The 72089-nt window shown below is 34.3% G+C and overlaps 5 protein-coding genes and 2 pseudogenes across 5 annotated transcripts in view; 3 read left to right on the top strand and 4 right to left on the bottom strand.

The window, feature by feature from the left end:
• LOC120132392 (kinesin-like protein KIN-14R) overlaps positions 1-10948 on the bottom strand; it is a 17376-nt gene extending 6428 nt beyond the window's left edge. Inside the window, exons 1-4 of the mRNA XM_039149161.1 lie at positions 10919-10948; positions 10640-10803; positions 10292-10543; positions 10196-10210 (exon numbers count right to left, since the gene is read on the bottom strand). Of these exons, the coding sequence (XP_039005092.1) occupies positions 10196-10210; positions 10292-10543; positions 10640-10783 (411 nt within the window). The 5' untranslated portion in view covers positions 10784-10803; positions 10919-10948. The remainder of the gene's footprint in view (positions 1-10195; positions 10211-10291; positions 10544-10639; positions 10804-10918) is intronic.
• Positions 3871-6667, bottom strand: LOC120132440 (uncharacterized protein At4g37920-like). Its single transcript, XM_039149199.1, has 6 exons — positions 6443-6667; positions 6001-6278; positions 5270-5435; positions 4877-5121; positions 4193-4380; positions 3871-4102 (listed from the first exon to the last, which is right to left on the bottom strand). The coding sequence occupies exons 1-6, from the start codon at positions 6639-6641 to the stop codon at positions 3886-3888; spliced, it is 1293 nt and encodes a 430-aa protein (XP_039005130.1). The 5' UTR covers positions 6642-6667; the 3' UTR covers positions 3871-3885.
• A 1289-nt stretch (positions 10949-12237) lies between the features above and the next one.
• LOC120132442 lies at positions 12238-21733 on the top strand (annotated as a pseudogene).
• An 8346-nt stretch (positions 21734-30079) lies between these two features.
• LOC120132391 (AP2-like ethylene-responsive transcription factor AIL6) lies at positions 30080-53499 on the bottom strand. Its single transcript, XM_039149160.1, has 11 exons — positions 53442-53499; positions 33310-33441; positions 32746-33131; positions 32468-32658; positions 32211-32293; positions 31390-31398; positions 31200-31288; positions 30957-31030; positions 30815-30865; positions 30650-30726; positions 30080-30540 (listed from the first exon to the last, which is right to left on the bottom strand). The coding sequence occupies exons 1-11, from the start codon at positions 53497-53499 to the stop codon at positions 30080-30082; spliced, it is 1611 nt and encodes a 536-aa protein (XP_039005091.1).
• Positions 53500-56062: 2563 nt separating this feature from the next.
• LOC120132390 (protein NETWORKED 2D-like) lies at positions 56063-58976 on the bottom strand. The gene is made up of 2 exons (XM_039149159.1): positions 58799-58976; positions 56063-58675 (listed from the first exon to the last, which is right to left on the bottom strand). Exons 1-2 carry the CDS (start codon positions 58890-58892, stop codon positions 56079-56081), a joined length of 2691 nt encoding a protein of 896 aa, XP_039005090.1. The 5' UTR covers positions 58893-58976; the 3' UTR covers positions 56063-56078.
• A 5918-nt stretch (positions 58977-64894) lies between these two features.
• On the top strand, positions 64895-65471 carry LOC120132379 (annotated as a pseudogene).
• Positions 65472-66737: 1266 nt separating this feature from the next.
• On the top strand, positions 66738-70568 carry LOC120132378 (calcium-transporting ATPase 2, plasma membrane-type-like). Its single transcript, XM_039149152.1, has 7 exons — positions 66738-66911; positions 67034-67088; positions 67171-69116; positions 69203-69361; positions 69451-69622; positions 69818-70116; positions 70317-70568. Exons 1-7 carry the CDS (start codon positions 66738-66740, stop codon positions 70554-70556), a joined length of 3045 nt encoding a protein of 1014 aa, XP_039005083.1. The 3' UTR covers positions 70557-70568.
• Positions 70569-72089: the final 1521 nt, after the last annotated feature.

Below are 72089 nucleotides of genomic sequence, written 5' to 3'. Positions count from 1 at the left end.
TTATTGTCTACCCAAATCTATCAAAATCCAACAACTCATCCATTCATTGCTCCTTTACATTGTAAGACAATGTCTACACACAACATATATAATCATTAACTTTGCTTCTTGTGACATCCCAATCTCAATTGGAGATGTTTAAGGAAAGATAACATAATATAAGATTAAGAAAAAATATTATTTTTTTATCAAAAATATTAATATCGGACATTAGTTAAAATATTATTTTTTTACCGAAAATATTAATGTCAAAGATATTCAGTTTAAGTAGCGAAATTAGTATTTCTGATAGAAAAAATAACATTTTAAGTAGTGCACTGTTGAAAATATTTAAAAAATATTAACATTTCCGGTAGCATATTTTATTAGTCTTATATTAGGTGATGTACAACAGAACTATCTTTGAATATTCGTTAAGATATGCAAGTTGAAGTATTTTTTTTTAGTATATATTATGGGTAAGTTATAAGTTTAATTTTTATATTCTAATTATTTAAATTATTAAGTTAGATTATACTATACGTAAATTATGATTTTTGTTTATGTTTCTTTTGGTAGGTATTTTCATTAGTTTGAGTTTTTTTTTTATGCAAGAATGAAACACATAATCCTTGTTATCAAATAATATTGTTAAAAACAATATTATCATATCAATAATGACATTAGGATAAATTTGATTAATCAAAAATCGATTCAAATTATATTGTTTGAATGATTTATAAATTCAAAATTTGTGATTACCTAAGTTTGAATTAAATTTTATTTTTATTTAATTTATAATAAAGTTTAATTATTTTATAATATAAAAATAAGTATTTTATATTTAATAACAGTAAAGATAGTTAAAACACACCATGTACCAAATATCAATAATTTTTATTTACTTAAAAGTTAATATTTAAAAAATGTGAAAATAATTAAAATTTTATGAAATAATATTTAAAACTCATAAAATACTTTATTTCATAAAAATAAATAAATAATTTAAACTCAATATAAAAATCAATAATTAATATTAACTGAACTAAAAATGGAGGAATGAATAAAAAAAATTAATAAGTTAGACCGTGTAGATAATGGCACCTATGCCATATCAAAAGACATATTAATAGTCAGTTGACTATTATTGATCATAAATAAATAATTTAAAAATTATATAAAGTAGAATTATTAAGAAAATTTAAGGATATAAAAAAATATAAAAAAAGAAAATTTTGGATAAAATAATAATGGAAGAGGGGAAAAAGTGAGAGCCAGAAAGGGGATGTTGGTTGGTGGGGATGATGTAAAAGAGCTTAAAGGCTTAAATTATATTTTATTTATTTTATTTATTTTAGGTATAATGAGGGGTATAGTTAAAGATTACAGGGGTGGTGAGTTTTTCAGATTTTAGATAAATTTGATTTTTTAAAAATAATTTAATTTTTTAAAAGTAAAATTTAATATATAAACACCACATGTATCATATTGAGTGTTTGATAATTTTTTTAATGAACGTGATAAATTATATGCTTAAAATATTAAAAAAACGTTAGACAATTATCTTTGAAAAAATTAAACACTTAAAATAAATAAAATATATAATTTAAAATTTTACTTTTTTACTTAAACATAATTAAAAAATATGGGATTGGAGATGAAGAGGGACAGAGGAAAACATGGGAAATAGGTGTGATTGGAGGGGACAACGAAAGCGGCATTTTTAAGTCAGTCTGCCGGGCGATGATCACTAGACAACCTATATCATCCCCCCCTTTTTTCATTTTCCATCATTACCCCCCTCCTCTCTCTCTCTCTCTCTCTCTCTCTTCCTTATTCTATACTTATCAAGTTATGCTTATATATTATATTGTATAAATATAATATTTTAAATACTGTTTTTGTTTACAACATGTAACTATAAACATATCATTAATAAGTTCAGTCTGTTATATAATGATACATTTTTATTGAAAAATCTTAACTAATATTAATTTTAAATATATATAATATTAATAAATTACTACAAAATATCTACTCATTCATATATTCTCTTAATTATTTTTATTAAATGTGTTTAATTAATTCATATTATCAACTGTTTTTTTTCAAATCAACTAATGGAGATAACATTAATAAATGAATCTATAAGAAAATTATTCAATTAATAAAAAAGGAACAGTGTTGTTTATTTTAGGTGGTGTGTGGGAGAAATGGGGTACACTGGTAGCATTATTAGTGGTTGAGCATGCCCTTGAGGGTCACAGAACTCACAGCCGTTCATGACTCGTGCATGCCACACACTCATCATCACCCTTACATCATTCTTTCGTCACCTTTCAATTTTAACTCTAATATTAATTTAGTCCCTTTATCCTCGTTTGACATTTAATGTCTATTAGTTGGAAAACTTATCGAGTGAGTCGATCCTTAGTTTAGTAATGTTTGATTCATGTTCACTAAAAAAATTATTGTTTGACTAGATTCGTTACTCGTTAAGTTTAATAAAATTTTATTCAATTTGCGTTCATTAAAAGATTTACGATTCTACTAATCTCCTTATTCGTTAAACTCATTAAATTTTTTACTTTATTTTTAATTGTATATAAATTCTAGTAATTAATTATTTAGTATCTCTTTTATTAAAAAATTAATAATAATTTAACATCTTTCTTATTATCTAGGATAAAGTACACAAATAGTCCCTCAATAATAGGACAATGTTTTGTTGAGTACTTCGAGTATTAAAAGTTATAAAATGACATGTGACTATTCATATGTTCCAAACTCATTATTTTATGTTAAAAAATTACCGACCGTCTGAGCTAGACGTAAACATGTTTACTGTGATATTATTCCAAAATCGTTTAAGTTGTATTTTATGGATCAATTTTCTGTTTAGATTATACCATTAAGCCAGTGCTTGAAATATTATGTTGTTGGACCAATGCTTAAAAGCAACGACGATATTAGTAGATATCATTAAAATATAATTTTATTACATCCCAATCAACAAGTTAATTTATAGTTCAGGCATACATTAATTTTTTAATGAAAAAGGGTGAGTTTAGAAAATGGTTAGGTAATAATTTTATAACTTTTAATAGTCACGTAACAACAAAATATCACTCTATAGTCAGAGACCATTTGTATACTTTACTCTATTATCTATTAATAATTATCAATTAAGCTTTGCTCTTTTAATGAAAGAAATTTTAAGGTAAATACGGGAAAAATATAAAAACAATTAACAAATTGCTTATGAACTTATTGAGTCAAGTTAGATCTTACCTAACTCAATTCGTTAAGATCTAAAATCGAGTTTAAATTCGAATCAAGACAACCAAAATATAATATTAATCTAGTTGAGTTCAAACATAGTTGCTCAATTCATTAAGCAACCGTAAATAGGACAAAAATTTGAACAGATTATGATTAAATTTTAATTATTTGAAGTATAATTAAATTAATAATCAAAATATAATTATAGAAAAATTGTAAATGATAACACTCAAATCATAACAAAATATACATATAATCTTTTTTGAGTATTAAAAAATATACATATAATTTTTAATTAAAGACATGATTAAAAAGATATAGATTAAATATTCCATTTCAATCGTAAGTAGGGTAATTAAAACTATAATTAGTAGACCCCATCAATTGGGTCAGGCTGGGCTGCTATCCATTAAGAAAAAAGGAAAAATGCTTGGCCTGTCGAATCAGTATGATTTTTAAATTTCGTTTTTCTAAAGCTTGAATCGTTCGAGTCTGTTAGCTCAGGCGAGTAACTCAGTTCAAAGATAACTTTAGTCTATGATAAGATGATCGCAGTTCAACTTTTACTCTAAAAATTAAAACTCAGACCTCAATTAACCTAATTTTCAATTATTTAATATACTTTTATAACTCCTCCGATTCCATTTTACTACTCTCCGTTTGCGTCCTCGTTGTTCTTTGATCCAAGTATTCTTGTTCTATTGTTTCCTTGAGGATGAACAGCCTTTGTATGACCACAGGTTGACTCATCTTCTTCGCTTCTTTGATGTCGGATTCTTCTTTATTGAGCGTGTATGCATCCAGCATGATCTTAATCCATTTGTGCAGCTCTTTGGGCGTACTGTAAATCGGAAAACACACGGAATATGTCATGCCACCATAATCTGATGGGTGACCACTTTAATCCGAAGAAGGGAACAATGTTTCTTACGTGTATAAAGCGTGAGGATCCTTCGCTTCGTGTTCATTGCCTGGAGAGAAAGCTGTTGCCAACGCAGAGAATCGCTCTTCCGGATCTGTGATGTTTAGTAGATGCTTGAGCAACTTTATCTCTTTCGGTGCAATGCTCTTAAGGCTGCTCTTTGTCGCTTTGTATAACTGATACATGATGTCTTTAACCTGCAAATTAGATGCCGAATACGCAATCTAAAAGAACAGAAAAAACCAAACAGTAGCTGGAAATGGCATATACATCAGCGAGATTCGATGCTCATATCACCGGAAAGGATAACTAGACTTGTGATTTGTGAACCACCGTGTTTGATTCAAAACATCCTAGATACATGTTTATCATGTTTAACAGTCGTCGATTATGTACAGTTTAAAGTTTTAGTCCATCTAATTAAGCTTCTAGACATAAATTTGTTTAATCATCAGATTTAATAGTTGGATGTGATGCGTAACATGTGAATATGGTTTCTTTTCTCTACGACATCTTAAGACGTGCCACTATCACTCCAATCTTATATCCTAATGGTCGATGGGTTGAACAATTATCTCGGTTTAAATTTAAAAGACTTAAATGCCATTGCAACATCTTATACAATTTTAATCCTCAGGAACATGATAATAGATCAAAGAACGAGAGTCCAAGATGCACTAGAAACTGCAATACCTCGTTTTTCATAGTTGTGGAGTCCTTCGCCGATGCCCAAGCACTATTTACGAGTAGAATCAATGATGAGTCGAGTTCCTTTCCCTTGGCAAGGCTTTTGATCTTTTCACAAGCCACATCCACCGAAGGCGAATTTAGTATATCATCAAATTTTGCCTGTGCGGAATCTAAATTCTCCACAGCTTCCAGTGTCTTATCATAAGCACCGACAGCGGACAGACATCTTGCTGCGAGTCGGGCAATCTCTGTTCCAAAAGAAGTAATGGAAAGTTCTTGAATTAAACCAACTCAAGCATTTGAAAGGAAAATGAAACAAGTTTATTTTTTAAGGCATTGTCATTTCTTATCAGCACCAAAATAATAAAGTCCACAAAGAATTAGCATAATGTTTACCATCTCGGTCCTCCAGACCATAACATGTTTCGGTAACTAGATTTAGGTACCGGAAAAACTCATCAGTGAAGTCTTTACGCCGCCTTGTAATGATTGCATTTATATCAGTTGGGCTATCTTGAATCTCCTTAAGAAGTTCACAATGTCTATCCATTTCATCATCGATCTGCAACACTCATTCCTTATTAGACTACTAATAGTCACATTAAAAAAACGAAATCAAGCAATGAATCTCAAGAGTTTCAATACAGAACAATCTACCAATTTGAGCCTATTTACTAAGTCCCCAACAAAAAGTAGTTAAACATGGTGTGTGTTTACGGATTTGTTCAAGTTCCAAAATCACATAAAACATTCACATTCATGACACACATATTTATCACTAAAACCAAATTTATCGAAATTGAACCATGAACCTCAAGTGTTTCGATAATGAACAGTATATTATAGAGCATACCAAGTTCGTTTTTGGGTTTGTTCAAGTTCCAAAATCACATAAACATTTTCACATTTATGATACACATCTTTATAACTAAAACCAAATTTATGGAAATCGAGTCATGAACCTCGAGTGTTTTGATACCGAGCAATAAATTAGAGCATACGAAGTTCGATTTTGGGTCTGTTCAAGTTCCAAAATCACTTAAAACATTCACATCCATAATACAAATTTACCAAACAAGTTACCATAAAAATAAAACATTTTGGGAGATTAAAAGCATAGTTTATACCTTCTTCACCTTGCTCTCCAAAGAAATTAATTTCTGCTTCATAGTTGGATCAATCTCCTCATCTGCACGTACTCGACATCGATTATAGAAGCTTTCTCTATACTTACTCCACTCTTCCCTTAAAGTCAAGTACTTTTTCCAATCTTTTACTCTCGGTTTTTCATTCAAAAACAAGTCAATGATTCTATCACAAAATTGGGTCATTGTACAACCTTCTGCAACTTCGACGTCCACTCTTTCTTCAACTTCAGCATCAGTTATACTACTAGCTCGAAGACCTGAAAATAAAATATTTTTTCTTTAAGTAACCAACAAATACCCAGAAAAGACATGCCAAAAACAACTCGTTTAGAGCAATTAAAGCAGCAAAACAAGAAAAAATAAGAAATACCCAGAACCAGAAAACAGCCTAGGAACAAAAAGGAAGAAATCTAATGCTTACAGGGATTCAAAAGGAGGTTCTTTTCAGGGGAGAGACAGTGCCCTTGTTTTCTTCTTGGGTTAATTTTGAAGGGGAAATGAGAGAATGAAGAGAAAAGAGGGAGTTCGAGGGTTGTGGGAAACAATTTGTCACTGAAAATGATCGACAAAGAGTTGGTGTTGGTGGGGATTGATAGTTTGACCCTCGAAAGACTGCTCATTGCTGCTTTCTTCTTTGCAATGGGAGAACAAGCTGTTTTTATTTCTTTCTTCCTTTCAATGTTCCATTAGCTACATAACCATGGTAGTGGTTAGACATTTTCAGTGGAGGAATCGGATAATATAAATATCTCCGAATCGCTGTCGGTCTGATTTTGTTCTACAAAACTTGTGTTTGGTTGGGCTTACATTTTGTATTGTTATTTCTGGACTAGATTGGTTACTAGAAGGTAGCTCTCTTCTTTGGACTCTTTTGACCCAAACCAAAGAAAAGGTTAATATAACTTTTGGTACCTAAGTGTTGCATAGACGTGCATTTTGGTACCAGACTCTTTTTTGCAATTTGGTGCCTGATTTTTCTTTGGGTGCGATCAGATAATAATTTTCTTTGGTTACATTAATGGTGATGCGGACGTGTTATTATAAGGTAGTTCACATCATTATTGACTTTTTTTAATATCACATCAATAATTTTATTAAGTTTTTAACGACGAGTGATCAAAATAAAATTAAAACGTAATTTTAAGTACGATTTAAAAAACCAATAATTAAATACTTAAAACAGAACAAATTTAGTAGTTGGAATACTAGACGTGTAGTTACCTTACGTTAAAAAAACAAAGCATGCTATTAGCAGATGAGAAATCGAGTCGATACCTCCACAAATAACCCAATGTTTAAATATATTCAGGGTATAAAATTTAAACATAGTAGTTAAAATTTAAACCAATATAGTTTATTTTAACCCAATGTTTAAAGAACTCTTTTGAAAAGAATATATATATATATATATATATATTAATAATCTCACATTAAGTAATTGAGAATGATAAATATTTTATAATTATATGATCTAATAAAAAATATCATATAATTAAGTGATAATATATATAATTTATTTTAAAATTTCAATAACAATTTATCCTATCATTTTTTATATTTTATTTTAATATAAAAGAATGAGTTATACATCATATATTAATCAATTGAAAAGGAATAAAGAATTGAGATTAAACTCGAATTCAATCATCTACCATGATAAGCCAAGTACCATCCTCAGGAATATGACCAACAATATCATAAATCTCATCCCTTACTCCTCTTCTTCTTGCATCTTCAACATTGACATCGAAATCTATACTATAAGGGTCCATCATTATTGACATTCCTCTTAAACCAAGGCAATCGGTTTTATATTTAGACATTGCATTAAATCTCATTCCAAACTTAATTTTCCCTCGTCCCCAATCCTTTTCAATCTCCTTCAATAATGGATATTCAATGATAGGTTGATCACCTTCGTTCCCCGTTGTCACGAACTTAACGAACACGTCTCTTTTCTCCAACGAATCGAGCTCAAAATCGTCAAGAGAAGTCAACGACAACACATTGTGTTTGTAAAGAATTGAAGCTTGGATTTGCTTCATGTGGATCGATAATGCGATGTTCGGGTTATAGATTGTGACGTTGGCCAGCCAATTGGCCGCCAAATTCGAATCGGTGACCATGAAATTCGAAATGAGAACATTGTTTACTTTGATTATCGGTGTTTGTGGGTAGAAAGACAAGGACAGGGGTGATTTCAAGGAGCAAAGGAGGATGGTAATGGTGATTGTAATGGCGGGAATGAGAAGAATTCTAGGGATGTTGAAGGATCCAATGGAGGTCTCGCTGCCCATTGTTTGATTGGTAAAAGATAAAAAGGCATGAAACTTCTCAATGTATATAAAGAATGTGCTCTTGTTGCCTTAACTATTGACTTTTTTTTACAAGGATAAAAACAATTTGACCATTTTTCTTACAGTAATATTTGGATATTTTTTATCCACGTTGATACTTAAATTTGTCTACCCTTTTACATTATTATCTATTGTTTTCTATCCACACTCGTACTTAAACCCTTTTGTTTCACATTGATACTTTTGTTTTGTATCTTTTTTAATTTCTATAACTTTGATACTTTTATATTTCTAATTCTTAGTTGTTACATATTTTTGATAATTTCAAATAAATAAAATATTACAAAGGTTTTTTTCACTTATAATGTGTAATTTTGGTTATTATGACATTATCATATTTGAAGGAAATATTTTAATGGTCTTTAGGGCAGCAATTTTTATATAAGTAATCTCTACAAAGTAATTATCATAGCAATCTCTACAAATTAATTATCATAAACTTAAGCAAGTAAACTTTATGTATTTGTACTGTTGCATGTTAAAACTAGTTATTTAGTTCGATCTGCACATGCATTTGTAAATGTAATCGATTTGAACACTCAAATACCCGTATTCAACATTTACATTCTTCTAAGTACATAAATAAATAATCACAGAAGATTTACACTCGAGTTTACAATAGCATAAAGTGAAACTAAATTTAAAGAGAAATTCTGTTGGAGTATAGGACGGTTATAATCAGGGACAAAGACAAGATTTTATGTAGGGGACGAACTTATAAAATTTTAGAAAGAGACAACCTTACACAATTCAAAAGCGAAAATAGATTTTCAATAAAAAATATTTAAAATATATGATAATTTTAAATTTTCAGCTCACCCGTCCCATCAGCCCATAGGGATGGATGGCTTGATTACCTTGACCAGATCTTTCTCCCTGAGTGTCTCCCCTTTGCTGCTTGGAGCTGATCTCTGTTGATCCTTTTATGAGTAACAGCAGCTGGATTTTGTTGTTCTTACAATCCTTGCAGCAATCTTAGGTGGATCAGATTTCCTTGCCCTTTTGTTATCCAAGGGAGCAGATACAATAACCATATTGTTTTCAATTTCACCAATTCTAGAGAACCTTTTCTTCCCTGTCTCATGCGGAGCACTTACTCTTGGCTGTTTAGACCCATGGCTCAAAGGACGGCTTCTAATCGAGTTCGAACTCCTTAGTATATGAGGTTCAGCCTCACTGATGAGTTCTTTGTCTGTTCTACGTTTCCTTTCATTTGGACTGGCCCCGATTGCTTCATCAAAGTTACGAGCTTGCGCATGTTGCAACTGTTGTTCTTGCTCCCTCAATCTATATTGCAGTTCCTCAATCTGCCAGAAAGTGTCCAATTTATATGTATCTTAGTGCTCTAAGATTTCATTTTCATCACCAAAGTTGAAATTCAACAAAATATTACAATGTAGAGCATTTCCCAATTCGAAGTGGCCAAAAGAATTCATGCGAGGCAAGATCACAAGTGCACAATTACATGCCAGAAACCATATAATAAAGATATGACCTTCCGATGAAGCAAAATGAACCATTAGTGTTCTTGTTCTTTCAGCTTTTTCTCAAGCTCATTAATCTGGAAAAGTGACATAGCAAGTTAAACTATATGTTTTTTCATTGATATATAAACTAATTCAGCTAAATATTTGCAACCTTGAGTTGAAGAGAAAGTGAATGGGACTCAGATTCTTGAATCTGCTCTTTCAGCTTATTCTCAAGATCTTTAACCTGTTTGAATCAAACCACAAGCTATCAACCAGTTTTCTTTTTAAAGCTTATTAAATATTACAATACACAGACATGTACATCACCTTTTGTTGGTAACTAGTAGGCTCCAATTCTTTGACCTTTAGCAGATGATCATACAGTTAGATTGGATAACACAACAGGGTTACATGTCTATAATTATACTTTAAATGGATGGCAACCTTTAGTTGAAGGCTGGCACAACTCTCTTCTCTCCCCTTCAATCTATCCGAAAGTTGTGGGACCTGCTTCTCTGACTGATTTTGCATGCCAGTTCTCAGCTCCAATTGACCTTCAAGTTCTTTGATATTTTCTTGTTGACCTTTGTAAAACTGGTCTCTGCCTTTGGCCTTACTCTCTAGATTTTGTAAGCTCTCGTCTAGTTTCCTTAGAGACTCATCTTTGGATCTACATTCCTGCCTTGCTTTCTCAAGCTTTTATATGAATTTAAAAGTATTTGACGTCAAATAGTTGATCAATCTTCTAATAAAATGATATTCATGGAAAGCAAACACTCCTATTAGACCTACCATTGTTTTCATCTTCTGGAGTACACTTGTATCAACTTGCTTCTTAGCAGGACCCAACTCAACCCCTCGAACTCGAGTTGCAAAATTTAAGGAGCTCAAGGTTTCACTTAAGTCCCTCTCCGAGGGGCTAATTTGCACGTACATCCTTGTCTTGGACCCACCCCCTGATAAATACTAGCTAAGTTAGTTGCAGTGTCGGAAGGCTGATTGTTAAAATAATCTACCTTTAACAGAACTTGAATACCCTCTTCAAAAACTAGTCTGAATTTCCAGATTTACCTAATGAATCTTGAAGTAAATGTGTCAACTTCGAGTGGAATTTTCGGGTGGCTATATGGTTGAGAAAGGTATACAATCACAGGTAGAAATTTTGGGTTTGGGTCGGGTCGGGTTCGGGTGAAAAATACTCGACCTGACCCGACTCGAGAAAAAACATATAATTTTACCTTCATATTTAGAGACAATTACAATAATACTCCTCTATATATTATTTTTTTCAATCAAATTCAATTTTTTTTATTGAATAAAAACAATATTTTTTTAAAAATATATTATTTTAGGTCGGGTCGAGTTTGTATTTTATCTCAAAAAGTCGGATCGAGTTCCGATCAGGTGAAGGGTGTATATTTTTCATGTCGGGTCATGTTTTATGAAAGATGTATAATTTTCGAGTCGAATCTGGTTGATCAAAAACCCAACCTGACCCTATCCATCCCATCCCTAATCACCGGACCTATATCGAATGTCACTACTTGTTGTTGCCAAAGCATAAACAACGTCCCTGAGCGCAGTGGCATGGCAAGCTTAGCTTCCCTCAGGCGCATGGCCATATGTTAAATTTGATAAAATATATAAATATTGATGACCAAATATATAATTATATTATTTTTATTAATTGTCAAATGATTTTATTGAATGTATTTAAATAGTTGGATGATCCAATTGATAAAATTTCAAAATTAATGATTAAAATGAAAAGGATAAATAATTAAATGATCAATGATATAATTTACCTTTAAAAAATTAATAATTTACTGGCCACATGACTACTAACCCTTATAAACACTGGATTGATCTAAAACTAACTAAATCTAATCTTTGGATGTAATACCCTAAACCCAAACCAAATATTCGGAGGATCCAAGATTCGAGACCCTAACTATTATGTCAAAATCTTTAATACCTTGAGTAAGCTTCGGCCCAAAGGACCTAAACATTCATGTACCCGGTCCGACCCAAGACGGTCCAATCATTCACAATCACAAAAATCGTTTTCAAACACCAGACGCCAAGAGTGCGCGTGGAAATCAAATTCGTGAAAGTCCACGAACACTGGTTCGGGAGCTAGTAATAGTACAGGTGTAAACTGGAAACCAAATTCCTGAAGTCCCCACCTTTACCTCTATCTCGCCGCCCCAATCCAAAAACACCCAAACCTTCAAAATTTCTCAGTTTCTTGTCTTCCTCAAAATTTCCTTTTTCACAATATAGAAAATAAATAAAGTAAGCTCATTTAGTGTCTTATTAAGTTATCCCATCACTGGGTTCCTGCATTTTTTTTATTGGTTTTTCTCTTAATATATGTATAATAATCATATTTTATTAATTAGATCATTGTCTCCGTATTTTTCTTATAATTATTGATTTTGTTACTGGTTCTAGATTTTGAGAGGGTTTACGAGCTGCAATCTTTTACTCCGTGGAGACATTATATTTTCGGCTAGTAAGTTACTTTGCATTATATAGTTTTGTTTATATGTTCCGTTTGTTAATTGAATTCCCATTTTTGGTTAAAACATTTGCTTCCCTTGTTTGTAACTTATAACATTTGGTTTTTATTTTCCCTCATGTTAATGTGTGAAATTTAGTTTAATGGTGAGTATGGACTATTGTTTTTTTCTTTCGTTTTGGTAGGTTTAGGAATTTTGATTTTACCACACACAGCTGTCAAGTGTGAGGATTGTTATGCTATAAGATTGGTTTACCCCCAATTTTGCTTAGGTTACCTCCCCTACTGGTTGAGAAGCATTGTCAAAGAAAAAGAATAGCCTTTGAATCGGAAAATAAAATAAAGAAAAATAATACTCTTGATGCATGTGTACAACTCTGGAAATATGGTCTATACACTGAGTTATGAGGCATGGTGTTTCCGGAAAGTAGAATGCTATAATCCCATTTTTTTCTTGTGATATTTGGGGTGTTATTTGCCTAACATTTGAGCTAAATTTACTAATTTGGGTGCATTTTGAAAAAGTTTTACTGCTGGCTCCTGAAAATTTTTAAAGGTTGGACTTGAACAATATTGTTGCCTCCACATCAAATGAGCAACTTATTGCATTCTGCATGTTTTGAAGTTCTAGTGTATGCTATTGGATTCGATATGAATGAATTGGCCAAAATTGTCTTCACCAGGTGTTAAAAGTGTGCAGTAGAGAGTATTCCTAAGTTTCTCCTGTTACCACATAGTTTGAGGCAAGAAGTGAAAAGAACTATGTATTCATATTTTTCTTAAATCTGTTTAAATGTCTTGATTGCTGCTGTGTTTCCGTGCACTACTTGTCACCTAAACTTTTGATCTTTTGCTTTACTGTTTTTCAGGGATTTACTTCTTGCTACTGGCCATGGATGCTAAAAGTCAGTCGGCATATAGTGGACAGAGAAGGATGCTTCCTCCACCTCCCAGAATGTTCCAAGATCGTGAGGAGCTCATTAAACATGTGCGGGACTTTGGGGCTAACCAAGGATATGTAGTGACTATTAAGAAGTCGAGGAAGGACAGAAGAGTTATCCTTGGATGTGACAGAGGAGGCATTTACCGGAATAGGCGGAAGATTGATGAAAGTAAACGCAAAAGGAAAGCATGCTCAAGACTTATAAACTGTCCTTTTGAGGCTATAGGAAAAAAGGAAGATGATACCTGGGTTCTTACCATTAAAAATGGAGAGCATAATCATGAGCCTCTAAGAGATATGTCAGAACATCCTTATAGTCGTCGTTTTAATGAGGAAGAAATTAGGCAAATCAAATTAATGACTGAAGCTGGTATAAAACCACGTCAAGTGCTCAAGGCCCTGAAACAAAGTAATCCAGAGTTGCAGTCAACCCCAAGGCATTTGTACAACCTCAAAGCCAAGATTCGTCAAGGAAATTTATCAGGTTAGTCTCCTATTGTTATTTTCACTATTGTATACTTCTGTTTTAAATTGAAATAAACTGTAATATGTACTTTAAACCAATGTTGTCAAGGTTGCAAGGCGTACTCTAGGTGCTTCAACCCGTACATTGCCTCAGGCGCTCGGCACAAAAAAGCTCTAGCCTGAGTAAAGCATAGAAAATGAAAGAAAAAAGGTGAACAATGAAAGAAACTAAAAATAAATTTAATCCGGGGTGGGGGAGGTTTATGCCTACCGCCTTAGAGAACTCTAGGTGCTTCAACCCGTACATTGCCTCAGGCGCTCGACACAAAAAAGCTCTAGCCTGAGTAAAGCATAGAAAATGAAAGAAAAAAGGTGAACAATGAAAGAAACTAAAAATAAATTTAATCCGGGGGGGGGGAGGTTTATGCCTACCGCCTTAGAGAAAAGTGTGCCTAGTGCTCCTGACCAAATGCGCCTGGCCTGAAAGGGTACGAGGCACTTTTTTTTCCGAAAAATGCTAAGGCGCTAGACTTAGGTGTACCTAGGAACACGCCTTGTCAACACTGCTTTAAACCTGGCCTCTCAAATTCTGTTTGTTCCTAGTGAGGTTGTTATTTGTTGCTTTGTCGTTTATCATCCAAATGGTCAGGCAGCTTTGTAATCAATATCAACCCAGCTATTATAGATCTATCAGTTTGTCATAGCTGGGAGCATGTCCTATCATAACTTATATTCTACAGTGACAATTAAGGTTTTAAATGATATATCTATTTCCACTCCCACTCTGGTAAAATACTTTTGAAAATGAGTGTATTTTTCATTTCTTGAGATTCTTCTTTATAGTAGGAATGTTTTCTTGCAGAGAAAAAATTTCAATCATGGGGGCCTAACAGAAATGTTCCTGTGAACTCTAATAGCAGTTCCGCTGGAGAGTTAAACCAAAACAACCAATCGGTGAGTTTTGATGTGAAAGAACAATTAGTGTGTGACATTTCCTGTTTTTATTTCTTGTTCTCTGTATGTTTTAGCATGCATCTGTTTGTATTTCTATGTGTGATGTGTTCATGTCTGTCCTCTACTATCATTCTGGTATCTACAGGTAAAAGTACCTAATTTTATTGGAGGGAAATTTGTGGGTTCACTAGGTTCCATGACAATTGACGTAATAAATCCTGTAAGTGAATGAGCTAACTTTGTTATTTGCTCTTTCTCATCCTTTTTGATACATTTTTTACATCAGACATTTTAATTAGGCAACACAAGAGGTTGTTTCTCAAGTCCCTTCAACTACATATGAAGAGTTTAAAGATGCAGTTAATGCAGCCAAGCAAGCTTTTCCCTCTTGGAAGAACACACCAGTTACAGCTCGCCAGCGCATCATGTTCAAATTTCAGGAGCTCATCCACAGAAATATTGTAGGGATAACAGAATCCGTTTTTGTTCATCAATTTATTGTTTAAACGTAGTTTATTTCATATTCACAATCTTCAGTTATTCCCCATTCTCCTCAGGATAAGCTTGCAATGAATATTACAGTGGAGCAAGGCATGACATTAAAGAGTGCCCATGGTGATGTGCTGCGTGGTTTAGGTAGTCATTGCTGATCCTCCATTGATTTTGTTCCATGATCTTAAGAGATTGGGTCAACCATTTTGAGGTCATTAGGTTTTATTTCTTGCTTTATTCTTTTGCTTGTAGAGATTGTTGAACATGCTTGTGGACTGGCAACTCTGCAAATGGGAGAGTTTGTGCCAAATGCCTCTAGTGGAATTGATAAATTCTGCATTAGAGAACCACTTGGTGTTTGTGCTGGGATTTGTCCCTCTAACTTTCCTGCAATGATCCCTTTGTGGGTATGGTTTGTTGCTCCTTGTTGCCTTTCTTGATTTTTGGTTCTTCATCATTGTCTAGATTGTAAGCTTCTGAATATTGTCATGCTTCCTTTTTCTTATTGTTCATATGTGCTTGGTTATCTTATGCATTTCAACATTCTCCTATCACGATAGAGGGATTCAGAGTCTAAGATGGGGCTGATTTGCTAGTTCTCCAGTGGCCCCTTCTTTATGTGTATTGTAGCTTGTCTAGTTCCTTTAAGCTCTTCGTATTCCAATATTGAAACCTTCTTTGTGCCTCTCATTGTTTCCTTATTATGACATTTTTCTATCTTTTCAGATGTTTCCTATTTCAGTTACTTGTGGGAATACATTTATTCTTAAGTCGTGCAAAAAAAATCCAGGTGAACCTTTTCGTTCTAGCCTTTTTTATTTTCATTGATATTGGGGCTGTGGCAATTGAAACTTAATTTTCTGACACAGTACAATTTTATATATTTTCCTATTGAACAAATGAAGTCACCATCCCTTAATGTTTTCCAAAACTAGGCTTAAGTTAATAAGGTGGTAAGGTTCTTTGATTGAAGTAATATCTTAAGGTTCCATCTTATGTTAATGTTGAAGGTTTCTTCAAATATTTATATATCAAGTGACCGAGTAAAACCTGTGTTCCTTATCCCTGTTATTTTTCTTTTCCATCAGATATTAATATTCAAGTGTAATAAAATTACTGAGTTGACGTACTCCTTAAAGAGAAAGGGGAAAAAAGAAGAGTTCATATAGTAATGATTGAACAATGTGTAATCACCTGTAATCTTGTTGAATACATTCACAATGGACATTTATGTTTCTTGTTTTTGTTAAGTGTGTTAATGATGTCGAAACCTTTTTCTTTTCCTCCTCCAGGGGCTTCAATGATCCTTGCAGAACTAGTAAAGGAGGCTGGTTTACCTGATGGTGTCTTAAATATTATTCATGGAACCCATGTATGCTTTACTTCTTAGGAGCCTTCTATTTTTGTTGTTGTTAAACTTAACATCGTAAACATGATAGAGAAGTGAATTGGACATCTCATGATTATTACATATATGTTGCAAGAGAGTTTGTTTTCCTTGTGCAGACATTCTGGTTGAATACTTGAGTTAGGATTTGCAATAAGGTCAAGTATTGGTATGGCATTATCAGAAGTATTGCTATGGCATTTATATGTATAGTCTTTTGGATGGCTATTGCACGTACTGAAATTTATATGTATAGTCTTTAATCTTTATTGGATCCTTTGCCTTTGCAACTGAACCGGATCTAAGAAACACTAACACTACCATACAATAATATCAGTTTCATCTCGTTTTTGCTCAATTGGTTGGATTATTATATTAAATTTAATTCGTAATTTGATCTTTTAAGTATATATATATATATTCACCTTGAATGGGATTTTTTCTTGAGAGAGATGGCAGTAGAGTGCAAGACCCAGTGCCATCTATACCTGAGAAACATCATTAACATAATCTTTTTATTCTATGTTTCCCCGACTTCTACCATCTTTTTTTCTTACACAACTGGTGAGTTCCAGTTTTGTTTTTAGTTTATCTCTGACTAGATTTCTGTCGATATGCAGGATATTGTCAATTATATTTGTGATGATGAGGATATAAAAACTATATCTGTTGCTGGTTCAAACATGGTAAGTTATATAAACAATTTTTTTGAGGTGAAACACTTCAGGTTTTAACTTATGATTCGACTTCTGGTCTCTATGCACACCCCCAAAATAAAGATGAAAGAAAAATTCAATTTCCGTGGCGACAATCTGTTGATTGATTTATTATACTTCATTTTCCTTCTATGCCTAGGCTGGCATGCATATATGCTAGGGCTGCAGCCAGAGGGAAACGAATTCAGGTATTCTCTCTCTCTCGTCCTCTAGGTTTCTATTGTCGCTACACTCGATTGAAAAGAAATTTGTATATATTTTAGCAGTTAACTGATTCTTCTGTTGACTTTTTAGTCCAATATAGGTGGCAAGAACCATGCAGTTATCATGTCTGATGCAAGCATAGATGCTACTTTGAATGCTCTAGTTGCGGGATTTGGAGCTGCCGGGCAGAGATGCATGGGTCTAAGTACAGCTGTTTTTGTCGGAGGTTCAATGCCATGGTATTATGATTTCTTTACCTGGAATGTTTGCTTTCCCCAGCTACTAGGTGAAGAACTAACGGGCAGGGATGAAGATGTGAGACCTATTCTCTCACACCATATTAAATAGATAACTAATTATCCCAACATTTTGAGGAAATACATAAGGATTGAACTTTTATATTGATGTTCTAAGAGGTTTTATCCTGTGTTTCTATGGTAACAAATCTGGACTACATGTGTGTGTTCATTGTAACTTAAAAGTCTTCCAAAAGTTTACCATTTGTCAATTGAACTTGGATGCAAGCAGAGTTATCTTCCTGTGAGGTGAACAATTCTATCCAATACTTTTCCTCCATAAATCTGCATTGCATGTCTTTTCCTCCAGCCTGTAGTTTAACTCTATTGGAATTAATATGTTTGTTGATAAGTAGAAAGGTATTACAGTTTCTTTAATGAATCAAAACCTAATTTATGCAAAGAAGATATATCAACTTAAGTGTTTTCCTAACATTTTCAGGGAGGAAGAACTTATTCGGCGTGCCAAAGCACTCAAAGTGAATGTAGGATCAGATCCTGGCACAGATGTTGGTCCAGTGATTAGTAAAGAGGTAAAAGACCTAGCTTCAAGACTTCTCAAATTTAATCTACATTTTCAATGAGGACTGAAGTTGTTGGCAGACTCCTCTTTTAACTCAGAATGTTTATGGAAGTCGAAACATGCTTCTGCAGCTGACTACTTCTGCATGTTCATTGTATCATGCATGCTTTAGATGCCACAATCGTAGTCTATTATTCCTTTTGTTTCATGCCGTTATTGCTTGTTGATCTTGCAGGTAAAGGATCAACTAAACAGATTAGTTCAATGCAGTGTGATGCTGGTGCTAGACTTCTTCTTGATGGGAGAAATATTGTGGTATTCATTCACTTCAGCCCTTTTCTAAGGCAATTATAACATCTTTGGTATACTAGCATTTGTCACATGCACTTCATTCTTTATATTCTTGCTTTTAGGGCTTAATCTGCTTTGTTAGATTTTTAGTAAAACTACAGTGTGTTGTTTGTTATCAAGTGATTGAATATTGACTTAATACAACATATGTAATCAGGAACATCTTAGAACAACGGCTCATATGCTGTGCCATCCTGGTCCTAATAATGATTCTGTTACTTAAATCTCTAGAAGTTTGCAAATGATACTGAGCTTGTTAGCTTTCTTTTTGTTGATTAATAGTGTAATTCAAGGTTCATCTTTATTTAGATATTGCTGCTGGTTCCAGACCGCTTGTCGTTTTTAATAATTATGAGCTTGTTTTTCTATCTGACAGTTTCTAGCTTGTATTTTTCCTGATTATTTCTTATAGTTCTAATGTATTGATTCAGAAGATCCTGGAATTTGATTTTACTAATTTCTATAGTTACTGGTTTCTTTCTCCGTTTCTAGGAAGCTGGCTTCTTTAGAACCTAACTTGAAATTTTCCTGACTCTAATTTTGCAGGTTCCTGGATATGAGGAAGGGAATTTTATTGGTCCTACTATAATATGCGATGTTGCATCGAATATGGGGTGCTACAAGGTACTCTTTGTGTGTACGTGTGCGTGTGCGTGTGCGCACGCTTCCTGTTCTTACATTCTTATAATGAATGAACTCGAACTATTTATGATTATCTGTGGGTGAAGATTTAAGTTGAAAGACCTTGGTATATTCTTTGACCACACTGTATCTTGTGTTGAGCAGGAAGAAATTTTTGGACCGGTTCTCCTTTGCATGAAGGTACCATATGATTTTTACTTCAGCATTCCTACTAAATATGCGGAATTGCTTGAACTTTAGCTAACAACTTTCACTTCTTCAACAACCAACAGGCCGAGAGCCTAGAAGAGGCCATAACCATTGTAAACAGAAACAAGTACTTAACTCAAAGTCTCTTTATCTTCTTTGCGGCTTTGAATTTTTTATATCAACATATCATTCCATCTTTCTACTACAGCATGATCAACAAAGGGCATTTTCTAAGATGCCCTTGTATACCTTTGTCCCTTACTTGCCTAGCTGATGTTAACTATGCGACTCGCCGATTATTTTCTTTACGGACAACCCTACTAGATATTTTTTGCTTGTCCTAAAAATGGTGGGGTTTTTTATCCTCTTAAACCCCGAGAAGAATTTTAAATCTTGGAAGTGTTTGTCTAAAATGCAGGAGCAATATATGCATTCTTCTCATTGAAGTTGAAATTCACGTCTAAAGTTTGCATGGACTTGTTCATATCCCACATTTTATTCATGTTTAGCTATTTTCATAGGTCTGTGAATGGAGCCTCTATATTCACAACATCTGGCTATTCTGCAAGGAAGTTTCAGAATGAAATCGAGTCTGGGCTGGTAAGTAGATCCTGTTGTTTTACATCAGAAAATAAAGATCTTTTCACTTGAACGATGAATCTTATTTAATCCCATTTCTGATCCATTACCATGAAACAATTGTCGTTGTCTACCTCGAAATATGTACGACTCAGGTTGGGATCAATGTTCCTGTTCCAATGCCTTGTTCCTCTTTTAATGGACCGAAAGCATTTTTTTCCGGAGATAATAACTTTAGTGGTCGGACATTCTCTTCCCTTCCACATTACTGTTAGTTGACCCGCATTCAGAAGTGTGGTTCCATCTTTCTTTTTATGAACTGCAGGAAAGTCGGGTGTGGATTTTTACACTCGGATCAAAATGGTGGCACAGCAGTGGAGGGATTTACCAACCCTAGGAGTGTCATCAGGTTTGCATGTATCGTCTGAGACAGATATGACAAGTCGGGGAGTCTCTTCGGCAATGCCTCTGTCATCAGAGAGAGATTCACTGTACCAAAGAGTTTCACCGGCCATGTCTCAAGAGTCGGATGGTAACTCACCAAATCAGGCAATATTGCTTTCTGTCACTGCAACTACCGAGAGGGGTCTACCAAACCCAGTGATTACATCTCTGCCACCGGCTGAGGATGATTTACCGAATCATGGAGCATCTCTTGTGCCTCGGACATCTGATTTGGAAACGGAAAACCAAGCCACATCCCAAACCATGTCACTAGAAAGAAAGAGTGACCTATCAATCCCAGGATTGTCATCAGTAACACCCCATCAATCCGAAAGAGTTTATAAACCGCAAACATTACAATGGAATGAAGCTTCAACTCTAGCGTCGCTAAGAACCGAGTCTCCTCCAGCATCCAAAGGGATTTATATACCCATGACATCTCGTAGGAATGGCAATGCAGCTCCAACTGTTCAGATGTCAGACACTGCGATAGGTCTAACTCAGGAGCTAGCATACGTGCCAACATCTCATAAAAACAACAGGATGGTTTCCGTTTCAAACAGGAATGAAAACTTATCTCCAGCTTCCGACCGGATATACGTGACAGCAACTTCTCACTTGAATGCCACCATGGGTCAAAGGATTCAGAGAACCAATGCTTCTCTGTTCCCGACTTCTGAGCGGATATATGTACCTGCAACTCCTCACAGGTCTGATCACATGGTTTCAACCTCTCAAAGGGTCGACGCTGCATTACATCCAGGTTCCGAGAGGTCGTACATGCCATCAATCTCTCAAAGGAACAATAACATTGGTTCGGCTCCTTCGGTTTCTCACCAGCCGGACCCGATGCCACAAAATTCAGAGAGCATGTACATGGCTCCGATTGTTCAGAGGATGTATGGTCAGAATACAATAATATCTATGGATGATTATCCTAATCAAGGACCAACTATGACTTTGCCAACATCACAGATGATATAGGATTTTGCTCTTTGTTTCATTTTAGGTTAACTTTGCAGACAAATTAATGTAATAACTAAAGCTTGTGAAATGTTGATTTATAGTTATTTAAATGTGTTTTTTCACATGCAAATTAGTATTTTTCCCAGATGTCTTAGAATTTATATGAAGGTTTACATTGGTTTTCAAAATGTAATTGACGTGACATTTTAGTTTATTTTACTCGTAGTTTCTTTAATAGACTTCGGCAGTATCTTTAATAGACTTCGGCAATTTTGGGATTGAGGAGAATAATTAATGAAAAAATAAATAAATTTAAGGGTAAAGTATTCCCTCATATAAGTATTGTTTTATTGAGTTCTTGACTATTAAAAGCTACAAAATAGACCCCGACTATAGAGAGTTACCTTATTGAGTCTCTCGACTATTAAAAGTTACAAAATGGTTATCCGACTATTCATTATGTTCCAAACTTTTTCTTTTCTGTTAAAAAATAAAAAGTCGTATGAGCTGGACGTTAACATGCAAACTGAGATATGATAGTCGTTTGAGATTATGAGATCATATTTTACCGTATCTTAGTAGGTTAACGTTTAACTCAGGTTGTCCTTAATTTTTTAATAAAAATTATGAGTTTGGACTATAATTAATAGTTGGGTGACTATTTTGTAACTTCCAATAGTCGATGAACTCAATAAAATAACTTTCTCAACAAAATAATATCTTATAATTAAGGACATACGTTACCCTAAATTTAACACTTGTATACGATTGTGATGAATATGTCCAAATTTATTACAATATCGATTATTGAAATATAAAATTAGACATAATACAGTTTAGGTCACTCAATTATCTTTGGTAACAAACGAGACATTATTTTCTAAAAAAATTATTAACATATCATTTAATTAAAATTTATTATAAATAAGTCATTGATCGTTAAAATTAAAGCAAACATTTTTTTTGTCTTGATATAATAACAATTTGTCTTCAACATTTATATATTTATATTAATTTTATCCTAATTTAAAATGATTTAATAAATTTAATTTTTCATATTTGAATTTTTTTTTATCAATTTTGCTTTTTTTGTGATATTGTCAAACAAAGTGTGTTGAATTAAAGCATCAATTGAACAACTCACAAAATTTTTAAATATGGAGGTTTAAATTTATTAAATTGTTTCAAATTAAGATCAAATTGATATAATGTAAAAGTTTTAGGGACTAAAACTATTATTATACCAAGTTATTTCATCATTTCGTCCAATATTTAACGAAAATAGCCTATTTATAACCATTTTTAATTCAACAACTTGCATGATCCAAAATACCAAACTACCTTAGAAGTTAAAGAGATAATTAAAGTCCCTGAGATCTCGAGTTCGAGCATCAGTTCTTGCAAAGGTGTTTGAGCATATTATGAACTAAATTTTAAAAGCATTTATAAATTTTATTAAAATATTTTTAAAAGATAAATACATATTTTCTAAAAAGTATTTATATAAAATTATAATATATTACACTAGAGAAAATAATACTTTATTTTCAAATAATATTTGTATAAATATATTTTAAAAGCATTTAAATTATTTTTGAAACTGCAGTGGGGATAACATCAACTTACTTAAATATTAATGAACATTTATGAAATTTACCCAAAAGTTAAATTTAAAGTATTTTAGCACACAAAATTCCAATATTGGTTCCTTTTATATGCATAACCTGCGCTTCCGGGGATTCGAACACCGGTCTGTACCGTGGGAGGGTAATGTGATAGCACTGCACTAGATGCGCTTGAATGCTTTAATGTTTATTAAGTATTTTTCATAGTAATTTAATTTTAATGGAACAAACTTCGCTTTGGGTTAAAGATGAGTATTGGACTCATATTCAATGAGTTTTTACTCAACCTGATTAGGGTTGGATTTTAAAAAAATATGAATTTAAATATAAGTTGGATCAGAATTTTTAAAGATTAACATGAATCTAATCCAACTCAAAAGTACTAGTAGAATTGATTTTTATATATTTAAAGATAATTGTTATAATACTTGTTTTTTCTATTATTTTTAACCAGATCCTTATTTTACTTAATAGAAAATAAAGATTATATATGTATGTGTCGGGTCAGATGTGGGGTTTAAGTTTTTACCCAAAAACCAAGTCAAGTTCTGAGTCAGGTAGAATCTCCTTAAACCTGGGCTAGGTCGGATGACAAATGGAAGGGGTAAAATACTCGGGTTGGCTGAAAATTCAGCCCAACCGACTCACGCCCATCCATACTTAAGGTTCAATATTCGATCAAGTCGAGTCGAGTAGAAAAAATTGAATTAGTCCAGTTTATGAGTATCATTTTATTATTTAAATTTTATTAAAAAAAATTAAGTCCAATCGAGTATATTTGTTTAAAATTTCATTTAAATTTAAATATAATTATTTACAATGTCACGATATTAATTAATTCTATTTAAAAAACTCTCTAATCATATATTATATACATATATATTTTTTTCGTAAGTAATTGTAAGATTAATAATATTATTTACTAAAGCAAATATAATCTAAAATTGTATAATATATTTAAATTTACTCTTTTTTAGAATGAATTTTAAAGATGATATACTGACTAGAGTATATAAGTGTTAAGAAATTAATGGGAGAAAGAATCTATAAAGAGTTGCAATGAGATGGTCAAATTGAATAAAATATAAAAGTAAAAAGTAAAATTGAAAAAGAGTAAATTCATTATTAAATAAAAATTAAAGTTACATCAGTATTTAGAGGAAATGCAATTCAAATTTAATAAAAGATTACCTTAAAATGAAAAAGAATTAAAGAAATGAAAAATTATATGAAGTTTGAGAAAGTAAAATTAAAAACGAAATTATCATAATTTGGGGAAAATATGCGCATCCGGGGAATCGAACCGTGGTCAATACCGTAGGAGAATACTATGATACCACTAAACTATGATACCTTATTTTTATTAAGTTTGTTTACTAATACATTGTTAATTGAACAAACAAACTCATTATCGATTACAAATAATTGAATTAAAATGTGCAGAATCGTAAACTAAATTTAATAAGGTGTAGAGGAATTAATTAGTAAATGAATTATATTAAATTTTCTATTTAATTTCATCAATTTCGATCCGTATTGAGAAAAATACTATTTTATTAATTTTAAATTAAAAAATACTTTTGTTAATTTCAAAACTAGATTAACCGAAACTTCTGATCAATCATTCAAGAAAATTTAGCAAAATATTAGAAATTGAGGATTTGCCCATTCTAGCATTTGAAGATAATTAGATACTTTACAAAATCCAGCTTTCTAATATTTCAACTGTTGAAAGCATGCACCGAAAGTGCATTTAGCAAGGTTGAAAAAAAAATGAAATTTTCAACAATGGTAGGCACTAAATATAAAATGTCAAAATTATGTGCAATAATGGTTGAAAACTAAATGGGCATTTTACAAACTTTAGTTATTAAACTTTTAGGGTATTTTCAAGATTAGTCCTTAAAGCTTCTACTATAAATACCCTAGATCATTTAGCTTTAAAACCATCCCAAAGCATTCTAGCTTTCTTCCAATACTAGAGAGAATTTAGAGAGTTTCTTGAGAGTTGTTTTCTCCTTTTTTTTTATCTAGAGAGAATTATCATTGTTTTCTCCTTGGTAGATCGAGAGAGGTTGTAATTCATATTTTCTCATAGTGAAATTCTTCTACCGTTGCCTGTGATTTTTACCCTATATTATTTAGGAGTTTTTCACGTAAATTTTGTGTCTCTTTTATCTTCATTTTTATTTTCTCAAATTATCAGTTGCGATTTTGCTCTATCCGATAGCCGTCTTCCGCAACAATTGGTATCAGAGCTAGATTAGAGTATGTAATATCTGCTTATTATCTTTGTGGTTGCCACCAAAAGGTGGATCCTCCAACATAAGAAAGTAAGAAGTTATTACCTATTCTTTGAAGGTTCCAGAGAACTATTCACGATAGTGAAATAGTGGGAGCTATCCGTAAAAGAAGCTATGGCAACGAAATTTGATATTGAAAAATTCAATGGGAGAAATTTCTCATTGTGGAGATTGAAGTGAAGGTCATACTGAGGAAAGACGGTTGTCTAGCAGCTATCAGTGAAAGGCCGGTGGATTTCATAGATGACAACAAATGGATCGAAATGGACGAAAATACTATGACAAACTTTCATCTAGCATTAGCAGATGAAGTATTGTCAAGCATCGAGGAAAAGAATACAGCTAAGGAGATATGGGATCATCTCACCAAATTGTACGAGGCCACATCGTTGCACAATAAAATTTTTCTTAAGAGAAAATTGTACACTCTCCGTATGTCAGAATCTACTTCAGTAACGGAGCACTTAAATACACTGAACACTTTATTTTCTCAGCTTACATCCTTAAGCTGTAAAATAGGAGAACAAGAACGTGTTGAACTTCTACTTCAAAGTCTACCGAATTCGTATGATCAACTCATCATCAACTTGACAAACAGTAATGTCACCAGTCTAGTCTTCGATGACGTTGCAGCTGTTGTTCTACAAGAAGAAAATCGACGTAAGAACAAGGAAGACAGACAAGTAAATCTGCAACAAGCAGAAGCGTTGACAATGATGAGAGAGATATCAACAGAATGTGGCTAAAGCAACAGTCACAAACATGGTAGATCGAAGTCGAGGAGCAAGAAGAATTTAAAGTGTTACAACTGTGGAAAGAAGGGTCACCTGAAGAAGGATTGTTGGAGTCTAAATAAAAACTCCAATCCAAAAGGCAATATCGCAAACACTTCAGATGATGGAGATGCTCTATGCTGTGAAGCGTCAACCACCGTGGAAGGAAGAAAACGATTTGCAGATATATGGCTCATTGATTCAGGAGAAACATATCACATGACCTCAAGAAGAGAATGGTTCCATCATTATGAACTTGTCTCAGGAGGATCTGTGCATAGTTGCAATGATCATGCCTTAGAGATCGTTGGCGTGGGAACCATCAAATTGAAGATGTATGACGGAACAATTAAAGTTGTTCGAGATGTGCGGCACGTGAAAGACCTGAAGAAAAATTTATTATCCTACGGATTGTTGGATATTAATGCAAGCAAGATTGAAACACGGAAAGGACTCATGAAGGTGTTCCGTGGAGCGCTTGTGGTTCTGAAAGGCGAAAAAATAGCAGCAAACTTGTACATGCTGAAGGGAGAGACTTTGCTAGAAGCAGAAGCCTCTATTGCCTCATGTAGTTCAAATTATGCAATGTTATGGCATCAGAAACTTGGACACATGTCAGAACAAGGAATGAAAGTCCTTGTGGAGCAAAACCTACTTCTAGGCTTAACAAATGTAACACTTCCTTTGTGTGACCATTACATAACAAGTAAGCAGCACCAGTTGAAATTCAACAAATCAAATTATAGAGGCAAAAGTGTTCTAGAATTGGTTCACTCTGACGTATGGCAAGCACCATTTACATCCCTAAGAGGAGCAAAATACTTTGTCTCATTTATTGATGACTACTCTAGGAGATGTTGGGTGTACCCTATCAAGAAGAAGTAAGAAGTATTTTCAACTTTCAAAAACTTCAAGGCGCGGGTGGAACTTGATTCTGGAAATAAGATCAAGTGTTTCAGAACAGATAATAGAGGAGAATACACAAGAGAAGAATTTGATGACTTTTGCAGGAAAGAAAGCATCAAAAGACAGTTCACAGTGGCGAACACTCCTCAACAAAATGGAGTGGCAGAGCGGATGAACAAAACCTTATTAGAAAGAACAAGAACAATGTTGAGGGACGCAGGCTTAGAAAAATCATTCTGTGCAGAAGCAGTCAATACAGCCTGTTATTTGGTGAATCGAGCTCCATCAACTGCAATAGAGCTGAAGACACCAATGGAGATGTAGACTGATAAACCAGCTGATTATTCAAACCTCCATATATTTGGATGTATTGTGTACGTGATGTACAACTCCCAAGAAATCTCAAAGCTGGATCCAAAATCCAGGAAATGCAAATTCTTGGGGTATACTGATGGAGTCAAGGGGTATCGCTTGTGGGATCCCACTGCCCGAAAAGTGATCATCAGCATGGATGATATCTTTGTAGAGGATAAACTACAAAGAAAAGAAGACGATAATAGTACTGAAAAGTCAGAGACTACACAGATAAATGTGGAAAACAAGTTTGAATAAGGAGATTCTTCTGAAGCAGAACCAGCACATGATGAACAAGAACCAGAGAGTTCTGAAGCACCAATAACTCGTCAATCAGATCGTGTGAGAAGACATCCCAATTGGCACTCATATTATGTTATAGAAGGTAATATTGCATACTGCCTTTTAATAGAGGACGGTGAGCCATCAACATACCAGGAGGCAATAAACAACTCAGATGCTTCACTGTGGATGATGGCGATGCAAGAAGAATTTGAAGCCCTTCATAAAAATAATACATGGGACCTTGTACCACTACCACAAGGAAGGAAGCCAATTGGTAACAAATGGGTCTTCAAAATCAAGTGAAATTGTGACGATCAAGTTGAGAGGTATTGTGCAAGACTAGTGGTCAAAGGATATGCTCAAAAAGAATGTATTGATTTCAATGAAATATTTTCTCCTGTGGTTCGACTAACAACAGTTCGAGTAGTTTTGACAATGTGTGCTACATTGGACTTACATATAAAGCAGCTAGATGTTAAAACAACTTTTCTTCATGAAAATCTTGAAGAAGAAATTTATATGCTCCAGCCTGAAGGTTTTGAAGAAAAAGAAAAGAAGAATTTGGTTTGCAGGTTGAACAAATCTCTGTACGGTCTAAAGCAGGCGCCGAGGTGTTGGTATAAGAGATTTGATTCTTTCATTATGTGCCCCTTGTGCTTATTTCAAGAGGTCTGGTGATAACGATTTTGTTATTTTGCTGTTGTATTTGGATGACATGTTGGTTGCATGACCTAAAAAAGATCATATTGAAGAATTGAAGACACAACTGGCTAGGGAATTTGAAATGAAGGACTTGGGATCAGCAAACAATATTCTAGGGATGCAAATTCACCGAGACAGAAGTAATAAGAAGATTTGGCTTTCACAAAAGAATTACTTGAAGAAGATCTTGTCACGATTCAACATGCAAGATTGTAAGTTAATTTCTACCCCTCTTCCTATTAACTTCAAATTATCTTCCAGTATGAGTTCTAGCAGTGAAGAAGAGAGGATGGAGATGTCTCGAGTGCCGTATGCATCAACAGTGGGAAGTTTAATATTCGCTATGATATGCATAAGACCAGACATTACACAAGCAGTGGGAGTAGTTAGTCGGTACATGGCGAATCCAAGCAAAGAACATTGGAATATTGTAAAGAGAATCCTCAGATACATTAAAAGGACCTCAAATGTTGCATTATATTACGGAGGATCAAACTTACTAATCAATGGTTATGTAGATTCTGACTATGTAGGGAATTTGAATAAAAGCAAATCTACTACAGGATATGTGTTCAAAATTGCTGGTGGAGCTGTAAGCTGGGTTTCAAAATTGCAGTCAGTTGTGGCTATATCCACAACAGAGGCAGAATATGTAGCAGCTACACAAGCCAGTAAAGAAGCAATTTGGTTGAAGATGTTATTGGAGGAGCTTGGGCATAATCAAGAGTATGTCTCTCTGTTTTGTGACAGTCAAAACGCCTTGCATCTAGCAAGGAATCGAGCATTTCATTCAAAGACAAAACACATACGAGTTTAGTACTATTTCATTCGTGAAAAGGTGGAAGAAAAAACAATAGATATGCAGAAGATCCATACCAAAGACAACATAACAGATTTAATGACGAAGGCAATCAATGCTGATAAATTTACCTGGTATCGATCCTCTTGTGGACTGTCAGAGATATAAACAACATGATGGTACAAGGTAGAAAGAATGGTGTGAAGATATGATTGTGCCAATCAAATCTTCAAGTGGGAAATTGTTGAAAGCATGCACCGAAAGTGCATTTAGTAAGGTTGAAAAAAAATAAAATTTTCAACAATGGTAGACACCAAATATAAAATGTCAAAATTAGATGCAACAATGGTTAAAAACTAAATGGACAAATTACAAGCTTTATTCATTAAATTTTTAGGATATTTTCAAGATTAGTCCTTAAAGCTTCTATTATAAATACCTTAACTCATTTAGCTTCAAAATCATCCCAAAATATTCTAGCTTTCTTCTAATACTAGAGAGAATTTAGAGAATTTCTTGAGAGTTGTTTTCTCTTTTTTTTTATCTAGAGAGAATTATCATTGTTTTCTCTTTGATAGATCGAAAGAGGTTGTAATTCATATTTTCTCATAGTGAAATTCTTCTACCGTTGCTCGTGGTTTTTACCTTATATTATTTAGGGGTTTTCCACGTAAATTTTGTGTCTCTTTTATCTTCATTTTTATTTTTTCAAATTATCAATTGCGATTTTACTCTATCCGATAGTCGTCTTCCGCAACATCAACTACTATTCTTTAGCCTTCAAAACAAAACCCTTTTCTTGCCAAGTTATCACTAATAAGACCGGTGAGGCAATAAGAACTCAACTGCTGGCTGCAACATTACAATTGTAGGTATTGCCGTTGTCGATGACAATCTGAGGGACTCGCAGATGCCTATGTTGGTAGACTGAATGTGATGGTAGAGATTCTGTTGATAAAATACTGCAGTTGCTGTTGCAGCATCGAAAGGGATTCCACAAGGAATGTCAGAAACTGGCTGCATGGGAGCGAAACTTATACCATGGCTGTTGGAGCTGCACCGGGGTAGCTGTTGTTGTACCTTATGGTTTACTATCGGTTTTTGGTCGGATTCAAGTGAATGCTTTTGGCGTTTAGCTGCCCCACCAATGGGAAGGGAACTCTTGGCAATGGCTTCGACATCGTACCGACTCATCTCAAAGTTGGTCACCGCATTGGCAGCTCGAAATTTGATGGCCGCGATATCATATGCCACTGCTGCCTCCTCTTCAGTAGCTGTGAACCATATAAAAGATCAAACATTGCCAGTTTCAAACAATAATATTACAATAGTTAAAGTGTGAAAGTACATTCATAGGTCGATTATTGTAACCTAACGCCTTACTAAAATTACCCAGGTACAAGTCCTTATTTCCGGCAACCCGACCTATCCTTGCTTGCCATCGGCCTTGTTGATGATGCCTGCAAATATAAGATGACAACATAATGCTTCAGTCGTTCACCGGAGAATCCGACAAATAATCCAACGTCTAAACAAAAATGTACGAACCTCGTGACACCTCGGTAAATCGATGCACCCCTTGAAAATCCACTACTATTCCTATTAAACATCGACAAACGAAAGATTAACCCTGTTCAATCATCCTCATCCGAAAAAGAAAATCAAACCAGTCAAGTACACAAAGACTTACCTCCTTATGGATGCAATAAACTCTTGCTTGGTAACATTCTTCATCTCTTCCAACTCCTTCCAATAATTCGCAATCTAAACCAAGCAAAATGACTATCATTAGGTAGTTCACATAATCTTCATTTTCCCTAAAATACTTGTATTTGTATATAACACGCACACACACACATTCACACAGATACATACATATATACATACACACATATAAATATATATATAATAAAGAACTGTGCATATATAATACCGAGAAGTTAGTGGTTGCGGTCGGACCCCAATACTTCGCGGAGGCCAAATCGTATGCCCGAGCAGCCTTTTCTTCCTTATCATAACCACCTGATAAATTACAAGATAAAATTTTCAGTCCAATAATTTATAACAGCAGTATGAAATTGCAGGATTAAACTTAATAACTACAAAGCTTAGGAGTTCCTCACCCAAGTATACTGTATAAACAAGAGTTTGAACATCCAGGATTCCAGATTTGCATGCAAAAATTAAAGCAGAGATTGTCAATATTCGAATTTTTATGCATAAATCTAATCCATAATACATGGTTAAAAGAAAAACTTTCTGTTAATCTTTCCTGGGAATTTTTCTATTAGTCCTTGAAGATAAAAATTGTGAATTTAGTCACCGTGAGACACATGCTAAGGCAAAAGCCAAAGCAATCAAAATCTCTGAAATGCTAAGGAAAAAGAAAGCCATATAGGCTTCAGGTCGAGCGAGATATTAAAGAAAAATGAATAAACAAAGTGACAATGAACAAAAATGGCGGCATATCTGCTCAAATCAAAAGAGAACCGTACATTTTGCAGCAAATTGAAAGTACCATTTGGGACACATACATAACCTCACAGTGTCTCAATCATCTTTAAATGACTGATGACAAATGTCCCACTGCATGCATGCTTCTTTTCACTAGTCTTCTCACTGTATTCATATTTGATATTTGATATTTGTATTTAGAATATTTTATAATATAGTAATATTTATATATTCGATTTTTCTAAAAAATCATATATTCGTATTGGGTAATTATTTGATAATTGTACATTATAATGAGGGACTTAAATTACTATTATAATCTTATATTTTTATTTTATTACATTTATTATAATTGTAGATATAATAGGTATTATTGCAAATAAAGGTTTCGGTTAACATCATTATTACTATATCCCAGTCAATATTTCTATAACAGCAGGCTATTTAAATCCCTGAGCATTGATGTGTAAGAAAAGAAAGAAAATGAGACCTTGACGGCCTTTTCTGGCTTGACCCTCTCTCCTGCAGCTGTTATCCCATAGATGAGCTTCATATCTACCCGTCCACCTGTGTCTAGATTACCATTTCGATTTAAAAAAAATCAAATCAACATGTAATATTCTGATTTTTAAATCAAATTAAATATTGATGATATTTAAATCCTTGTGAGCTAAATTTTTAGCAAAAAAATCCAAAAAAATACTTTGAAAAATTGAAGGAGAAGACTGACTGATGGGTTATTTTTACCTGGTGACGCCTCTGTTAATCGAAGTTCGTTGACCAAATGTATCAGAAATCTTCTTTGAACTATCCGAGTCAACCGAAACAATGGCCTTGCAAGTGTTGTTTTTACTATTGTTCCCGCGTGACTCAATCGAGTGACCGGGTAACTGACGGCGAGCCAATTGAGTTCCACCCATTGACGACGAGTCATCAACCTCCGACCCAGAGTTCGTAGAGAACGCTTGAAATCCAGTAATTTCTTTGAGATCTTGAGGCTCATATGAGTCAACCGTAACAATGGCCTTGCAAGTGTTGTTTTTACTATTGTTCCCGCGTGACTCAATCGAGTGACCGGGTAACTGACGGCGAGCCAATTGAGTTCCACCCATTGACGACGAGTCATCAACCTCCGACCCAGAGTTCGTAGAGAACGCTTGAAATCCAGTAATTTCTTTGAGATCTTGAGGCTCATATATTTGGGTTAAAGACGAATCTTGGGTTTCTGTTTGGCTGTCAGAAAATCTAACGATCGACGAAGAATCGCCAAGGAAGTCTTCGAGCTTCGGTGCTTGATAATGGAAATTCGTGAAAATGGAGTATTCATCCGCGATTGATGCTTCCGTTTGAGCTCCATTGATTCGGTTCTCACCTCCTTCAAAAAACACTTGATTTTCCGGATTTGTCCAGCCTTAAAAAAACAAGAAATTTTCAGTATTCTCGGCAGTGAGCTGTTTAAGTCGGTTTTGCTAAACATAATCAGCAGTAAAATGAACTTGAAACTTAAACGCCTCAAACCTTGAATTTTCTCGTATTTTCTAGACAACCAAACAGTAGGGGGGGGGGAAGAAGAGAAAGCTTTGCCATACCATTAGCACAGAAGTTATCGATCAGATAATGGGGAGTAACAGCAGAGGATCCTTCATATGACACAAACTGAGACTCAGATGATGACCTCAACTGCTCCATTGGAGACAGTGAAAACGAAAGCCAGTTAGTCGCTGATGCATTTCATATATTTAAATATATTAACTTCAAAACCTTTTTCTTTTCTTCTTTTCTGAAATTACACTAAACACCAAAACTATATTTTGACGAAACAAACAAAAATCAGCTAAGAAACCTTTAAAATAAAACTAATAATGCTTTTTTTTTAGAGAAAATCGCCTCAGTGACCAAAAAAAAGTTATAATATACGATTTTAACCAACTTTTTTTGGATTTGCCAAAATGACCAACAAAATCGCAACGCGAAATAAAAATCGCAACGCGATCCCCAGAATCGCAAATCAGTTTCCAAAATCGCAACGCGATTCTTGAAAATCGCGATGCGATAGTACAAATTCGCATTGCGATTTTCAATAATCGCAACGCGAATATGAAAATCGCAACGCGAACACATAAATCGCAACGCGTATCCGTAAATCGCAACGTGTATCCGTAAATCGCAACGCGTATGGGTAAATCGCAATGCGTATCCGTATATCGCAACGCGTATCCGTAAATCGCAACGATAATACATAAAATCGCAACGCGTATCCGTAAATCGCAACGTGTATCCGTAAATCGCAACGCGTATCCGTAAATCGCAATGCGTATCCGTAAATCGCAACGCGTATCCGTAAATCGCAACGATAATCCGTAAATCGCAACGCGTATCCGTAAATCGCAACGATAATCCGTAAATCGCAACGAGAATCTGTAAATCGCAACGATAATCCGTAAATCGCAACGAGAATCTGTAAATCACAACACTGAAATTTTGGGTATATAACACTGAAATCATAAACTAAATCCCTAAATCGCAACTCATTCCATCTCCATCTATCACTCTCTCCGGCGACATCCGTTCCTATATCCAACGACATCCTTCCCAATCCGGCAACAGGTTTTAGTTTCGCAGCTCGTCTGTTTAGTAAATTAATTTACAACCATGAAATCATCTGATCATGTTTGGATAGATTTGTGTTTTGGAGGGTCATGGGATAATGTTCATGGTGTTTTACAATATATGCCTTTACCCATGAATCTTCAACTAAAATTGTCTTTACAAAAGTTAACTTATGAAACTCTAATGCTACGTGTTTCAAATAAATTGAATTTAGAGCCCCTAAGTGGATTTAGGCTATCTTATCAGAGAAATGGTAAAGTTTATTTGTTAACCGACAATGAAGATGTTGAACGATTCATTGCTTACATTAGTGTTTCACAAGATGATGTTACATTGTATGTTGTTGAACCTAGAAGTAGTATTGTTGGGTCAGTAGCGGGTAGTAATCAACTAAGTTTTTCTCAAAACCCACAACCTTTCTCTAATCCAAATCCCAATCAACTTTCAGCACCAAATTCCGGTTTTCGTATTGACCAGTTAGACGATGATGAGCCAACAGAAAAAATTGTGAGTACTAGTCAGTATTCGAAATTTGGTCTTGGTCAATATCCGGACTTTGATATTGGTCAATACACGGATTTTGATGATGTTTCAGAAGAAGAAACAGACCATGTGTGTAATGATTTTAATATTGGTCAATACCCGAATTTTGATGATGAAACACCCGTTGCCGAGGAAGATGTTGTTGATGATAATGAGGAGGAAGTTACGACTGTGAATGAACATGTTGAACATCCATTCTGTAATTCATATAATCCTGAAGAAGAAAAAGAAGAAGAAAAAGTCCCGAAGAAAAGAAAATGCCACGGGAGTATAACTGGAATATGCCAGAATTACTTCAGTTACCGGAAGAAGAGTTGGCAAAGAAAGCAGTTGATTGTTACACAAAAGTTATTCGTGTCAAGAAAGATGATTGTTTTGATACAAAGGAAGACTTGAAGATAGCTTTGTATACAAAATGTGTGGAAGATGGCTATCAACTAAAAGTTAACAAATCAAGCAAAGATCGTTTCGAAACAAGGTGTATGATTGACAAAAACTGTACGTGGCGTATGATTGCAAAGAGAATAAAAGATTGCAAAATGTTTCAAGTTAGGACTTTTATTGATAAACATACATGTTCAAGAACCCTCGTTTTTCCTCACCATAGACAGGCAAACAAAAAGGTGTTGGGTGGTTTTCTGGCTGAGTTAATGTTTTTGAATGGCAGGGTATATCGGGGACATGAAATTATGACTGACATGAATGCTCGGTTCAAGATTAGTATATCATATTCTCAAGCTTGGAGAGCCAAATGTTATGCCTTGGAATTGTTGAGGGGGTCGCCAGAAGCATCGTTTGCCCAACTGCCGGCTTATTGTCACAATTTAAAGCTGAAAAATCCTGGGTCGGTAACTCATATCAAAACAGATAGAGATGGACGCTTTGAGTTGCTGTTTATCGCCATTGGTGCTACGGTTAGTAAATCAATATAATTTTGTTGACTCATTTTTGTTAGTTACATGCATTTCACATTTAAATGATTATATTTCTTGTGTATATTATTTTGTAGATTCGTTCGTTTATTACTTGCATGCGCCCAGTTATTATAGTTGACGGAGCACATTTGAAAGGTCGATACCTTGGAGTAAACTTATTAGCAGTAGCCATGGATGCTAACAATGGGATATTGCCAATAGCTTACGGGGTTGGCAAATCTGAAACCTCTGATTCATGGACATGGTTTATGGGGCATCTTAGGGATTGCATAGGTCCTATTAGCAATCTGACAATCATATCCGATAGGGCAAACTCAATTGACAACGCTGTTAGAAGGTGTTTCCCAGATGCTTTTCATGGACTTTGTGGTGTTCATTTGTATAGAAATCTAAAATCAAGGTCTGCTGGTATAAAAAAGCACAAATGGACATACTGGAAGGCTGTAAAAGCTTATCGGGAAGTGGATTTCAATAAGCATATAAATTGTTTAAGACGTGTTTTGCCTCAGTGTGCTCAAACACTAGAAGATGTCGGGTTTGAAAGATGGTCAAGAGTACATCAACTTGGAGCAAGATATGGTTTCATGACGTCTAATAGTGCAGAATCAATCAACGCTCTAAGTCGTCATTCCCGGAAATTACCCATTACTATGTTAATGGAGTTTTTTCGAGCCTCTATTCAACAGTGGTACTACAAGAAAAGAAACCATGCAGGTATTATTTCTTTGAATTCGTAACTTATCATATTATATATTTTACTAAGTATTGTTTATTTAAATTTACAGGAACATTGGAACATCGTGTTACACCATGGACTGAAAAAAGATAACGAAACGTGTTGTGAAGTCAACGTCATGGAGAGTTGAACCATGTTCAAACACTTTGTTTCAAGTACTGGATAATAACTTAAATGGGCTAGTCGATCTAAATGCAAAGACGTGTAGTTGTATGAAATGGCAAACATCTGGTTATCCGTGTGGCCATGTTATAAAAGTTGCTCTTCATTTAAACCAAGATGATTCAAGCGCATACGCTATGGATTGCTACACTACAGAAGTTTATCGACAGACTTATGCCGAGATTGTCTACCCTATTCCACATCCTTCTGAGTGGGACATACCAGATGACTTACAAACAGTTTTGCCACCAGCCATGGACAGAAGGCTACCTGGCCGACCAAAAAGTCACGATCGTATACCGTCTAAGGGTGAAGAGAAGAAGAGATCGACATGTAGTCGGTGCAAGGAAAGTGGTCATACAAGGTTGACATGTGGATCACCAGTGCCATCAAAATCATCTTTTCCTCTACCAAAATATGGATCCTCATCAAAATCCAAAGCTCATATGGTGTCAAGCAAAAGGCAATCATCTTTAAAATCCCAATCACGATTGGCTTCACCTTTTGAGACTGTTAACTTAGGTGATTTTTAAATGCAAACGTTGTATTATGTGGATTTTATGTGTGAACTTTTAACATTTTCAGTTGAATTAATGACTCAGGCCAACCATTTTGACTTAACCAACTCTTGTTATTCAGTTGTTATCACTATTAGGCATGCATTTGACTATCGCAACACGGAAAATACAATCGCAACGCGAAATGAAAATCCCAACATGAAAATCGCAATGCGGAAATGAAAATCGCAACGAGAGAATCGCAATGCGAAATGAAAATCGCAATGCGGAAATGAAAATCGCAATGCGTTTATAATTTCGCATTGCGATTATCTCGTTGCGATTTTCATTTCGCATTGCGATTTTCATTTCGCATTGCGATTCTCTCGTTGCGATTTTCATTTCGCATTGCGATAGTCATTTTTGCCTTCAACATAATGCAGATTGAAATCAACAAAATCAACCATTACATTTCAATCAATTAAACAAGCACAAATAAGAATTATGTTCGCATCAATTACACAAATCAACTTTTACAAATCATCTTTTACAAATCAATTAAACAATCAAAAATAAGCAATAATTCTTATTTCCGATCATCTACTATTGAATCAACTTTTACAAATCAATTAAACAATCAAAAAACAATCAATTAAACTATTGAATCAACTTTTGCAGCTCGACATCATTTTCACGCAGTTCACTTCTGAGATTAACCTGCAGAAACCAAACATTTGTTCAGACAACACTTTCTACAAATTATTGAATTCTAGTTACTTAACCAAACATTTTCAAACCAAAAGTATATAAACTTACCAATTGTTTATGGACATTTTATAACGCGGATGCAGGTAGGCAGCGTCTCGTATATATCGATTTAGCCATATAATGCCGAAACCACAAGCCTACTGCAGCTTTATCTCTATCGGTGGGAGGTAGATACTTGATGCTTCCCGTCGTCAAACGCTCCAACGCCAAGCATACGAGAGGACCACAATCTCCTCTGGCTCCGCTCGTTTGTTGTGGCGCGGTCTCGTCTCTAATAACTGTAATATTGAGCTTCTTTGGCTTCTTGTTTCCAGAACGAGTCCAATAATTGATCGCATCCAAGAATTTAGCCAAATGAGAGCTCCATCCCTTAATAACATCTCTTAAATCAGCCAATGATATGTAATTTATCATGCTGTCATACACTATTGTCTTAAGGGATGGGAGCTGAAGCTCGACGAGAATCCAATGTTTACGTTCCAAAACAGGGATAAACACCTGCAATCATAAGTAATAATTCATTCATTTGCGCACTTATTTCATAAAACCTTTAAACTCAATCTAAAATAAATACTAACCTTATCGACCTCCCACCATGCAGGATAAAGTTTAGCTTGTCCATTGCCCAAATCAAATGATTCATCTCGTGCATTCTTCAAGTGAACGGCGTGAAAAGACGTCGGCATTATTGTATATCGTATATTTTATTTTTCTTAAGTTTTCTTATTATTAGAAGACGTGTCACCCACGCATCGATATGCTGTTTTACAAAAAAAGACATATATTAGTGACTTACATAAATTTAAAAAAAAATTAATCAAATTGAAATATAAGAAAAATATAAGACTTACCCCCCCATCGAAATAGCCATTGTCTTCGACCCCTAATAATACGCCCCACCAAGGCCGTTCAAGCAACAAAAGATATCATCGGTGAGCTTGCATATGTCAGTGAAACACCCCTTGCTCCGCTCATGTAGATAAAAATCAACTGCGGTCTTAGCCCAAAGGGTGTTATCCAAAATTGTGTCCGGTAGTTGTTCCCTCTCCTCTTCAGATACCGGTATGGTACTGGCCGGTAACTCATACGAGAGCCAACTTGAATCCATCATGTCCGGCACGACAGAGGGTTTCTCAAGAAGCCTACATATGACGCCATGTGAATCGGGCTCTTGAATGGTGGGAGGGACCTCTTCAATGATGACAGTGGCCTCTTGAACGGTGGGAGGGGACTCTCGAGGAATGATATGGGGGGCCTCTTCAACGATAGGAGTGGACTCTTGAGGGATGACAGGCGAGTCGGGCTTCTTCTTGCGGTGTCTTCGCACTATTGGGGTGTACGGAGACTTAATAGCACGTGCACGCTGTCTGATGCGTGAACTCCGTCGTGCAAGCATAACCCGACGTAAAGCATCCACTCTATCGGGCCGCTAAATAATTAAATACAAAAATCAGTAAATAAACAGACATGATATTTAAACAGTGAAAACAAAGACAAATATGTTTCAAACTTGCATTGTATTCACCCAAGTCATTATTCTATCATAGTTCACAAAATGCATCAGATAACAAAGAAAAATATGTTTCAAACTAATACCCTGAAGTTAGTATTTGTTTTGTCTATTGGTTGAAGTAAATTTATCCATTCAAATTTCAATTTGCAGAAGAAGAAATAGTTTACTTTCGCAACACGAAACTTAAAATCGCAACGCGAAACCAAAATCGCAACGCGAAATGAAAATCGCAACGACATAATCGCAATGCGAAATGAAAATCGCAACGAAAGAATCGCAACGCGAAATGAAAATCGCAATGCGATTTTGGTTTCGCGTTGCGATCTTGTCGTTGCGATTTTGGTTTCGCGTTGCGATTCTGTCGTTGCGATTTTCATTTCGCGTTGCGATTTTGGTTTCGCGTTGCGATTTTAAGTTTCGTGTTGCGAAAGTAAACTATTTCTTCTTCTGCAAATTGAAACTTGAATGGATAAATTTACTTTCAACCAAAAGACAAAACAAAGACAAATACTATTTCACAGTGTTAAAGAATACACAGTTTAGCAGAATTGGCAGCAACCGAACAAATTTACTTTCAACCAAAAGACAAAACAAAGACAAATATATTTCACAGTGTTAAAGAATACACAGTTTAGCAGAATTGGCAGCAACCGAACAAATTTACTTTCAACCAAAAGACAAAACAAAGACAAATATATTTCACAGTGTTAAAGAATACACAGTTTAGCAGAATTGGCAGCAACCGAACAAATTTACTTTCAACCAAAGACAAAACAAAGACAAATACTATTTCACAGTGTTAAAGAATACACAGTTTAGCAGAATTGGCAGCAACCGAATAAATTTACTAAGCAATCTAAGTGAAATGGCTAATCTAAGTGAAATTACGAGTAAATTTATCATTAAGTTAAATATGGAAAATCTTAAACTTACCTCGTTGCGTAGAGTATGAACCTCATTCTGCAACGATACTATCATCTCACGTAGAGCGGCAACCTCACCACGTAAAGTTGACACCTCCACACGCCATGCACCATCGTTATCGCGTAGAGTACCGATCTCCTCACGCAAGGCATTGACCTCATCACGTAACTCCCTTGACTCATCCCGTTGAGGTGGAGGTGGAGAACAGGGAGATAGGAGTCGTGGCATCTTTGCCGGTCGCCTATCATGAGGTGATGGTGGAGAAGAGGCTCGATGATGTGACGGGATAGGTGATGGCTCTCGTTCTAGAGGTGTATAGTCGTCACGATCGGGTGATGGCTCTAGGTGAGGTGATGGCTCTCGAATTGGAGGAAGTGGATGCTGCTCATCATCCGTGCCATAAAAAAAACTCTGACTAGCTTGCCACCAATCAGTGGCAAGCTCTTCCTCCGTGGGTGACAGTCTTTGTAATGGAATGTTGGCCTCCTAAAATATAAAAACTCAAACAAAGTTAAACGTCTACTATTAATAACTTGTTTATATATTATATGAAAGTATTTGTGTTAACTTACATTATTTATTGTGGCATATGGTATTAAGTCTTCCCAATCCAACAGAGTTTTCCTCTTCCAGGAAATAGCCCTGGGAATATCATTTGACGTTTTTATTGCATATGTACGCATGCTGGGGAAAGCCTCGAATATCCAAATCTACAAACAATATAATAACAAAATTAGTAATTGTTAAATAATTAATTATAATTTTAGAAACATTATATAGAAATTCTTACCTTAAAGGCCCAAACAAAGCCTGACAAAGTGTATTTGGACCCATCGCCCCGTAAACTTTTGCGGTCATCAAAGGCAGACGACAACTTAGTCCAGGTAGCTTTCCATATATACGAACCCCACGGAAACAGATTCCATGCATTCAGGTCCTCTACCAATATTATTAGCTCCCGATGAATAGGTTGTCTGGCCTCTCTGCCTAAAAAGCCGGCATACACAAGTAGTAGAAGGCATACTCGGACAACATCGACGTCTTCCATCCGAGTGAAACCAGCTTTCTTATTAAATAATTTCTTCAGGTCGTCGACATGTAGGTTCGGCTTCTCCATTGACTCATCCGGAAAAACCCGGGATAACCATGATGGGCGGGCGATATGACGAGTGTACCGGCCTACATCATCGTGTCCGAATCGTAGACCAGTGATTAAGCAGAACTCCTTCCGCCCAAAGCAAGTATACGCTGGTGGAAAATGAAACCATATCTCTTCCTCACCACGTTGTATACTGTCGGGTAGATTTGATGTCATGGTCTGAAGCCACAAATGGGTCAAATTAGCATCTCCACCCGGATGCTGTACTCTCAGCCATGGCCCGAAGCAGGTTTCCTCAAACAATTGTCTTTGAGCAGGTGAAAGCTTCTTTGCAATTGTAGTGGCCAGGCTGACTTTATTTCTCAAGGTCAATTGAGCCGAAAAAAATTTCTACAAAAACAATAAACATACCAAGTTAGATATACCAAAAACTACACTGTGAAGATATACCAAAAACAATAAACATAAAAAGTAGTAGTTTATTCTTGAAACTAAAATTTGCAACACTGTTTTGTCTTTTGGTTGAAATGAAAATCGCAACGAGAGAATCGCAACGCGAGATGACAATCGCAACGAGAGAATCGCAACGCGAAATGAAAATCGCAACGAGAGAATCGCAACGCGAAATGAAAATCGCAATGCGATTTTGGTTTCGCGTTGCGATTCTCTCGTTGCGATTTTCATTTCGCGTTGCGATTCTCTCGTTGCGACAGTCATTCTCTCGTTGCGATTTTCATTTATCTCGTTGCGACTCTTCTGCAAATTGAAACTTGAATGGATTGCATTACTTCAACCAAAAGACAGAACAAAGACAAAGACAAATACTAACTTGAAAATCGCAACGAGAGAATAGCAACGCGAAATGAAAATCGCAACGACAGAATCGTAACGCGAAATGAAATCTAAGTGAAATGGTTAATCTATTATTGAAATGACCAGTAAACTTATCATCAGTTTCAATATGAAAAACCTACAATAATGCAAACATTTCAAAATAAAAATAATTAAAAAAACTAACCCTCGGAGGTTGATTTTCCATTTCTGAATATTGTGAGGGATTTCTGACCGTGAATGGTTGTGAGGGATTTCGCCGGAGATGGGGACGGAAATCTTCGGAGATGGGGACGGATTTCTTCGCCGTAGAGAGTGAGAGATGGAGATGGGACTGAGTTGTGATTTTAGGTTTTAGGTTATGAGTTGCGATTACGGGATTTTGTCTTAATATTCTTTTTGTAATTTGAAAATAAAATACGCGTAGCGATTATAATGGCGCTTTAAATATCGCGTTGCGATTTACGGATACGCGTTGCGATTTTATGTATTATCGTTGCGATTTACGGATACGCGTTGCGATATACGGATACGCATTGCGATTTACCCATACGCGTTGCGATTTACGGATACACGTTGCGATTTACGGATACGCGTTGCGATTTATGTGTTCGCGTTGCGATTTTCATATTCGCGTTGCGATTATTGAAAATCGCAATGCGAATTTGTACTATCGCATCGCGATTTTCAAGAATCGCGTTGCGATTTTGGAAACTGATTTGCGATTCTGGGGATCGCGTTGCGATTTTTATTTCGCGTTGCGATTTTGTTGGTCATTTTGGCAAATCCAAAAAAAGTTGGTTAAAATCGTATATTATAACTTTTTTTTGGTCACTGAGGCGATTTTCTCTTTTTTTTATTCTTAACCGTTACATAAAACTCTTTCCATTCAGATAAACAACTACGACAATACCGAAGCTTAGTAAATGAAAAAGATGTTAAATGCATGCAACACATATTGGATTTCTTTGAGGAATCCAATGTCTTCTTGAAGAAGGAAAACAAAATTTCTAAGAAAAAAAACTCTGTTTGGTAAGAGGGAAAGTGAGGTGAAATAAAGTTGGCGTTGGGCCTTTTAAAGGAATGCACGGTAGCTGTACTAATTCCTAATTTATTGTTAATTTAATATAATTTTTAATTTAAAATAATTTATATAAAATTATAATATTTTCTGATGTAATAAAAAAGTAACATTGCGAGTTTATAACTTATAATAAAAAATATTACGGAGAATGTAATCTTTTTTAACTTAAAATATTACTATGTTTAATTTAAGAAGTTAGTCTTTAGATAAATTTTTCAATTACAATCGATATTTATTATTTTTTGTAATTTATATTAATAAATTATATTTTAAAATTTTCAAGAAAAAAATATAGAAAAGTTATCCAACGACTTGATCTAAAATGAGGAGGGATAATATACTGAAAAATAGAACAAATATAGGTAATTTTACTTTTCATGTAAAAATTATTTACAAAAATAATATCTTTTAATACCACGAAGATAAAAACATATTCTATGTGATGTATTATTCTTATATAGTATAATAGGTCATAAAAGGGGGAAATCGTGTTTTATAAAACATGTGTAATTTAAGGTGACTATGTATGTGGAAGATGTATGTGTATTTTAAGGTGAATATGTGTTTATATTAAAATTTAATTATTTTTGGTGTTAGTTGTTTATTTCATTAATGGTATTCACCCTAAAATTTTATTTGTGTATAGTGCTTATCTTATAAGGAAATTTTATATTATTAATAAATGTATAATCACCCTAAAAAATATTTCTATGTTGGTTACTATTTAAATTATCGATTAATAATTTTAGACTTTTTAGGCTAAAAGTTATTGTTTTAGGGTTTTTAGTTTTTTTTTTATGAAGTTGAAACGTAAAGTCGAAAAACAATGACTTAAGGTTTAGTTGCGAGGAATAATAAAATTGAAAAAATCGTATATGAATACATAATATTATAATTAAAATCGATTAAATATACTCGAGGGATATTCATTTAATTTTTTATTTATTATAATATATATGTAGGGTATTCATAAATATTTATCGAAAATGAAGAAATTAAATAATTAGCAGTTAAAGTCGAAGGAAAAAGAGAAAAAAAAAACTTTAAAAAAAAACGACATCAACATATGTTAAAAAATATAATCATAACGGGCACAAAAAAAAAGTAAAATGCAATAAATATCACGTATAAGTTTCGATGATTTAGTTCTTCACATAGAAATCGTTTTTCATTAATCTAATATCAATTTGAGCATCGAATGTAAATATCAAAACACATACAAGGTAACAGTTGTTAATACATACGACAATTTCTTAAATCTACTTAGAAGGTAATTTTTTTTATGTCTGTGTACCAAATAATACAAAATTAGTAAATGCTTTTTATTCTACAAGTAGATATTAAAAAAATTTAATAAAAACATATATGAGTCAATAATTTATCACAAGTAAAAAGAATGTCAAAATAAAAACCGTAAATATATTAGCCTAGTTGCCGACTTCGTATGATTAATATTTGAGTTTATTTATATGATAGATAAATCTCCTAAAATGATTTGTTAGTTTTTTAATACTTTTTGTTGTATTAGATTATTAGTTTTTATATTTTTATTACATTATTAGTAATAAGTAAAAAAGTTATTAATTGAACAGTGAGTTTTATTGATGTTTTCTTCTCGGTTTTACACATTTGTTCTACATGCACGTAGCTTTCCCACCTGTAAAATTAAATCTCAGTCATTAATGTGTAAAGGATAAATATTCGTCTTTTTTTAATAGAGATACACTAATTTGATTTTAAATTTTTAGTATTTTAAATTCTTTTAGAAATAAATACAGTAAATAATAAATTCGGCCGGGAACTTTCCTTGAAATATAATATATAATAATTTCTTTTTTTATTCTAATATAATTACAAGTTAAAACACATGTACAGTTATAAATCTAATTAAACTTAGATTCACATATAAAAACATGTCAATATGAACACCACTGAGTGATACCCATACAAATCGAATGATGTATGCATCTTCTATTTTAATAATTTTAATTATTATAACTCCTTCAAAATAAAATAATATAACGTCATTTATGATATATTTCGTTTTTTTCAATATATATTATTTTAAATTGTTTTTCGGTAATTACATAAAAAATGAGAGAGGTATAAAGTTCCATTATTTTCGTCTTGGATAGTATTACTATTTGCTTCTACACACGTGCATGTCTTCTATAGGTGCTGTAATGATAGGTACTCAATTATTCATTTCATTCATTGATTATATGGATCCATTATATATTGGATTATGCCATTGTCATAATGTTGGACAAATATATATAATATTTATATTTATAATTAGGGTTAGTTTAAAAAAGAAAATATTCGCATGATTCAAACAGTTTCACTGATTAAATGAATGATTGTCGTTATTAAAAGTTTTAAGTTCGAGCATTAACGATTGTAGAGTATTTAAACGTTCATTATAAAATAGTTAAATTTTTTTAGAACATATGCTACCACTTGGAGGCATCTTTTATTTTAGATATTTAATTTTTTTAGTTAAAATAGATGTTCAACGTTAATTTCGTTATTATTTGAGGGTTTGGTGATTGAAAAATTATTGTTTTATCAGTTATGGGCTACATAATATATTTTTTAATTTTATTTAAAAAAATAAGATCATTAATTTCTTAAATCTCTTAAAATCCCCAAATTATTCAAAATCTCTAAACCTCAAATCTTTAAATATAATATGTCACTGTTAAATCAATCACTTCAATCTCTTTTGTTGTCAGACTAACGATCAGTCGCTTCTTTATTGTGGCGATTTGACGACACATATTTAACGATTATTTACCTTTTTAACATCGTTTAATATAAATTTCACGAAGTGGCACCCTTTCGGCTGAGTTGGCGAAAGACGCGTCCCCGGGGACGTGCTTTACCCGTGTTTTCGCTGAGTTGGATGCCACGTGTGTAAGGCGCATCCCCGGGGACGCGCCTTCCATTAAATGCCATAAATGCCCCCATCCATTTTCCCTAACTACCCCTCCTCCTCCCATATATAAACCCCCTCAACCCTCCCTCATTCTTCACACCAAAATCATATTCTCCTCTCTTATATAACTCAAATTCTCCAACTATTTGAGTTTTAAATTTGTTATTAGTGGTAAGAAATTTATTTTTATGTTAGTATTTTTTTAAATAGTTATTATATTTTATATTAATATATTTATGTAAATATTATTTTTTTTATTAAAATAATATTTATATAATTATTATTTATTTAGAATTATTATTTTTTTTGTGCTAATTATATTGTTTTGTCTACAGTTATAATGGAAAACGAAATGTTGTTGCGATTGGATATTGATCATATCTCTAGACATTTTAGCGATATGGTAATATTTTTTATAATTAAAGTTAATATTTAAATTTATTTTTATTTTAAGGTTATTATGAATTTATATTAATTTTTATTTTTTATAATGTATGTTATTTAGGATACTGATCGTATTTTAAAGACTTTTATTAAAAATCCACGTATACCGACACCGGAATGTATTTTGCCATATTTGGCTTCTGCCGGGTTCGGGTATATTGCAACAATTATTGGCGGTTGCAAACTTGAACCTGTCCTAATTTCTGCACTGATTGAGAGGTGGAGGCCCGAGACACACACTTTTCACCTTCCATGTGGAGAGGCCACAATTACATTGGAGGATGTCTCTATGCATCTGGGGCTTCCCATCGACGGAAATATGATGTGTGGTATGGCGGATGGTGATTGGCAGTCAATGTGCATTGATTATCTTGGAGCTGCTCCGCCAGAGTTTAATGGAGGTAGAATAGTTTTATCTTGGTTGAAAGCTAATTTTGAGGTTTTAAATGAAAATGCTTCAGAGGATCAAGCAAAGGCATGTGCTCGGGCATATATTCTACGAATAATTGGAGGAATATTGATGCCTTAAAAATCTCGCAACCAGGTGCATTGTATGTAGTTGCAGCATCTGATCGATTTTGATGAAGCTGGAAGATATAGTTGGGGCGTTGCAGTTTTGGCATTTCTCTTTAGAGAAATGTGTCGGGCGACGAATTATAAGAAAACTGCTATCGGTGGATGTCTCCTGCTTCTACAATCATGGGCGTGGTTCCGCATGCCTTTCTTATGCCCGATCGTGAATGAACCATACGTATTCCCCTTATTGTTGAGGTAATTTTCGAACTAAATTTTGATTTAAATATTTTCAATTAAATAGGGTGATATTTAGTTTATATTATATTTCATAGGTGGTCGATGAAAAGAAAGGACCATAAAAGTATACCTACTGGGTTAGAGGAAATTCGTTTACTTATTGATACGAAAGTTGGGTCTGAGGTATGTTTTTAAATTTGTTTAATTATTAATATTTTAATTTAAAATGCTAGATATAATTAGAATATTTTATTTATTTGAATTGTATATTTATATTTCAGTTTCAGTGGATACCTTATGCGAGCGATAAAGTGAAAGCTTGCATCTCACCCCACCTTAGTGGGTCATTAGAGGTATGGATATCGGTTATACCTCTTATATGTTATGCTATTATTGAGTGGCATCCAGTTGATCGCGTGCTTCGTCAGTATGGTTGTACGCAATATATTCCTGGAGCACCTAGGAATTTAGACGACGTGCATAACATAGATAGACGAGGAAAAAAAGATGTTAACTGGGTGGTGAGACACAGAGATTGGATTGCGCTTTGGGAGAACCGATATACACTGTTGGCCCCTCGACAATATTAGGCTGAAATTGGTCATATGGTTACGGATAACTATATGGACTGGTTTAATGAAAATGGGAAGCCATTTTTACTTTTGGCGGAAGCATGAGGGGTTAACATTCCTAGGCGCCGAGAAAGACGTCAACCGTCTCAATATCATCGTCCCCCGACGCGTGGACGGAGAGAAGGCACTACCGGTTCTGCATCAGTCCCACCACAACATCCTTATCCGTCGATGCCGCATGGGTACATGCCCAGCCCTCCATTTCATATGCCAAGCCCACCAGTTCATATGCCATCTCCGCAGAAGGTTACATTCCTAGCTCGTCATGTTACATACCTAGTCCGCAGGGTTTTATACCATATGGAGGTGCATATACGACTATGTTTAATGAACCAACATATGGTTCATATGCATCTTATTTGGCTGGTGGTGCTTCTCCGCAGACACCTCAATCTCCATCTGGATCACAGACATCGATGCCAATGTTTCCACAGTTTTCACAGTTCCCGGGGAGCGGTGGGATTGTTACTAGCACTCCTTCAGGGTCGTTATTTTATACAGGCCCTTTAGCCCATTCAGCGTCATCTACACCAAATGAAGAAAATGCTGCTGATGATGATAGTGAAGATGAGGAGACTGAAGAACAAGTTCCACGAAGAAATCCTCCACGAAATAGACAACCACCACCATGTGGAACTCATTCGAGAAGACGACATCAGTGATCCAGTTGTATTTTAATGTTATTTAAATAGTTATATTTCAGAATTTTATGTAATTTGGTTATGTTATTTAAATGTTTCATGATTGTTACATACATATTTTTAATGTTATTTTTTATTCACATTTAACATTAAATGTTTGATAAATGTTTTTAAAATACAAATTATATTATTCGAAATTTAAAATAAAAATAAAAATAATATTATTCGAAATTTAAATTTAAAATATAAATTATAGTATTCAAAATTTAACATTAAATTTCAACTTAATATTCCAATTGTATTCGAAATTAAAAGTTATATTCCAATTATAGTTCACAATACTTAAATTGAAATTAAATTTATCCATACATATGATTTTATCATTAATATATATATTAAAACGTATACATTAAAATCAACTTATCACTTCACATTTATTCGTAAAAACATCTCGATGCTTATTCCATACAATTTCAATGTCACAATCAACTTATCACTTCACATTTATTCAATTTATCCATAACATTTTATCTAATTTATTCAAACTTCACATAATGTTTTAATTTAAGCTATGAACTTAAATTAATCTATATGTATAATTTATTCTTAACTTGCTGAACTTTCAAAAGAAGTTAAATTTTGGTTATAATTTACCTGATTTCACAATCCATCTAGTGTCCCCGAGGGATATGAATGACATAATAGGGCAATGATAACATATTCTCTGACAAAATAATGGAAGGCGCGCCCCCGGGAACGCGCCTTCAAGTCCCCTGAGAAATAATAGGTACTGATATGAATATTGTCCCCGAGGGACATGAGTGAGATAATAGGGCAATGATAACATATTCTCTGACAAAATAATGGAAGATGCGCCCCCGGGAACGCGCCTTCATGTGAATAGTACTCTGATTATAGACATTATTATATGCAACGTATTATAAACTTTCAAAACAAACTTCAGTTCACAAGCTTTCAAATTCTCAAATTCCCAAACTCTAAATTCTCAAATTCTCTGAAAATGAGTTGTCTTTCTGCTGTTGTTTTGTATAATGGAGAAATTAAGGAAGCTGAAGAGGAGATTGTTTTTGAGTCAGATCATTATATCCCTTTAACCTTGAAGAGAAACATCACAATTGAGGAGTTAATCACAAAAAATTCGTTAAGGATTCGTATAGCAGGCCAGAGAAGACTATCTTCACTTCAGTACATATTTCCTACTGAACTTTTTCCGCTCACGTATACATCATTTCAGCTTTCAAACGATGATGATGTTTCTATGATGGTTGATGCTCATATGGGGAGTTCACAATCTCTTATTGAAATGTATGACACTTTTATTGAGGTTTGTGCAACTCGTGGTCTCTCATATTCCTCTCACTTTGGCATTGCATATGAAGCTGATCAAGTTGATAGCCCGACACAACTGATCTGTAATGATTTCACATCATTAATGGCGGATCCAACGCCAGATACCATGCCATCAAGTTCAATAGGAATGCATTCATCTGCAACTGCTTATGATCTCAACCCACGTGGCTTCACCAATAATCCATATGGCAACATCTCTTCTACTTCAAGGGGCAGACATTCATCTGGCAATGTTTTCGACTTACATATGGAAATGCCAACGAGACGACAGTCTATTCATATCCCACATGATACAATGGCCTCAAGTTCAAGGGGAGGACACGCAAGCGGGAACTTATTTGACCTCAACATTGGATTATCGGAGGAACCCTCATCTCCACCAGAAGAACCTCTTCGGGAGCCAGGTGCAGATGGTGATGAAACGGGATTATTCGTTGAACCTGACTCACCACAGTTTAACATACATTCTGATGATGACAAGGATGACGTTCCGATAAATACAACACTAGCTGAACTTCTTGCACATATGTATGAGGCTGATTATGATGCAATGTATGAGCCTGAATTTCCAGATCTTCCTGATGTTGGCAACTATGGACTTTAATCATTAGTCAATGACGGCAATTTACATATTGGAATGGAGTTCGCATCGAAGGAGGAAGCAATGATGGCAATAAAGAGTTACAATATTCGTAACTCAGTTAAGTCCCGAGTTGATCGATCTAACACAGAAAAATATGTCTGCTACTGCGTCCAACGTGACAACGGATGTCAATGGATGGTCCGTGTATCAAAGAGGAAGAACAACTTATGGGAACTAACCAGATACAACAGTCCTCATACATGTTATGCAACAGGTATAAACCAGGATCATCCCAACTTGGACTCCAACATTATTTGCCAAGCAATCATGCCCATTGTGAAGCAAAGCTCTCATATAGCTGTTGCAGTGTTGATTTCTGCTATACAGTCACAATATGGGTACACTGTCTCATATAAAAAAGCGTGGTTGGCAAAACAGAATGCCATTTGCAAACTTCATAGCGAATAGGATTCCTCTTACAACGAGCTGTCCAGTTGGTTTCATGTTGTGCAAAGACTTAATCCCGGGACAATTGTTGAGTTCGAAACTCAACATCATTACGTGAATGATCGAATGGTTCGTGATCGCTGCCAATTTTACCGTGTCTTTTGGACTTACCCTCAGTGTATTAATGCAGTCAAGTACTGTAAACCAGTTGTCCAAATTGATGGTACTTTCTTGTATGGGAAATACAAGCAAGTTTTATTATTGGTTGTGGTCCAAGATGGAAACCGCAATATTCTTCCTGTTGCGTTTGCCCTCGTTCAAGGAGAAGACACTGAGTCTTGGGCTTTTTTCCTTAAAAATTTACGTTTACATGTTGTCACCAGGGAACGAGTATGCATTATTTCAGACCGAGGAGCCGGGATAAAAGCAGCAATTGACTCTTTGGGTACAATGTATAGACCTCCACATGTTCAACATCGTTATTGTGTCCGTCATATTACTGCAAACTATTACGGAAAATACAAGAAGAACGATGAACGTTAGTTAGTCGTGCGGATGGGTATGTTACTTTTTCCCAATTTTTCTATAAATTTCTTATTACTTATTAATACTTGGTATTAACTATTACATATTCCTAATGGCTTAGGTTACGAACTCTTACCTCAAAGGTTTGAGTCGATGCTACAAGAGCTGTTTGGCAAAAATAAGAAGGGGTGCGAGTACATTATGGACATCAGCAAAGAAATGTGGACAAATGCATATGACGGGGGGTATCGCTATGGTCATATGACAACAAACTTGGCTGAAGCAATAAATTCAACCTTAAAGGGGGCGCGTCATTTACCAGTCACGGCATTGGTTAAAACGACTTATTTTCGTTTAAGTCAACTCTTTGCAAAGCTCGGTGGACAAGATCTTACTTGGATGCAAAACGGTCATATTTACCACCCAAGACTAGTAGTTGATTTACAGAAAAAAGTGGCTGCATCAAATGGGATGTTAGTTACAAATTTTTCTCGCACCCGTGAATTGTTTCGTGTAACCGAAATGCCACGTCCGCTGCAAGGGATTGGAGCTAACTCTTTCAGAGTTAATCTGCAAGAGAGGTGGTGCGATTGTAGTTTCTTTCAAGCACTCAAATATCCATGCTCTCATGTCATTGCAGCTTGCTCACATTCGCATTTGGACTACAAAAATTATGTTGATCCCGTATACCAACTTTCACAAGTATTCAAGGTATATGAATTTGAGTTTCCGCCCATAGGAAAGGAAAGAGACCCAAATGAGATTCAAACTTGGCTTACAATTGTACCAGATTCATTTCTATTGAGGGACTCAGGTCGTCCAAAATCTACTAGAATACATTGTGATATGGATATTCGGGAGAAGTCAACAGAACAAAAACGATGTGGGCATTGTAGAAACATCGGACACAATAGAAAAAAATGTCCAGCTCTGTTATCATCATATAACCGTTAACTCTTATGTAATTAATATTGTATTTAAATGAATGTTTTTGTTTCTAATAATTTAATGTTATTGCATTTATATAATTTGTCAATGTATGTACACCTAAATAATTTTTTTTAACTTTTAAATACATAAATATTTTTATATTTATTTAATATAATAATTAATATTATTAGTTATAAATTTTTTAAAATATAATAATAATTCCACCTTCTAAGTAGAGAAAAATATTAAATTAAACAAATTAAAAGTTATTAAAAAATTTATGTATACAATGACATATTTCATGTTCTGATTGGAGGATTAAATTTATTAAATTAAATTTTCAATAAGACTAATTTCATAAAATATGTATGTCTTGAAGATTAAATATGTAATTATACTAATTTATTAACTTATGCATCAATATTTTCGTTAAATATTGATAAGAGATGACTAGATTGATAACATTTAAATAATTAACTGATAAAATTAATAGATCGATAATCAAAATCAAAAATAATAATATAACCATATGTGTTATATTATAATTTCATACATTTTTCCTATAACTACAATAAAATCAAAACTGGTTTTCATATATTGTTCTATCATATTAATGTAGATAATTCACTCTACTTTTAACACACATTAACAAAATACATTTGATAATTCTTACATTATAATCGAAACACTTTACATAATATATTACTAATTTATAATAATAATAAAAATAAAATATTTATTATTAAACAAAATACGTGGAAGTCGAGCTGGTGAAAGGCGCATCCCCGGGGATGCACTTTCCACACGTGACATCTAAATCAGCGAAAACACGGATAAAACGCGTCCCCAAGGACGCGCCTTTCACCAACTCAACCGAAAAGATGCCAATTCGAAAAATATATATTAAACGGTACTAAAAAGGTAAATAATCGTTAAATATATGTCAGTCAAATCACCTCTTTATTGTTGCATGTTGTCACCTGAAAAAGATTAATCGCATGACTTGTTGCTACATGCTAATCATTTTTCACAATATTTTTTTTTCATCCAATCATCGCATGTTCGTTGTTGTTACTTCCGCCGGAACCAAAACTGAGTAACCTGAATCGCCGCTCGTCGCCTGATCTTCTATTATTTAAGGGGATTTGGATTATTTTAGAAATTAAAAAAAAAAAAAATTTAAAATTTAGTGTATTTTATTTTTAAAAATTTAATGTTAATCAGAAATTAATGTCACGTATCAACTAACTATTAGTTGATAGATTTTTTAACGGTTGTTGACATAATGATCTTAAAATTAATACATGATGAAACTTTAAACATTTTAATTGATAATCAAATAAATGTTAAATACAAAGTTTTTAAAAAAACTTTAAGTATATAAAACAAATAAAATATACCAACGAGATTGATTCAAGTGATAAGCAATTTGATGTCGCTTAAGCATGTCTCGAGTTTGAGTTTTTATGTATGCAGAAAATTCTCGTTGAGAGACTCACCCACCAAAACCATATGTATGACTTGTGTCGGTCTGGATTTATCAAGACAAAGCCTTGGGAATAGGAAGGACAAAAAAATGAAACAAACAAATAAAAGATATAATTTGAGTAATTATTTTTAATTAAACTTTTGAATAATAATAATAATATTTAAAAAATTATTACTATGTCAACAATATTTAGAGTAAGTGATTAAAAACTCTCAATTTACACTTTTCCTCTCCTCTCTCTAGAGTTGAGTTTAATACTCATTAGGAACAAAATTCTTATTCTCTCTCCCCTAGGGAGAAATTATTCAAAAAAAAAATTATGTTATACCAATAACTAATTTGTCTAGTGGAGGAGGCACTAAAATCCTAAAGCAATATGAAGTACAAAATATAGTGTTTATGAATGAAGTAAGTTAGGTTAGGAGAACCACCTCATAAAATTTAATATTAATTAATCGATCGATAAATCAAATATTAATTATTAATAAAAAAATTGCGTGTTATTTGTTTACTCTTGAGTTTATAAACTAGCATTTTTATAAATTCCGAAAGCTGGCGCAATCGCTACTTTTGACCATTGACTGAGAAGCACGCTCGCAGCATCTTTTTCTAATACAAATATATTGGTCGATGATTTCGGTGACGCACGTGCATCAACTGCCTTCCCCGACAATATATATATCATAATGATAATAATAACCAATGTTTTTTTACCCTCTCTTTTCCTTTAAAAAGTTTAATTGGTGAGAAACGTAACTTACCTGTAACTAAGCTGTAAAAACGGATCTACTTGATTGAAATACTTAAATCTCTTCTTTTCTATTTGGATTCACATTCTTTTATGGCTTTCAACTTGGAATCATTTCACACTTTCATCTCAAGCTTTCATATATATATATATATATATATACCACTTGCCATTGTTTTTTTTTTTGCATTCAACAATAAATAAATTTGAATCTTAACTTTCTTTTAATTTATGTTTTGGTGGGGGACGGACGGATGTAAATAGGATTTAGGATTCTAAAATCTAATTTTTTTATTAATTAATTTTTTTATTAATTATATCATCTTAAAATTTTATTTGTGTATATTCATAAATAAAAATTTTGTGTTATTAATATATATGTTCATTCTAGTTTTTTTTGAATCCGTCACGAAGATGATTCTTTTGTATCTTAAGTTTGATTTTAGTTTATGCTTTTGGTGGGGTTTATTGTTGTTTGCTAATGGAAAAGTTAAAACATAGTTTTTGGGATAACAAAAGGGTAAAAGTGAAAGAATGCTATCAAATATACTACACAATTGACATATTCTATTTTATCAACAACCATATTTTATAGACGTTAAATATATATTTATTCTCATTATCAAATATATATATATATATATATATATATAATCTCGTCATGTATTTATTTATTTTATTTATTAATATTTTTTTGATTAAGTTAAGGGTGATTACGAAGTAGTATATGTTCTAAGTACTTTCAATCATTTGATAATGAACGCTCAATCACCCTTACAGTCGTTGGTGCTCGAACTCATGACCTCTAGGAATAACAATGATTCTAATAAATTGAAAGAATATTTCGACAAATTACTTAGATTCGCAAACAAAGTAAGATTATTTGATTTTATATTAATTAAAAAAATTATTGTAATTGTTACTGAAAAGTTTAAAGCTACAACTATAACGCACTAAAGATTTATGAAAGATTAGTTTGAGAGAATTAACGAATGTTTTACAATAGAATAAAATGATTAGTTTGCCTCGTAAGGCACCATTGTAATGCTTAAAGTTACACTATGCCCTGTGCATGCTAGTGTTTTTACCATAATCTTCTTCCCGATTGCGCCGTTAGTAAAACAAAGTATAAGCAAACATTCAGAGTCCAACCATTTATCTACTACTACTGCTATGTCCTGATTTATGCTGCTTCTTTTGCAGTGCAGGTTGAACCACGGAGAAAATGGACGTCTTTTGTTTCTTTTGTTTCGTACCAAAGATAAATGACCTCAATGGCACGTTCGAACGAACTTCCAACGGGCCGCCTTGATGGCTCTTCGGACCCGATAGTCCCCAATCGTCACTCAACTTCGTCAGTGCTCTATCTGCATCACGCTGCAACGATAACGCCAGGTCTAATCCGACTTGCAATTCGTCGCCCACCCTCTTGTTCTCTTGCTTCATGTTCAGTATTTCGCCTTGGAACTTGGCCGCCTGGTAACTTGTGAACCGGATCTCGTCGTCTTCGGCACTAGCTTTCAATGCCTTGGTGATCTCTTCTTGGATTTCGCATAAAGAAGCCGACCTGTTCTTCAGCTCCTCTTTCAGTGACTCGGCTTTATCAATCCACAGATTCAGTTCGGTCTGCATTTCTCTCAAGTGCTTATACAATGGTCGAACGTCTGATTTTACCGAGTATTTCGAGGTGCTACTTCCCTCACTCCTTTGCCTTTCCTCTAGTTTTAATACCTCGGCCTCTAAATCTTTAACCCCAGATTGGTACTTTTGTACTTCGTATAATGTCGAGCTGAATCTGTACCAGAAATCCAAGTTCTCTTCTAGCAGTTCGTCAAGGTCGGTTCTAAACTTTTCTTCGGTGGCGGATATAGGTTCGGACTCGTTAACTGGCTTTGGGATCAATTCTTCTTCGACTTCTTCAACTTGTTTCTTAACCGGAGGATCTATTGATTTTGTTTCATGACATTCTAGGAATTCATCAGCTCCTTCATACTTGGACTTACCAATACCGGTCTGGCCTCGGCATGCTTTCAAACGTAAAGATCGAATCTGTTCGTCTTTCTTGGCGATAAGGTCCTTCAATTCTTTTAACTCCAATGTTATCTCGAACAGTTCGTTCTGATGATTCGTTTTGAGTTCCATGAGCTGCTTCTTGGTTTCCTCCAATGCCTGAGACAATGCAGCTTCATTTTCTTTCGAATCAGATTTGGACACCGTGTTGGCTATAAGTGATGAAGCTTGCCCGACAATTTGAGCCATTGCTTTCGAATCAGAGGTTTTGGAAACCTTAGAAATCTCATCTCCTTCAATTGCGGCTTTCGGGACAGAATGTATTTCTTTAGAGGCATCAGCACTGTCAGTTGCAACATGTTCTTGAGACCTTTCAGACCTTGTCACTTTCGGCTCCAAAAACTCTTTCCCTGCTTTCTGCTTCAAAAACTCTTTCCCTGCTTTCGCTTTCTTCGGATTCTCTTTGGTTTCGTTCTTCCACAATGCGGATGAGCTTTTGAGATTCTCAACCGGCTGTACGTTCTGGGAAAGTTCATCAAGATTAGAATGTGCATCATTGAGACGAGATTGCATATTATTCGTCAGGTTTTCAACACTATGGTTCAAATCCCGAATTGCTCGCCACTTAAGCTCCAAGTCGATCATCTTCCCCTTCAAATCCTGCTTTCCATCGACCAGGTTCGCCTTACCATCTTCCAGGCTCTGTGTAAGGGCTTGAAATTCATCATTTTCCCATTTTAATCTCTGAAGTAGAGCTGCCTGAGACAAATTTGTAGTTTCTAAGCTCGTCACCTTATTCACCAATACATCAATCTTGTCCGCCACATCTGCCACGGAATCAGTATCGCCAGCCTCCGACTCCATATTGTCCTCCTGCTTTTCTACAATGTTATGCACGTTCGCTTCTCTTTTTTTCGCCCTTTTTTCTGCGATCCTTGTTAATTCCGCGGCAGATTCAATCGAAAGGAACAATTTCTTCAAAGCATCCACCTTCTCCCTTGATACTTTGGTCCTCTTTCGCTCTACTTCGAACTCTACTGCTGATCTCTCCTGTGCCTGTTTCAGCTGATCCAATGTCTCTTTGCACGATTTCAAGGCTGTCGCCGCCATTATATTCCGAGCATCGTCATCTTCGATCACCTTACTTTCACCGAATTCATCTTGCAAACTATTAACCTTCACTTGCAGTTCTTTTATCTCATTCTCAACTTCCCTGTACTTAGCCAATCTACTCTCATAAGAACTCTTAAAAAATTCCTTCTCCGTCTGCAACGCCAGGATTCGTTTCTGAATTTGATCGATCTCCCCGATTCCCTTCTCCTTTGTCAAACCGGACTTCTTAACCGAAGGTGCAGACGGTTTCAACGCCTTCTTCTCTTGCACTTTCTTCTTAGTACTAGTTATGAACTTCAATTCTTTAACAGGTACCTTAGGAGCCTTTGGGACTTTGCCTGTGTTATCAGAAGACTTTTTCGGGAACCTCGGCTCGCAATCGAAGTCGTCGTCGTCATCCAAGCCTCGGACTTGATCAGGACAAATGGAAGCAATGGTGTTGTTGGCATTCTGTAGCTCGGTTGATAAGTGATCGTATCTTTCAGCCAAGGCACGGTAAGCTCGGAAAAATTCTTCGACGAAACTTATTATATCGGGTCTCTTTCTGTAGTACATTTCCGCTTTCTGGATAAAGGAGTCTCCATCTTCTTGGATGAGTTTAAGTACTGCAGTTACCTTTTCCTCCATATCTACAAATTTTCCCAGTTTTCCAAATCATACAGATAAAACTCACCCTAATTTTATACCTTCATAATCAAGAGAAAAAAACACAGAAATTCTTATGAAGTCAAGATCAATATATGTATTATTACCTTGAAGGTTTTGTTCCATCCATTTTGATTGCTTTGTTCTGATATGGCTAGCCATCCACCATGAGTAGGCATTGCTAGCAGCTCTTTGCAACATCTTTGCTTCCCTTTTTTAAGAACAAAACCAGTAAAGCAGCTTGCAGAGGAAAGTTTTAGTTTTTAAGGTAAATTAAGAGTCTTCCCAAGAAGCATTCAAAAAACTCTCTAACTTCCAATAAAATAAAGAGGACATGGGAAAGCTAATCAAGATAGAAAGAAGAGAAAAAAATGGGGGAAAAGTAAGACAAACTTTTCTTAGTTTTGAAAGTCACTAAATCTGAAAACAATGAAATTGGTTGCTGTTGCTTTTGCTTTCATTTGCATTTGTTATGGAATCGTGGAAGGGAGCAAACCTCGCCCGATTTAAAGGATTAATAACTCAAAATTCGTACCATAATGTTTTGTGGGACGAAATAAATGATGATAATAACTATTTTTAATGAGTTCAGTGATTGAAAACACCCTCAAGCTTATCTAAAAGCTTCTTGGTCCATTTTAGATGTTACATTTAAATCTCGTCAGTCATATATTTATTTTAAAAATTTTATACAAAATTTAACCGTAAAATATCTATTTATTAATAAAATAATATAGTATTTAAAGTCCGTAGAATATACATAATAGTATAAAAAATCATATGACTAAAGTGTTATATAAAATATCATTATATCATATATATACCTGAAGTAATATATAATTACATAATCAATAATAAAATTATTTCATGTCAAAAAAAATAATCGAATGACAAATATAAGAACAAAAGCAAAAATTGTTGATCCTTCAAATGTCAAATACAAAGCATATAATCAGTAGTATCTGAAAAAGTAAAAATTAGAAATGTGTAGGTTCTCCATAATCTTACACCCACATGTACGTTCAATAAGAATCTACAGTAAAGATTTATCCTCAACACAGAGCAAAGATACCTGTGGTAAAGACTTCCTCGTTTAACAGTCATCCCCGAGACAGTAGTTATAACTATGCATGTATTTTAGAAAAAAATTACAGTCTAATTTATTAAAAATATGAAATCGTTTTGTTAATTCAATAATACGCATACAATCACAGGAATAATAATAACAAAAAATCATACTTTCAATAATATGTATTTTAAATCATACCTGTTTCCGTCGACCTCCATCACATACTAAACATCATCACAACCACCTCATAAACAACAACCTTGATCTCCTCCTCAAACGTAGTCATGGTAACGCCCATGATGACATCTATTATTTCTCTCAGCTTTCGACTGAGAAAGGTCAAAACTTTTCGGTAAAACACAACATTCACTTACCCTTTTTCGAGAATTGTTTGTATGCTTCTGACGTTTATTGACCTTGTAATGGGTTGTTGTGTTTACGTGAAAATGATAGGGTTGCCCTTTGGAACACATCAACCAGAGAGTTCAAAACCCTTCTTGAATCCTCAGTCCAACGCCCTCTTAATCTGGATTTGGGTATGATCCTCAAACTAATGACTATAAAATTGTAAGATTTGTTGCTAAGATGATGAATATGAATCGAAGATACAAGTCGAGTTATACCCGTTTAAAAGCGATTCATGGACAGAAATTGTAGTTCCTTATGAGGGTCCTCATGGCGATGCTGTGTTTAATACATACGCAAATGAATTTTATTATTGGCAGGCACTGGGGGATTCTGATGAGCTTGTTCTTGCATTTTATATGGTTGATGAAAAGTTTTCAACTTTACCTATGCCTAAATTTGGCGTGTCTTAACCCAATACTATTGGGAACTTTTGGACTTCAATGGATTGTTTGGTGCTATTGTTTACCCAAGTAAAAGAACTCAGAAATCTTTTAATTTATGGTTATGAATGGATGTTGGAGTAAACAACACAGTATTGAATCTGTTCCTGGAGTTGAGAGGCCTTTGGGGTTTTGGAAAGATGGTGAATTGTTTCTTGCAAGCTCAGATCATGAATTAGAGCTATTTGACCCCTCCACACAAATTATTGTTTATGTTGAGAACTTCGTTCCATTCAATGAAAGATCAGAGTATGATGAACGTATAATACGTGTGCAGCAAATTCATATTGAAGACAATGATGATAGGACTTGATGGGATTCTCTATTTGTGTTGAGTATTTTGTTTGTTTTAGTGCTTTTGCCAAATTTGTGCCTATAAAACCGCCAACTTGTTTATTCTAATCTGCATTTGATTATTTGCAGGTGTTAGATATGGAGCAGTTTTCAAACTTGAATTGTACTTCGGAGAGCTCCATGTCTCCAATAATAGAATGTAATTTGAAGTTGAATATAGGAAGTATTAGTATTGTTTCTGTTATGGTCATGTCTTATTATATATCTGCAAAGCCATTGTTATCAACCCAACTGTTAAGGATTACTACACATATATAACGATGTTCCTTTGTGTGTTCTTATAGTGAGTTTAGCACGTTGCAGTGGTCAGGTTGTTCGGACTTGGGATGTGTGGGATACGGACATTCTATAGCTGTTGACTTGAGAGATTGCTGATCATCCTTACACCGTCTCGTTGGTCTTGCTGAAATGAGAGACGGGGTAAAGGCATAGTATCATGCATCACACGGGAAAATAACCATATTTTCACTTGTGGTCTGCGAATTTTACCAAATCTTGCACAGGTGGAACAACTGGTTTTGGATGAAAAAAAGGTTTGGATGTTCTCATTTTTCTGAAGGAAAAAAAATCATTATTTAACTTTGGGTAAATTATATCATTCATCACTAAACTATCTTCTTACTCTTATTTTGGTTGCTTAAGTTTAAATTTTTTTAATGTAATCATCGAATTTCGATTGGTTTCTGTTTTAGTCACTCTACCGTTTAAACTACAAATTTGTGATTACATGGATTATTTTAATATTTTTACTATGATGTGGCATTTTTATTAATATTTAATGTGATATCATAACGTCATTAACTATTTAATGATGTTGTGACCAAAACAAGAACAATTTAAAACTTATGTGATTAAATTTATCTTCAAAATTTTCCCTTTTCTCTGAACTTCAATTAACCAAGGGATTGCTTACATTCTGATGCTTGTGGCATTGGTGCTCACATATCTCATCCACCCTAAAGTGAAACGATGTCTTCATTTTATGGAAGTCGAAGTCTTCTTTTTTTACCGATGACAATAATGTGACAGATCATCGAAAAAGAATCCAAAGAGAACAAAATACTTTGAGAATGTTTCGATTAAAGGGTTGGATTGGTGTTCGAAATATAAATAGGTTGAATCTATGGCTTGATAATTTGAGAAAGTTTTTTGAAAACTTTATGCTGGTAGTTATTCAAGTAAATGAAAATGATACCTACAAATTTTATTTTTATACGTGGACGATGCTATTTGATGCTTTCTCAATCTGAATTTGGCTTAAAACTAGACAAAATAAATGAAATGGAAAGGTGATTATTTATTTGTGAAAATCATTATTTTGAAACAATATTTTATTAGGGAACATAAACAATATCGTCGGGATCGGCACAGGGTTCTCGAGCTACACCACTTGGGGAGTGTGGCCATACTGAATGAGGACAGTCTCGAATCTTATGCAAGAGCTCAGGAGGGGTTTGCTTCTCATAGCACAAATGAATCTCCAATAATTGTATTGTTCCTGTTCTGTTTTTGTTACAAGAAATCTCAGCTTCGAAATGTACATTAGTTCGAACCATCTTGAAAATTTCTCGTACATGATATGAATGTCTACTTTGAAATCCGAAATCTGAATATAACAAAAATTAATATTAATTCACAGCTTATATAATAATAAAAATAGAAAAAAATAAAGATTTTGATTAATGAAATATATAAGCTAATAATAATGAAGTATAATGGAGATTTAATCACCAGGATTTGGTAAGTTTTGTGTAAGCTTCAAACCGGACTCAAAGTATTTGAGAGGATCAATAGGGTAAGCAGAGCATTTTCCAATGAGCATCCCATCCCATTCACGTCCCCAAAATACCTAGTTTGCTTTTGAGTTTTGGGGATTCTTCAAATCTGGCCATGTAGAATTCAAACTTTGAGAAATCGGGTTGAGATATTGTTTTCAAATCAAGAAAAAAAATAAGTTAGCTAAAAAAAGAGAATAATAATTTTAAATAATTAAAAATAAATTCAAAAGTTTTGATTAGATGATAGGAGCATACATAGATGTGTCCACGAAGAGAGGAGTTATGACTGGTACATTGAGGAAATCGACTGTACGAATCAATTGGTTGATAATTTATGTCTTGAGGTCATACATCGTGAATCGTAAAAATATTATTATAAGATTGCGAGAAAAAATTTATAAATATCATATTTCTAGAACTGCAACAACTACGTGGCTACTGCAAACTAAGCTTGTAAACATCCACCAGATTTCTTGAAGCAAAAACACAAATCAACATTGTAAAAAAACAAAAAGTTTAGAAAACATTCTTATAACAATTGGAATAATCTCGCTTCCAATTTGTTTCTCCATACAAGGGAATGACACCCCTTTATATAGGGTTTTCATGATAGAGTATCATATTTTCGGGTATTTGAAATGTCGAATACTTGAAACATCAAATGTTTGATATTTTCGTCTACTAAAATATCAGCCGTGTCTCGGCTTGTTAAGTTTGAGTGCTTACAAGTTGGATATCCGTACAACTCGGTTATCTATATTTTGGTGTCACAAGTATTCGGTTTATATTTATTTATTTTTTTTTAAATTATATTATTTTAAAAATCAAGTAGAAAAATTTTAAATTTAGAATTCTATAATATATAATCACACATTAAATTTAAAAATTGAAATTGCATAATCAAAAATATTAAAAATATTAAAAATATATATAATAAAAGAAATACAATTAAATTTAGAATATTTGGAAGTTAAAAGAAATAATTTAGAATTTTAAGGTGAAATAACTTAAGAAATTACAATTTTAGAATGTTTTAAGAAATTAAAATTTTAGAATGTTATAGTGAAATAATTTAAGAAATTAAAGCCTGGTAAATTTTAACATTAAACCTATTAACATTTTAAAACCTAATTAATTTTAAACCATAATAAAAAAATCCAAATCAATTAAAGAAAACATAAACTCTAAAATTATTTGGAAAGAACAAAACTCTTCTCAAATATAAACTCAATTAATTTTATTTAATACTATACATTGTTGTATAACTCTCCACATGATATCAAATAAAGAAAAAAGAATATGTTAAATGTATGTATTTTATGTTTGTGTTTAACATATAGTAATATTTTTTTATAAAATATATATATATATACTTATATATGATCAATCTAAAAATTTTATATTTCAGATTATTGATTTTTAAATTCATAAACTTAAAATTTATTAATTTAGGAAATAAAATATTTTAAATTCTATATTTTTAAATAATTCAAAATTAGATTTGAATTAGATATAAAGTTAAAACATCACTATATAATTATATATACGACAAATTATCTAAAACACACATACCAAGCCAAATTTTAATTTTGAAATACTTATTTATTAGGCTTTTAAAGGATGAAGTGTATATATATTACTTTTAATAAATTTTTAATGTTTTTATAATTTTAAAATAATTGTGCAGTTTTTTTATATAATTTTTAAACAGTTTTAATATTTTTAATAATATATTATATTTAACATTTTTATATAAAATTTTTGAAAATTTCAGAAATAAGATTATTTTAATTATTATAAAATAATTTTTTTAAAAATAAAAATTTGAAATAAAAATTTTAAAATTATATTTAATAGTTATTAATATTATTATTTCAAATTTGTTTTAAAATAATTTTTTTTTAAAATTATAAAAACACCACATGTCATAATGTGAGTGGTTGATAGAATTTTATTAATGTCTTTTCAATTGAAACACCTAATCGATAACATTAAACACATAAATTGACAAAAAAATCATACACCTAAATAGAAAAATAGATATAATTTATAAAATAATTAATATTAAGCTTAAAAAAAACTACTATAGGCCTCAATAACCATTCAGACCTATAAAGTCCAGCCCCACACACATCTAAGCAAACCCTAGTTTCAACCACTCTTCCACCATATATTATTCCAAAACCCGAATCTCCACTTCCCATTTGCTGCCGCCGAGTCGAAGAAGAAACCAACACCTCGTCGCCGCCGCAGGAATGAAGTACAATGCACGAATTTCCTCCTCTCGCCGCAAGGCCCTTTTCACGGCACCATCGTCCGTCCGTCGCCGGTCTCATCCGATCTTCGGTCCAAGTACAACGTTCGGTCCATGCCGGTCAGTAAGGACGACGAGCTCCAAGTCGTTCGTGGCACGTTCAAAGGACGCGAAGGGAAAGTCGTTCAGGTCTACCGTCGCAAAAAGGTGATCCACGTCGAGCGCATCACGCGGGAGAAGGTGAACGGTTGAACCGTCAACGTCGGAATCAACCCGTCGAAAGTCATCATCACCATGCTCAGGCTCGACAAGGATAGGAAGTCGTTGCTGGATCGCAAGGCCAAGGGACGCGCCGCCGCTGATAAAGATAAGGGTACTAAGTTTTCGGCTGAGGATATAATGCAGAGCGTTGATTAACGTCATCTTTTCGTGTTCAATTATGTGTTTTTGCAACCGTTGAACTTTAGTTTTGTTTTTAAATGATATCAATGAGTAATACGATGAGGAATCTGGGATTTTGCAGACTTGATAATGCTATAAAACTTATTGCTAAAAATAGCTCAAATTTTGTTAGAGATCTCTGCTTGATCCCAACTCATTTTTATTTTTATGGGCGTTTCATCCATTTTAAATTTAGGGTAAATTACAAATTTTTATAGTTTGAAAAGATCCCATGGTTCGCAACAATCTTACCCAGCGTCGTTCCCTAAGGAGAAATTGCACGGTTGTCGTAGGGTTGTATCGTGTTGGAAGATACATCATAATTAGTAATACCTATTTCGTTTAAAGTAAGGAATAATAACACTTGCTTTTGGCAAGTCGTGTTGAATTATAATTTATTTGTTGTTAAATTTCACGTTGATGATTGATATGCCTTTGTTATTCTCATTAATTAAGAATCGTGCCACGATTGATTCAGAAATGAAAATTCTCTAGGTTAAGACATGAAGTGGACGAGCAGTTCAAAAACCTGATGAATAACAAGATAAAGATATCAAATTGTTTTACAATCCGTACTGCAACAGCTAAAAGGGAAGCATAAAAAAATTCTTCAAAATATATATTAGATGCTGCTCGATCTATAATGTCACCTTAAAAAAATAAATTAGGTGATTAAAATGAAATCGTAAGAATAATTGAATGACTAAACATATAATTTACCATTAGTTTTTTTAATGGAGTTAACCGTTTGTGGCAAATAAGGTAATAGTTTAAATTTCATGGGGGAAATGTCTCGAAAAATATCTCAAGAACAACTCGATATAAATAATATACTTTAGGAGATAATGATATATTTATATTTACGTCATCTTATTCGTTTATTTTTATTTTTTTCTTAAAATAACTACAAAATTGAAACTCATCTTTTTATCCATTTATGTTTACGTCAGACTGTAAACTATAAATATTATAATTAAAAAAAACTAAATTAATTGGTGAGGTGTTCAAAAGAATAGGATTGATAGTCGCATTTCAATGATCCAAGCAGATATGAATGTGTATTAATTTGATCTAAAAAGAGAGATTGTGGTGCAAATGGAATCAATTGGCGTACTTAAAATCCGTTCCAAAATAGTTGGAGAAAAGACCAGTTCAAACACTCTACTGAACTGCATCAAATTCCGGATCCTCCTTCCTTTTTTTCTTCACTCGCTTTCAACACTTGAACTTTTTTCCCTAATTTTTGTCATTTGAATGCAGCTAAGAAATCTGTTTTAGCACCATTTCGAACAAGAGGGGGTGATGGATAGTTATTTGAGTCAAAACTTCGACGTGAAATCCAAGCATGCCTCGGAAGAAGCATTGGAAAAATGGAGGCAAGTTTGTGGTTTCGTCAAGAATCCGAAACGCCGGTTCCGGTTCACCGCCAACCTCTCCAAACGTTACGAGGCTGCCGCTATGCGTCGCACCAATCAGGTCCCCTTTTCAATCCTCTTTCTAACGATATATCATTTTCTTTGTATTATAGAGTTTTATTAATCCATGGATTCTTATGACATTGTATATATGATTATTATTACTATCGTGGGAAATTGCAGGAGAAATTGAGAATTGCTGTACTGGTATCAAAAGCTGCCTTTCAGTTTATCTCTGGTGATATGTTTTTCTGCAATTTCTTCTTAGTAAAACGCATTTGAATATATAAATAATATGTAATTTAATCTTTCTTTTGCAGGTGTACAGCCTAGTGATTATGTTGTTCCTGAAGCAGTCAAAGCTGCTGGTTTTCAACTCTGTGCTGATGAGTTAGGATCCATTGTCGAAGGTCATGATGTAAAGAAACTAAAGTTTCATGGTGGTGTAGAGGGCATTGCTGAAAAGATCTCCACATCAACCGCCAAAGGACTAACTGCTGATACTGGTTTGTTGAATAAAAGGCAAGAGATCTATGGAATCAATAAGTTTGCAGAGGCCGAAGCTAAGGGATTCTGGGTATTTGTTTGGGAAGCACTTCAGGATATGACCCTTATGATCCTCGGGGCCTGCGCTATTGTGTCGTTGGCCGTTGGGATAGCGATGGAAGGTTGGCCAGACGGAGCTCATGATGGACTTGGGATCGTTGCGAGTATCTTATTAGTTGTGTTCGTCACGGCGACGAGCGATTATCGACAATCTTTGCAGTTCAAGGATTTGGACAAAGAGAAAAAGAAGATCACTATTCAGGTGACAAGAAATAATTGTAGGCAGAAAATGTCTATATATGATTTGCTTCCCGGTGATATTGTACACCTTAATCTTGGTGACCAAGTCCCTGCTGATGGCCTTTTCGTCTCGGGATTTTCAGTGCTAATCGATGAATCGAGTTTAACAGGGGAGAGTGAGCCAGTATATGTGAATGATAAAAACCCTTTCATGCTTTCTGGTACTAAGCTTCAAGATGGGTCGTGCAAGATGCTGGTTACCACTGTTGGGATGAGGACTCAATGGGGTAAACTAATGGCAACACTAAGTGAAGGTGGAGATGATGAGACCCCACTGCAGGTGAAATTGAACGGAGTCGCGACAATTATCGGGAAGGTAGGCCTGTTTTTTTCTGTAGTGACTTTTTCTGTGATGGTGCAAGGACTAGTAGTGAGTAAAGTGCAAGAAGGGACTATCTTGAGTTGGGCCGGCGATGAGTTACTGAAACTGCTAGAGTACTTTGCTGTTGCAGTCACAATTGTTGTTGTTGCAGTTCCAGAGGGTCTACCCTTGGCGGTGACTCTGAGCCTTGCTTTTGCCATGAAGAAGATGATGAATGATAAAGCACTAGTTCGGCACCTTGCAGCTTGCGAGACTATGGGGTCAGCAACGAGTATTTGTAGCGATAAAACCGGTACACTAACGACTAATCGCATGACTGTCGTGAAATCATGCATTTGCTTGAATGTCAAGGAAGTAAGTAACCTCGATAAAGCTTCTTTCTGCTATGATATCCCTGAATCTTTTTTAAAACTTCTGCTGCAATCGATTTTCCTGAACTCTGGGGGCGAAATCGTTCCCGGCAAAGACGGAAAACGCGAGATATTGGGAACTCCCACAGAGACTGCTTTGTTAGAGTTTGGCTTGGCTCTAGGGGGAGATCCCCAATCAGAACGACAAGCATCGAAAACTGTTAAGGTTGAGCCATTCAACTCTACAAAGAAAAGAATGGGCGTAGTGCTGGAGGTTCCTGGAGGATCATTACGAGCACATACTAAAGGAGCTTCGGAGATAGTTTTGGCTGGATGTGACAAGGTGATCAATTCTAATGGAGAAGTTGTTCCCTTAGATGAAAGAACCATTAAGCACCTCAATGACACAATAAACCAGTTTGCTAATGAGGCTCTTCGAACCCTGTGTCTCGGCTACATGGAACTCGAAAGAGGTTTCTCCCCGGACAGTGCTATTCCGGTTTCAGGGTATACTTGTTTAGGAATTGTTGGCATTAAAGATCCTGTACGCCCTGGTGTCAAAGAATCTGTTGCTACTTGCCGTACCGCTGGCATTACTGTAAGAATGGTTACCGGAGACAACATAAACACTGCAAAGGCTATAGCCAGGGAATGTGGAATTCTTACAGATGATGGCGTAGCCATCGAAGGCCCGGATTTCAGAGAGAAGACACAGGAAGAAATGCTTAACTTAATTCCAAAGATTCAGGTATACTCCACATTGTTATTCTTTGCTTCAAATACCAGTTAGGTGCTTCAAATACCTCAATGTTCCATACTTCCATTCTGTTGCAGGTGATAGCTCGATCTTCTCCTATGGACAAGCATACTCTGGTAAAGCAGTTACGAACTACATTCGATGAAGTTGTTGCCGTGACTGGTGATGGAACAAATGATGCCCCAGCCCTACATGAAGCAGATATTGGGTTGGCAATGGGAATTGCTGGAACTGAGGTCAGCAATGCATTAATATTTTCTCATTGTGCATGCATCTTGTACCAATCAAATGAAGAAGATCAAACAAATCTTGCTTTTAATTCCAGGTGGCCAAGGAGAGTGCTGATGTCATAATTCTGGATGACAATTTCACAACAATTTTGACTGTGGCCAAATGGGGCCGTTCAGTATACATAAATATTCAAAAATTTGTACAGTTTCAACTGACCGTCAACATTGTTGCCTTAATCGTTAACTTCTCCTCAGCATGTTTGACAGGTAAGAAAGGAACATGTTTTGCCCCACTTCTATTTTAAGCTCATGTTCTACATTTCTTTGTGAATGATAATAACTTTTTATTTCGATTCGGATGAGAATATCAAATACCGATATGTATTCGTATCCATGTGTAATACACGAGTGTCAAACAAAATTCGATCAACATAGATTTTATCACTTTTTCATATGCTGCAGGAAGCGCTCCCCTGACGGCTGTTCAGCTATTGTGGGTGAATATGATTATGGATACTTTGGGAGCACTTGCACTCGCAACCGAGCCGCCGACCGACGAACTAATGAAGCGTGCACCGGTGGGAAGGAAAGGAAATTTTATCAGCAACGTCATGTGGAGGAACATCTTTGGGCAATCTTTCTATCAGTTGGTGGTAATATGGTGTCTTCAGGCAAGAGGGAAAGCAATTTTTAGTCTCGATGGCCCTGATTCTAATCTGATATTGAACACACTTATTTTCAATTCGTTTGTCTTCTGTCAGGTAAAACATTTTAACAAGAACTCATCCATACTCTTCAAAGTTCGACTCGAATTCGATCTGAACGATTTAGAGATAAAGATCAAACAGTTTTAACTCATTTGATTAGGCTTGATCTTTAGCTTGCCCTCATTTGGCATGCATAGAAGCAATCAAGCAGGAATGACAATACTTGGTTTGTTTTCATTTTTCTTTCCCAACAGGTTTTCAACGAGATAAGCTCACGAAACATGGAGGAAATAGATGTTTTCAGCGGCATATTGAATAACTACGTTTTCGTGGCTGTTCTCTTCTGCACTGCAGTTTTCCAAGTCGTCATCATCGAATTTCTGGGTGCATTTGCAAGCACAACGCCGCTCACTTGTGCGCAGTGGTGCCTAAGCGTCCTCATCGGGTTCATAGGCATGCCGATTGCTGCCGGTTTAAAGATGATCCCGGTGTGAACCCTAAAAAAACAGAGCATACATGTTGATTTGTGAAGAACATCAACGAAGATTTAAATGTCTCCTTGTGGTGTAAGATTCTCTAGTGACTATGAACCTTTTGTTTCTCTTTCTTATTTGTTGACAATTTACTGAGTTTCTTGCCATTAAAATGGTAAATAGAGAGTTTTTTTTTATCAAGAGTCTCCATGATCAAGGTTTTTTTCTTGAACATTTGTGTTTGTAGGCCAAGAAGTAGGCTGGTTCTTATATTTTGTAATTGTTCTTGATTTATTTGTATTTGGGTAAGTGTCGTATACTAGTATATGTCATTTGCCACGCATGAATATTTTTATTTTTAGTATATGGCTTAAAGCATAATTTGTCTCTTAAATTATATTTTTTATAGAATATCACCCTAATTTTTTTTACTGTTATACCCTAACATTTATTTAGGTTATTTATTTCACCCTAAAACGTTAAAAAATTGGCCAATAAAACTTTATTTCACCCTAAAACGTTGTCATTATGTTAAGAAAATTTTGAACAGATACTATATTATAATCACCTCAAAATATTAAAAATAATAATATTATACTCGAATATGATGACTACTAAAACTCTCTTGAGGAAGTTGTTGCCCTGACTTAAACTAAATCTAATCCAACTATCTACGAGGAGAAATGTTTCAAACATTGAACTTTATAAAGCTTAATAATACACAACTACTTAACAAATACAACATAAAACGTATATTACACGCAGGTTAAACATAAACAAACATAAAGTGTCAAAGGCAAATAACATGATTTGATACGGACATTAGAATATACATTAGACTTTATTGCAAGCTAGTTACTATCATTTTATCGATCACGTATTCAATTAGTTATTAAGATATCCAATTAGATGAATTATGATACAGAATCGAGTTATTGAATAACTAGTTATTGATGTTGACATATAATTTTATATACGTCTCAAAAGTTGAGTATCCTCATTCACTCTTATATCTTTAATCCATAATATATAAAAAAGTATTTACACTCTTACTCGTGATCTCAATCCATATAAAATAGCAAATCACATTCCTTATACAACAAAAATACATATTTTATTTCAAATAAATTTTGAACATAAGTTTACACATTTTACCATTAACAAGCATCACATAGCATGCTAAACCACCGAAAATAAAAATAAAAAATCACAGAACACATTGCACATATTCGTGAGGTAGAATTAAATTATATGTGTATTATCTTTACTTTTTTCAGTAAAATTAGTCTTTTCTATATCTTTAACACTTTTTTCTTAATTTTGGAGGATTCTCCAACTTTTTTAAGTTCTCAAACAAAACAAGAAACCCCAAAAAAAACCACAATTTCCAAGTTCGAATGAACCAATGCTATGTCGGCAGTACCGGTCCAACCTTTCGTCAAAAAGGGTTAGCCTTTCCACTTTTCTTCCGGCAGCCATTCCCCGGTTCCCATTCAATAAAGTAAAAGCAAACCGAACCCATTCCCGGTTCTCAAGCACGTGAAAAATGGGCCA

This window comes from Hibiscus syriacus, unplaced genomic scaffold (assembly GCF_006381635.1).
Source record: "Hibiscus syriacus cultivar Baekdansim isolate YM2019G1 unplaced genomic scaffold, ASM638163v2 tig00110562_pilon, whole genome shotgun sequence".
Lineage (NCBI taxonomy): Eukaryota > Viridiplantae > Streptophyta > Magnoliopsida > Malvales > Malvaceae > Hibiscus > Hibiscus syriacus.
The sequence above is the reverse complement of the archived record's forward strand: the minus strand, read 5'-3'. Positions and strand labels throughout refer to the sequence as shown.

What these genes read in the sequence shown, in the direction of transcription:
- LOC120132391 (XM_039149160.1), bottom strand. Translation starts at nt 53,499, where the DNA reads ATGTCACGTGTGGAAAGTGCATCCCCGGGGATGCGCCTTTCACCAGCT. An exon ending in TTCACCAGCTCGACTTCCAC is followed by an intron (nt 33,442 to 53,441) that starts GTATTTTGTTTA and finishes GAAATGCATCAG; the next exon opens with CGACTAACTGGCTTTCGTTT. An exon ending in ATTTACCGAGGTGTCACGAG is followed by an intron (nt 30,727 to 30,814) that starts GTTCGTACATTT and finishes TTATATTTGCAG; the next exon opens with GCATCATCAACAAGGCCGAT.
- LOC120132390 (XM_039149159.1), bottom strand. Translation starts at nt 58,892, where the DNA reads ATGTTGCAAAGAGCTGCTAGCAATGCCTACTCATGGTGGATGGCTAGC. An exon ending in GATGGAACAAAACCTTCAAG is followed by an intron (nt 58,676 to 58,798) that starts GTAATAATACAT and finishes GAAAATTTGTAG; the next exon opens with ATATGGAGGAAAAGGTAACT.
- LOC120132440 (XM_039149199.1), bottom strand. Translation starts at nt 6,641, where the DNA reads ATGAGCAGTCTTTCGAGGGTCAAACTATCAATCCCCACCAACACCAAC. An exon ending in TGGAGAGCAAGGTGAAGAAG is followed by an intron (nt 5,436 to 6,000) that starts GTATAAACTATG and finishes TGAGTGTTGCAG; the next exon opens with ATCGATGATGAAATGGATAG. An exon ending in TGGTCTGGAGGACCGAGATG is followed by an intron (nt 5,122 to 5,269) that starts GTAAACATTATG and finishes CTTTTGGAACAG; the next exon opens with AGATTGCCCGACTCGCAGCA.
- LOC120132378 (XM_039149152.1), top strand. Translation starts at nt 66,738, where the DNA reads ATGGATAGTTATTTGAGTCAAAACTTCGACGTGAAATCCAAGCATGCC. An exon ending in CTATGCGTCGCACCAATCAG is followed by an intron (nt 66,912 to 67,033) that starts GTCCCCTTTTCA and finishes GGGAAATTGCAG; the next exon opens with GAGAAATTGAGAATTGCTGT. An exon ending in ATTCGTTTGTCTTCTGTCAG is followed by an intron (nt 70,117 to 70,316) that starts GTAAAACATTTT and finishes CTTTCCCAACAG; the next exon opens with GTTTTCAACGAGATAAGCTC.